This window comes from Odocoileus virginianus, chromosome 11 (assembly GCF_023699985.2).
Source record: "Odocoileus virginianus isolate 20LAN1187 ecotype Illinois chromosome 11, Ovbor_1.2, whole genome shotgun sequence".
NCBI lineage: Eukaryota > Metazoa > Chordata > Mammalia > Artiodactyla > Cervidae > Odocoileus > Odocoileus virginianus.
The window spans coordinates 66,294,354-66,366,442 of NC_069684.1; the positions used below are offsets into that span (position 1 = coordinate 66,294,354).

Here is a 72,089-nt window from a genome sequence, read left to right on the forward strand (position 1 = left end):
TATAACTGATCTTATTTCTCCTTTAAGGCCTCACTTGGCATTTTGACCTACAGGAAAATTTCCCAGATCTTTCTAGAATGAATCCTGTACTTCCTGAGTACGTACTATTGATTTGTGCTTTTCTCTTGTATGAAGACTCTATTAAATTCTAAACTGACACTTGTATGGATTGTTTACTTGTTCATATGCTTATTTCTCTTATTTCCAACTAGGATATAGGTATTTTGAGGGAAGAATACATATATGTCTTTGTCTTGTGCTTGGTACATAGAGTGTATTAGTAAAAATTGGCCCTCAGTAAATACTTGTCAAAAGAACCTATAATTTGGAATACTTTTGTTTCCATAGAATTAAAACACATTTTTTCTGATGCAAAGATAAAGTAGAATGAAACAACGAAAATTTGACTTTTTCCAGCAAGGTACTGTGAAGTAGAATTATGTGGCTAAGAGAATGCTAATAGGATTTATGTATTAGACCCTAAGATCAACAGTAATAGTAGTCTATCATTGGGTTCTTATTATTTGAGATGCTGTCCCTCAAATTCTTATTTACTATATAAGAGCACTATCTTTAGCTTGGTGAAATACAACTAAATCTGGGTCCTCTGGTTTTGCTTTAAGCCCAGTGTCATATCCAATATAAGCACAAACATTTATACAAAGATTTGAAAAATAATATCTGTGTATCTCAAAGCTGTCTTGAAGATACTGAGAAGTATCTTTAAGTACACAGCAAGAACACACAAACCTTTTAAAAATTGTATCCTAAAATATGTTTCTTAGAAAAGCTTTCTAAAACTTCCCTTTAACTATCCAGATATTCTCACTCTCCAGGAGTTTTTTCGGTGGTTTTTTACTCTCTCTTGTCTTTTTCCAATACTCCATTTTTAATGCATTATTTTAATCAGGACCACAGGTTTCCTGGAGCAGATCAACACAAAAGAATTCTGTTGAGCAGCCTGGGGAGAGAGGAGGTGGGGAATACTTCTACTTAAATGTTTTCACCTGTGTTATGTATTCTTCATCATTCCTGTGTTAGAGGTTCTCCTTCCTCATGTTAGGCACTCAGGCAAGTGAAGGTTAGAATACAGAACTAGCCCAAGGCCACTGTTCCATTCAGTATTGCTCCGTATACCAGCGCAGAGCTCCATGGTACACGGTAACCATTGTGATAGTCATGCTGTCTCTGTGGGCCAGGAATCTGGGCTGGGCTCAGCAGGGCCCTGGCGGCTGGGGCGTCAGCTGGGAAGGTGTGAATGCTGGGGTTGATGCATCTGGGCTGTAAACTTTTGGAGACGCCTTCATTCACGTGAGCGGTAGGTAGGCCACTGATGTTTGGGCTCTCAGCTGGTCTTTTGGCTGGAACACTGACCCTGGTCTCTCCAGGGGTTTTACATGCCCTAGTTCAGGCTTCCTCACAGCTTGGGGGCTGGGTTCCCAGAACAAGCACTCCCAGAAAACAAAGCAGAAGTGAGCACCATTTTTAAGGTCATGTCTTGAAACCTGCAAGTATCACTTCCGCAGTACTCTGTTGGTTGAGGCTGTCCTAAAGGTCTGTTGAGGTTCAAGGGGAAGGGATCCTTACTGCTAAGTGGATGGGTGTCAAGGGGCAATGCATGAAGAGCATAGGGGATAGGAAATATTTCTGTGGCCCCAAAATACAATCTTCCAGAGTCACAGAGGTAGTCAGAAGCTGAGTAGGGATTAGAACCAAGGTTTTCTAACTCCGTTCTGATCACTTTGATGATTATTCTCAAATCCATTCTTCAGTGTAAATAAGAATTCTGTCACAATGTAGAATTGTATTCATTGCATTTTAGATATCAGTAAATAATTCAAAAGGAAATGCATTTACAAAAATGTTGGATTATACAAGAAAAAATTTGTATAAAGCCATTTAAAATGTGCTGTTTTCCAAATAATAATGGGGAAGATTTTATTTCCTTTCAAAACCACATCTTTCTAAAATGAGTGTGGGGGTTTGGCTTACACTGAGTTTCTCTGATATTTCTAAATGAAATGTCAAATATAATTTAATGCTTGAAACTTGAAGCAGGCCTGACTACATTTAGAGTTTGACAGCTTGCTGTGTTTCTATTAAGCTATCTCACCATGGGGAACAATATTATGTTTAATGTAGAAGCTGATTAGGTGATATCTGTGGATCTATCTATATATTTATGAGTTATTGATTATTAATAATAAGTTGTATTTGAGTGCTTTCTATGTGCCATGTGCCATGTTCGTAGTTTATCATTTTGAATACAGTTAGTAACTGTGTGTGGAAGATATTATCACTTCCTTTTGACAGATGGAGAAGCTTACAAGTACTTTTTTATTTTTTGTGTGACCTTAGGTCACACAGCTGGTCAGAGCATCATTCTTAAGCTCTATTTTATCCTGTTTCTATCATATGTGAAATACAACAACTCTCATTCATCCTTTGAATATCTAAACTACAACTCCTCTCAAGGTGACCCTTTGATAGGGTCCACCCTGACCCATCCTGCCTGGAGCAGCAAAGGCGGTATGATGTTGGTAAAGGTACAGTGCTCAGGGATATGTCTGTGAAGTCACTGTAGTTTAGCAGATGTGTGGCAAACACCATTTCTTTGGTTACTCCCAAAGATCTGTAGGTTATCATTCTCTACCTTTTATAGATGACGAGTGGCTTCAGAGCTAAAATAGGACATCTTTTGTCACTTTGATTTCAATACTGGGAATCATGCCTTTAAATACTTCACTTCTTCTTGCCCGTTGATGCTTTTTGCTATAATGTAAGTGCACACACACACTCTTTCTCTCTCTCTCTTAGTGTGTGGGGTAAGGATTATGTGGAAGGAATGATAGGACTAATTGTTTCCTTTAACGATGGCTTTTCAGTCTTATAAAATTTGTGCTCATGGAAGGTTGACATACTAAAGCTAATGCTTTAGGTTAATCTGAGTGCTAAATTCTTACATTAATGCAGCATCTGGTGAGTCATGAACATTAATATCAGGATGAATGGAACCATTCCTTCTTTAAAGTTTCTGAGAATAAATATAGACTCAATTATGTAAGTGATGTTCAGGGTAAGGAAGTTGTCTGTAGAACAGGTCTCCTGAAACATCCAGTGGAATTGGATTTTCTCTTCTTCTATGTGGTCCAATGGAGAGCTTCCTCCATAACTAGTTTTAGTGGACTAGAACCCCCTTCTTCTCCTGTGGGTACTATTTATTGATTCTAAAATTTGTGTCCAGTGATCTAACCATAGAAGTCTTTCCTTGGACCATCCATGATTTAACTGATGTGTGTGTGTGTGAGTGAGTTGCTCAGTCATGTTTGACCCTTTGTGACCACATGGACTGTAGCCCACCAGGCTCCTCTGTCCATGGAATTCTGTAGGCTAGAATACTGGAATGGGTTGCCATTCCCTTCTCCAGGGGATCTTCCCAAACCAGCAATCGAACTCAGGTCTCCCGCACTGCAGGCAGATTCTTTACCATCTAAGCCACCAGGGAATATGTTAGGGAATTATTTTCAGAACGTTTTGACTATTAACATTTAGGTTAACTTCATGGATTAGCCAGACAGCCCAGCACTCATTACTTGCAGATGATACTATGATTTTAATATTTTTGGAGTTTTTTTAGCTCAAGATAATCACCTTGTACTGCCCCCTGAAATGCTGTGTGTGGTTTTGGCATAAGGACATACTAAGAGGATCAGAACTAAGTTTGAAAATAAAAATATTAAAAATATGGTGGCCAGAGTGATACGGTTGATGTCTACAGGTGAACAGGTAAATCAAATCCATGTGAGGTTTCTACATAAGGTGGTTAACACAGATACAAACTGAAAAGTGTAATTGGTGAACATTTTAAAATTAAAATTAATAATATTAAATAAAGAATATTTTAAAAATTCTATTTATTTGCTTTTATTTTTGGCTGTCCTGGGGCTAGGTTGCTGTGCAGGCTTTTTCTCTTTTTGCCGAGAGCAGGGGCTACCCTCTAGCTGTGATGCACGGGCCTCTCACTCTGGTTTCTCTTGTTGCAGAACAGAGGCTCCAGGATGTGCAGGCCTCAGTAGTTGCAGCTCCTGGGCTCGGGAGCACAGGCTGAGCAGTTACGGTGCATGGACTTTGTCGCTCCGTGGCGTGTGGAATCTTCCCAGGTCAGGGATTGAACCCGTGTCTTTTGCATTGTCAAGTGGATTCTTCACCACCAAACCATCAGGGAAGCTCCCCGAGGTCACCTTCCCCCTCCCCCCCAAAAAAAAAGAAAACCAGTTTCATAAGCAATCGTTAAGCAAAAGCCAGTTGCTTTCAGGGCATATTTCTAACTTCTGGAGGTTGACGTCATGGTAGGTAACCATTGTGTTTCATTGCAAATCATTCTTGGTGACAGGGGGTAGATGTCTGGGCCAGTTGCCCAGCATGACATTGCTTATTGTACTCACCTGCCTGTCTTCTCCTTTATTCTCTATGTGGAAATATTCATAGGTTATCTGTAGTCATTTATTATCTTTGATTCCTTTTTCTTAGCAGTTCTGATAGAAAAATGGATGACATTATTTTTATTGGCACAAAGATCAGTATTATTATTTTTTAATTAAAAAATGATTATGGGGAACGCTATTACTAAATTTAAATCAATCTAGCATATTTAATCGATGTCTGTCTATACCCAATTCTATAGCTATATCTATGTTTGTAACTTATTAATCATATTGCTATGAGACCTATTTCTTTGGTTTATCAAACAGGTTTTCTACTTTACCCTAAAGGCTTGTATTCTGATCTGATTTTTCTACATTCTTCCTTCTACTGACTCTGACTCACTGAATGCCTAGGGTGAGCATGTACATCAGGAAACTGCAGTTTTGGGACATTAGACATTCAAAGCTGCAGAATGTGCCAGTAAGGAGCTAATAATCTGGCCGAAGGGCCGTGAGTGATGAAGCAAGGTCTGCCAGCTACTGTGCTTCACTTTGTTGACCTTGAGGAGGTTCAGAGTCCTGAGCAGGTAGTTTGGCGCTCACCCTTGGTCCAGTGCCCACCTTGCTATGACCTCCAGTGCTAAGGCAAGTGTGGCACGTTCTTTGCATTAGTTCGGCACCTGAGGAAAATCTAGCTGTAATGTTGAGGAATGGCAAAGATATTAAGTCCATTTCTGTTCCCACTAAGGGAACAGATTTCAGACTAACACACAGAAACTGTGCTAGTCTAATCTCACAGGAAGACCGATTTTATAGAGAAGACAAATAATACATATGGAACAAAACAAATACTGAATAAAAATAAGTTCCATTGACTTGTTCAAAGGCTTCCTGGTAAGTGGCAGGGAAGATAGTCACATGTTGACAATTGGGGATGAAAGCTGGGAGACAGCGGAAAATTATGCTCAAATCTTCTGACAGGATATTACATTTGCTTCACTTGCTCCTTATGTCTGAGACATAATTGAATGCTCCTTAATATGCCTTTCTTCCCCCAAGCAAGTGCCCTGACCCAGTTACAGAATATTTGTGGCAATTTTAGATGAAGGGTTGAGGGAGAGGGTTATGAGTCTGAGATAGTAACAGAAAATTTAATTTACTTTGCAGATCTCCGTGCCTGTTTGAAGTCTTCTGGCATAGTTGTGATAGAATTTTGCTTAGCCTGAGTCGTTACTCTAGCTTGAAAAATAATGTGTTAAAATAAGTTCACTGGGCTGATCTTGGGTGAAGGATTTTATTTGAAAATAAGGATTAATCCAATCATACCTAATTTGTAAAGTGCTCCAAAATAAACTCGAGTTGTATGTTGTATCTATTGTTTCATTAATATAAATACACAGATTGGATTGCAACTTTATGTGAGACCCCTTGGGAAGTGCTTCAAAGGATGAAATACCTCCAGTTAAAAAAAGCAAAAACAGAATCATTTAATCTTCTGTTAAACGCCCATAACCTTTGGCTTTTGAAAAAAAAAAAAAAAACCTTTGTTTTTTGAAATCAAAATTATCTGAGACATTAGTTGTTGCTGTTTAGTTGCTCAGTTATGTCTGACTCTTTTGCAACCTCATGGTCTTGTGTGGATTCTTTGTCTGTGAGTCACCTTGGAAGCCATTAGTATTATCCATCTCTAATTTCCAAATAGCTACATGTACAAATAAAATCTTAACATTACAAATAAAATCAGACTTCAGATATTGAGGACTTGGAAGGAATTAAACCATGCACATATGCTCACTAAAAAAATTTACACCTCAACTTGAGAAAGCTTCAAAATTGTTCTGAAAAGTAAAATCTAGCACTCAAATTGGTGGGAGGAGAAGAAGTTAGCTGAAGTTATTTGTTTTTTAGGAAGTCAAGGTAGTGTGGGATAGTCTGTTTCAAATTGTAAGGTCTTTACCTGGGAAATATGTGATTTACAGGGGATCTTGCTCAAATGCAGATTTTAATTCAGTGGATCTGAAATGAGACTGCGAGTGTTTCTAATAAGCTCCCAGGTGAGACCAGGGCGGCTGGTCTGAGGATCACATCTGAGTAACAAGGGGCTGCCGAGGAAACTTCTCTTCCCTGGTGGCTCAGCTGGTAAAGAATCTGCCCGCAGTGCAGGAGACCTGGGCTCGATCTCTGGGTTGGGAAGATCCCCTGGAGGAGGGAAGAGCTATCCACTCCAGTATTCTTGCCTGGAGAATCCTCTGGACAAAGGAGGCTGGTGGGCTACAGTCCATGGGGTTGGACACGACTGAGAAACTAACACTTTCACAGAGGAAACCACCTACGCAGATGCAAGGGTTAAATACTAGTCCTGTTTACTAGCTGATCTTAACCTCACTGAGCTCCAGCTTGCTCACCTGTCCAATCGAACCTATTCAATAGGAACGTTGTAAATACACAATGTTAGTAAAGCATGCTTTTTGTATTCCCACTATATGTTATGTCAGTAACTGTAAATGTAGATGATTTGAAATTTAATCAAATCTCATAGAGCATTATTATAATTATTTACTATTTTTTGGTAGGATGTAAGTATCTTTTGATGGTACGTTTTGAATTGTTGCAGATACAGGAAGAATTAGAAATAAATAAGTACTGAGTAAGCTGGATGGAAACAGAGTCCCAGTAACCATAGAGGTTCATCTAGAGTTGTTTTGGGAGCCTGGTCCTGCCTGGTGGCATGTGCCTCACCTGGAAATGCGTAAGAAACACAGATTCTCAGACGTCATCCCAGACTTCCTGAATCAGGGGTGGCCCAGCCTCCTGCAATCCAACAAGCCCTCTAGATGATTCTGATGTATGTGAAAGAGTGAGACCCACTGAGGAAAAGCAGGAAGCCCTTTGTTTGGGATTGTGGGTTTAAGAAGCCTTTTGTGGCTGTGCTCTGCAAAGTGACCCTATTCTGTTTTCTGAGTCTAGGTCTTCACATGAATAAATGGTTCAGCTCAGAAAGTGTTAAATATGTTACTTATGAAACAGCACAATGTTGAACAATCAGGAGTCCAGGCAAGAGATACAGATGAGGTTGGATACAAGGGCGTGTGTGCGTGCTCAGTTGTGTCTGACTCTTTGTGACCCATCAACTGTATCCCACCCCTGGTCTGTAGCCCACCAGGCTCCTCTGTTCACAGGATTCTCCAGGCAAGAAGACTAGAATGGGTTGCCATTTCCTCTTCTAGGGGATCTTCCCAACCCAGAGATAGAACCTGTGTCTTCTGCATTGGCAGGTGGATTCTTTACCACTGAGCCACCTGAGAATCCCAGATACAAGAGTAGAGAGTAAAAGAAAAAAAAAAAGAATTGGTAGAGACTGGGGGTCAAGAGAAACTGATCTGAATGGAGTTAGATCACTGACAAGCAACCACAATGTTTGACATCAAAAGAACAGCACAATATACCCTATGCCTTTGGATGTCTCTGTCTTCCAGTAATGAGCTAGAAATTGTAACCCTGGCAGAGGAAGCTTCAAAGAAAGCACCACAATTTTCAACCTGTATTATAGTGTAGAAAATGATACAATCTAAAATATCCATAAATTCAGGAGCCTTCTGTGAACCAGGAGGTTCAAATTTTGCTTCAAATAATGCTTCAAATTTTGTAGATAAGTAGTCACTAGAAGGTTCAACTACAGATGCACCTGTAAATTCGAGTCTGTGATGTCTGCATTTTAAAATCTCTCCCAGGTTCTTGAAATCTGAGTTTATCACACAGAGCTTTCACTAAGGCATCTACTTATATCTGTCTATCTCCACCCACAAGGCATGACATTGAACGTTTCTTAAAATAGAAAAAGAAAACCAGCTTTATGGAAGATGATGTAACGTCTCCTGGTTTCTGAACAAGATGTTTTACATTTCAACAAGGTCTAAGAAATCAGACTATCACTATGTACAGGCTGTGATTTGAGATAAGCTCTGTAACCAAACATTTTAAAAGTTCTCGTATTTAGTTTGTATCAGGTCAGGGGAGAGGAGAGGAAGAGAGAGGGAGGGAGAGATGAGGAAGAGGGAGAAGAAGAGACAGAGAGCACTGTGTCTCCTGTTTTATATTCATTCAGTGAGTTATAAAATAATACTGTGTGTGTCTTAGTTCAGTGAGCACTATAAAAAATAAGAACTCTGTTTGTGGTCCTATGTGAGCAGATAGGATGAGTAACCTGTCAAAGCCTTGGACATGCAGCTCAGACCTGTTCTCTGCAAACCTGTGGGGGCATCTCAGCACTGCTGGCCTGTTTCTAAGAAAGAAGCCCAGGAACTAGTGGTCCAGTGGTTAAGAATCTGCTTTCCAGTGCAGGGTATGTGGTTCAATCCCTGCTCAGGGAACTAAGATCCTACACACTGCAGGGCAGCTAAGCTCGTGTGCCACTGCGAACAGCCCACATGCTTCAGCTGAGACCCAACACAGTCAAATAAATAAAAATACAGTAAAATGAATTAAGAAAGAAGCCCTGAACGACAGTGCGGTTGATGACAGAATCAAGCCAGGATTGTGTGTCCATGACTCAGCAGCATTTTCCCCATAGTGTGTTCTTGTCATTTTCCTTAGTGATGTGTTTCCTTGGTGATATGTTTCCATTTTTCTAAATGGAACAAGGAGGGATGAAGGAGCAGAGGCTTAATTGTGAAATCTCTCTATCTGTAAACACTTCCTTGAACCTTTCCCTAAGGATGGATGAGGGGTGTTTTTCCAGTTTCATGAAAGAGAGTCTTTTCTCCTTTGACCAACATGAATGAGAATGTTCCTTTTTTAATTGGAGAAGAGATACTTGTCACGAATGAGGTATTTTTTGGTCCAGGGTGTCTAAAATCTTGTTTTTATACTGTAGAAACAAGTCCAGTTTTACTAATTTATGGTATGAATTTATGAGTTTCATCTCACTGGATCAGTGAGATGATTATGTTAATTTATGTTAGTTTTTGTTAATTTTGATTTATGTTAATTCTCCATGCTCTTATACAATGAGATCAGAATTTGGTATCTTCATTTTCACCTTTATATCTATTATTATCAGTATATTGACTTGCACTCAATTTTAGTGGAATGAATAAACATATCAATGAATAAGTATTTAGTGTTTCTTAATATTTTATTGTTTTTGTTGGAGTAAAGTTGCTTTGCAGTGTTGTGTTAGTTTCTGGAGGACTAGTATTCCTTAAAATGACATTGTAGTGTCAGCGGAGGATGGATCATATCTGTTTTTAAATAGCAATTGGGGTGAATTTTGAAAAACTGAAAATCACATTATTTGAAATTGAAATGAGTAAAACAAAAACTGATAATAATGGATTATTAATTAATGGTACTGTGGATATTTGTTTAAGGAATGTAAATTAAACTGCATTCTATTTGTTAAAAACAAAAGAGGTTAACTGATTTTCCAATGGTTCTAATCTAGTTAGTCTCAGAACAGATACTAGAAGAAATTTTTTGGAATATTTTTGTTAAAGAAAGTTGCAAACATTTGTGAAAGTAGAGGAGAGAGTATAATGTCTTGTTTCCATCAGTATTTTCAAGCGTATTCTACTCGTTTACTCAATACTGGTTTTATCAGAGCTCATTTCTACCCTCTGCTGTTCCCAGGTTATTTTTAGGCAAATCCTAGGAATCATATCATTTGTAAACATTTTAGTATTTAGCTTGAAATGTTAGAGACAACATATCCACTGTACCATTAATTGATAATTCATTATTATCAGTTTTTGTTTTATTTTATATTGGATTCAGTTCAGGTCAGTCGCTCAGTCATGTCCGACTCTGCGACCCCATGAACTACAGCACACCAGGCCTCCCTGTCCATCATCAACTTCCGGAGTCCACTCAAACCCATGTCCATTGAGTTGGTGATGCCATCCAGCCATCTCATCCTCTGTTGTGCCCTTCTCCTCCTGCCCTCACTCTTTCCCAGCATCAGGATCTTTTCCAGTGAGTCAGCTCTTTGCATCAGGTGGACAAAGTATTGGAGTTTCAGCTTCAGCATCAGTCCTTTCAATGAACACCCAGGACTAATCTCCTTTAGGATGGACTGGTTGGATCTCCTTGCAATCCAAGGGAGTCTCAAGAGTCTTCTCCAACATCACAGTTCAAAAACATCAATTCTTCAGCACTCAGCTTTCTTTATAGTACAGCTCTCACATCCATACACAACCACTGGAAAAACCGTAGCCTTGACTCGATGGACCTATGTTGGCAAAGTAATGTCTCTCTGCTTTCTAATATGCTGTCTAGGTTGGTCATAACTTTCCTTCCAAGGAGTAAGCGTCTTTTAATTTCATGGCTGCAGTCACCATCTACAGTGATTTTGGAGCCTAGAGAAATCAGCTACTGTTTCCACTGTTTCCACTATTTCCCCATCTATTTGCCATGAAGTGATGGGACCAGATGCCATGATCTTAGTTTTCTGAATGTTGAGCTTTAAGCCAACATTTTCACTCTCCTCTTTCACTTTCATCAAGAGGCTCGTTAGTTCTTCACTTTCTACCATGAGGGTGGTGTTATCTGCATATCTGAGGTTATTGATATTTCTCCCTGTAATCTTGATTCCAGTTTGTGCTTCATCCAGCCCAACGTTTCTCATGATGTACTCTGCATATGTTAAATAAGCAGGGTGACAATATATTGGATTACAGTTGATTATAAATATGTAATATTTATAATATTACATGTAACTTACATGTTTCAGATGTAAAGCAAAATGATTCACTTATACATACACATATATATATTCTTTTCAATTTTTTTTCCCATTTAAGTTATTATACAGTATGCACAGAGTCCCTTATGCTATACAGTGGATCCTTGTTGGTTATCTATTTTATATAAAGTAGTGTATATGTCAATCCCAAGCTCCCAGTTTACTCCACCTTTCCCCTTCAGTAACCATAAATTTATTTCCTAAGTCTATGAGTCTGTTTCTCTTTTGTAAATAAATTCATTTGTATCCATCTTTTTAGATTCCACACATAAGCAATATCATATATTTGTTTTTCTCTATCTGACCTTATTATCATTTAATATCCAGTCAGTGTTCACATTTCCTTGTTTGTCTTATACATTTTTTATATTTCATTTGTTTAGATTGGAATTCAAATATGGTCCATATGTTATGATTAGTTTTGTCTCTTAAGTATCTTTTAATCTACAAATTCTTCCTCTCTGCTCCTTGACCTCTAATCTCCCTTTGTTTTTTCAGTTGTTATTCATGAAACTAAGTCATTTGTCCTGTTTTTCCAGGTATGGAATTTGCTTATTGCCTAAAATACAGTTTTCTAACATAAAATTTGCTATTTAGTCCTAGTTAAAAAAAAAACAAACAAAAAGCTTGGGAGTGGAAGATACATGTAGATTGAAAAATGTTTCCATAATGCATGCTCTTTTAAAGTTTGAAAAATTGTGCTATCATATTTGCTCCTATTTGAAATTCAAAAATGACATCTCAAAAAAGTTTTACCACAGGATTCTGTAAATGATCTTATTAATTTTCTAAAGTGTTTGTTTCTCTTTCCTCTTTGGTATTTGGATTAAAGCCAACTTTTAATTAATGCAGAAAAGTTACAATCAGAACTGTGACAGGAACTTTCATAATGCTTAAGTGTTTCTTTACTGATTAGGGCAAATCCAAAGTAGTTATATTAATTTTTATGATTACTCAGTTTTTATTAATCATTTAGAATAGGAACCAAATGGACATGAAAATCCTGTCTTCTAAGGATTTATGTAATAAAACTGTCAGTAATACTAGTTGGTGATATTTCTGGGTACAGGAGTACCATTATTGCCCCTTCTGGTTTATTCTCCATAGGCTTCTGAGGATATTCCTAGAGATACATAATGGTAGATTGAAGTCGACTCATGAATTTTCACCTTATTGCATAAAAACAAAGGGATTAGAATATATGCTACAAGAGCGTAGAATATGAACTTTTTGTCATATGTAAAATTAGCTAATCCATCTAAATTATAATAATATCTGAACAGTTAGTTGGTGGTGGTACACTGGAAATTTCTTTAAAAACAAAGTTGTTGTTATTCAACTATTAAGTTGTGTCTGACTCTTTGCAATCCCATGGACTGCAGTACACCAGGCTTCCCTGTCCTTCACTGTCTCTTGGAGTTTGCTGAAACTCTTGTGCATTCAATCAGTGATGCCATCCAACCATCTCATCCTCTATCGCCCCCTTCTCCTCTTGTCCTCAGTCTTTCCCAACATCAGGGTGTTTTCCAATAAGTCGGCTCTTTGTATCAGATGGTCAAAGTATTGGAGCTTCAGTGTCAGCATCAGTCCTTCTAATGAATATTCAGGGTTGATTTCCTTTAGGATTGATTGGTATGGTCTCCTTGCAGTCCAAGGGACTCTCAAGGGTCTTCGCCAGCACCGTAGTTCAAAAGCATAAAAGCATAAATATTACCTCCCTCATTAGAGGTTTCTGTTGTCTTTGCTCTGTTGCTGACCTGACTTTGCTCTGAGCACTTTAATTTCTGCAGTTGTGAAAGCTCTGGCATCTTATGCAGCTGCCAGAGAGCTGTGGAGGAGTCCACATGTGATTCTTTGCACTTGAAACACTTAGGATTGGGAAGGCTGACTGAAAGGTAACTGAGGACTCAGGTAACCATATACTGTTTTATGTTTTTCTTTCAGTTTAAAGCCATTTCAAAAGAGAAAATATGTGAAAAACTTGAATTTTATGAATTTCACTATATTACTGAAATTTCATTAAGATGTGAAATATGTATTCACCTGTGCTTTCTTCAGCCTACCCCAACAGAAAAATATTTTAAGTCTTTGTTGAAGTTTTTATGATATTGCTTCTGTTTTATGTTTTAGTGTTGTGGCCCTGAGGCGTGTCGGATCTTAGCTTTCTGACCAGGGATTGAAGTCAGAGCCCTTGGATTGGAAGGCAAAGTCTTAAACACTATCAGGGAAGTCCCCCAATTTAAAATTTAAGAAATAAAATCAGAAAGGAGAAATAGTTGAAAGGCTTCTCTTTGACGTTTTAATGGAACAAAAATGGTTGTTTTGCCTGTTTCAGGGGTAACACTATTTACTGAATGTTTTCTTCTCAAAAGGGGTGTCTATTTAATGGCCACCTTATACTTTTTCAAAAATAAAATTATAGAATGCAAAAAATTCAGTTATTATAAGTCATTTCATTTATGAAAAGGATAAAAATTACTAATTGAAGTCTCTGATTCCAACAATTGTTGTATTGTGACATTGGAACCAACTAGACCACTTAGAGTTGAATTCTTAGTAGCTTAGGGTTCTAGACGGATTTATACTCAAGTGTAAAAATTTGAACTATTACTGTAATAATTTTGAATGTTATATTCCTTTCAGAAATTATTATCAAACCTTTCCTGATGACTTTGCATCCTGAATGTTATACTGTCTCTAGTTTTAAACTTCTCAATTTCACTTTCCATAAGACTTCCAGAGACATTTTTAGCAAATATAAAAATTTTTATATCATTCCTTCAGTGATTTTCTTCAGCCTTGAGGATAAAGTCCCAGCTCCACTCTGTGACAGATGATGCCCGTATGCCTTGCCTTTGTGGACCCCTCCGCCTGTACATTGGAGAGGGCAATGGCACCCCACTCCAGTACTCTTGCCTGGAAAATCCCATGGACGGAGGAGCCTGGTAGACTGCAGTCCGTGGGGTCGCTAAGAGTTGGAAACGACTGAGCAACTTCACTTTCACTTCTCACTTTCATGCATTGGAGAAGGAAATGGCAACCCACTCCAGTGTTCTTGCCTGGAGAATCCCAGGGATGGGGGAGCCTGGTGGGCTGCCGTCTATGGGATTGCAGAGTCAGACACGACTGAAGCGACTTAGCAGAAGCAGCCACCTGTACGTGGAGGCCCCTCCACCTCCTCAGCCCTGGGTTCTTGTCACCCAGCCCCAGTCTTCTTTACTCACTTTTCTGTCACACACAGTGTGGGCATTGCTTTGAATACCTTCTTCTACTCCTGGCCTTGGTTAAAGCTTAATCATCTTTTAAATATGGAAGATTTAAACAGGTAGCCTCCTCCTCTTCCCCCTTCCTTCAGGATACCACAGACGCTGACAACTTCTATCATGTCTCCTGTGATGCTGTATTGTAATAATGCACTATGTGTTTGTCAACCTTTAACATGGTAAATATTATGGATATAGACCACTTGTCATTTCAGCATCTATCATGGTATTCTTACACATAAGAATTGATTAATAAATAGTGGTGGTTTTTGAATGAATAACTAACATTGTTATTATTGGAATTTACTGAAGAATGTAAGGTTATATTATATCAAATGCTGTGTTTTTTTCAACTATTGAGTTTTCATGGTATAGTCATTCTGTACATTCCTTCTCTGATTGAAAGAAAGTGAAAGTGAAAGTTGCTTAGTTGTGTCTGACTCTTTCTGACCCCATGGACTATACAGTCCATGGAATTCTCCAGGCCAGAATAGTGGAGTGGGTAGCCTTTCCCTTCTCCAGGGGATCTTCCCAACTCAGGGATCAAACCCAGGTCTCCCGCATTGCGGGTGTATTCTTTACCAGCTGAGCCACAAGGGAAGCCCAAGAGTATTGGAGTGGATATCCTATCCCTTCTCCAGGGAATCTTCCCAACCCAGGAATCAAACCGGGGTTTCCTGAATTGCAGGAGGCTTCTTTACTAACTGAGCTATCAGGGAAACCCCCTTCTCTGATTGGCCACTGCTTGATCCTCTGGTGTATCTGTCTGTGGTAGCTGCATATTTTCTATTTTTTGATTTGATAATTTTCATATATATTTTGTTTTCTTCTCAAGAAAGAATGTGAGAATATTCTATTTGTGGCTAGAACTATTTGCTTCTAAGTGCATTGATTAATTCTATTCAAGAGCTGCTTAATTATATGCTATGACTAATTTTATAATACTGTCAGTTAAATATATGTTGCTTGAATTCTTGATTATTTCAATCTAATCAACCATTGTTTTTATATTATTCAGTAATAGCTTCTGTTATTTTTCTAGAACATGCAAATTTCTGTCATGTGCTATAAGCATGAACTTACTAATATAAGTTTAACCAGGTCTATTTCAATGTTAAAAACAAAGCAGATAAAGAAGTTGTGGTTCATATACACAATGGAATATTACTCAGCCATAAAAAGGAATGCATTTGAGTCAGTTCTAATGAGGTGGATGAACATAGAACCTATTATACAGAGTGAAGTAAGTCAGAAAGAGAAAGATAAATATCATATTCTAACACATATATACGGAATCTAGAAAAATGGCACAGAAGAATTTATTTACAGGGAAGCAATGGAGAATCAGACATAGAGAATAGACTTAGGACATGGGGAGAGGGGAGGAGAGGGTGAGATGTATGGAAAGAGTAACATGGAAACTTACATTACTGTATGTAAAATAGAGAGCCAACGGGAATTTGCTGTGTGGCTCAGGAAACTCAAACAGGGGCTTGTATCAACCTAGAGGGGTGGGATGGGGAGGGAGCTGGGAGGGAGGTTCTAAAGGGAGGGGATATATGTATACCTACGGCTGATTCATATTGAAGTTTGACAGAAAACAACAAAATTCTGTAAAGCAATTATCCTTCAATTAAAAAATAAGTTAATTAAGAAAAAGAAAAAATGAAAGACAATTCACTTGTAAAGTGGGGGGAAAAAAAACAACAAAGCAAATCCAACACAAACTCACTTAAAATTCACACAGGTAAGTAAAAAAAAATAGCACCAACCTGTAATTCTCTTTATAGAAAGATGGGTACATCATATTATGTTATTGCACATGTTTAGAATTTTTTTTACAATGAGAGTTGAAATGAATCTAATTTTTAGAGTTCATAACAGCTAGTTTTCTCAGTAAAACCATAGGAGTGTTGATTTTTTTCCTCCTAGCTTATAGTTGAGAAAATTAGTGTGCAGTAAACTAAAGAGATTATATTGACCTCTCGGTTTTGGCCATTTTTAGGGGTAACACTGCCCCTTTTCATTAACTCTGTTTTAAAGGCAGTGACCATGTAACTCTCCTCTCTCTAATAACCTGTGTTTTTAAATTAAAATATCATTTTATATGCTTTGTCACACAGTAGAGTTAGGTGTCACTTTCCTTGGGATGGGGGGAGGTCTCCTTTCCTTGCTGGGACTATGGAATTAAATTAAATTGATCTTGTCAAACAGTTAAATATTCTCAGCAATGTGACCTGGATTGACCAACTGAAATGCAAGCTGGGCATTTTGACGTGAGCAGAAGGAGTGTGTGGAGAGCGTCCTCTAAACTTGTTTCACTCAACCTTGAAGGCAGGTTAAGTGTTCATTCCCTGCCTCAAATAAAGTGCATCAAGTGTACGCAGTGTTCCTGAAAGCTTCCTAATGAACTGAAAAACAAACAGTTTGAGGTGGGAAGAAATATATTTCATCAGCCCCCTGCACAGTGATGATTTACCTCAGCTTGTCATACCTACTTGATTCTGATTAGAAAAAGGCAAAGGAGCTATTTTAACCTTTCTTGATAAAGAAATTGCACTTGTATTTCATAAAATCTCAGACCTCTCTTCATCTGGATTTTATACGTTCACTGTTAATGTGAGGTGAGATGGGTACACGGGACGGTTAAATTGAGGAATGTGTTTCAGAGGTCACGGCTGGCTAGAGAATTCATCATTTTAAAATGACCCAAATGACAAAGATGACAGGATTTGATGTGATGACCTGGCTAAGGAGGCTTTCAAAGCTTGTGATTTAAATGTTAGTCGCTCAGTCATGTCCAACTTTGCGCGACCCCATGGATGGTAGCCCACGAGACTCCTTTCTCCATAGAATTCTCCAGGCAAGAATATTGGAGTGGGTTGCCATTCTCTTCTCCAGGGCATCTTCCTGATTCAGGGATCCAACCTGGGTCTCCTATACTGCAGGCAGATTCTTTACCTTCTAGATACCAGGAATGCCCTGATTATAGTCAAGTTCTCCTCAAATAGTTCCATTCTTTTTTGACATTTCTTGTAGTTGGGTTAATAACAGTCACAGTGGTGACTGATGTTTCAAGAAAGAAAAACAATATCATAGAGGAAAAACAAAGGCAATGCAAGAGCATTTCTGAATTAAGTTTCTTGTGCTACAGAAGACAGATGAAGGGTAGCAAGACAAAAAGGTAAAGATGGTCCCCAGGCTCTCCTTGGATCTCTGTTCCCGCTGCAGGTCTGAATAGGAGAGGGTCAGCTTGAGGCTTGTTGATATACTGTGGGGCACCTGTTACCAAGCTAGCTTCCTACCTTCTGAAGGCATCTACTAGGAACAGCAGGAATTTGAGAAATGATCTACATAATTTTAATCAAAAAGATACTCTGCCTGACTAGTAATAAACCAAGATGATTTTATAGTTAGTATAATGTTTAATGTTTTATAGAGAAAGTTCAGCATGCAATCTCATGCATGTTCACAGGGACTTTGGGAGACACTATCATCCTTTACTGATGAGGTTCACAGAGATTAAGTTGAATGACTAGAACATGAAACTGGATTTTCACATTTCAGATCTAGAGCTATTCTACCATTTTGCTGTCTGTATTTCTTACCTGAAGGTCTTAGTGAAAATCATCTTGACAGAGAGCATCTAATGGTGACTAGGCATTAATATCTACTATTATATCTATTACTGGTTCTTGGAACTACAGAGTGTGGCTTTTTCTTTCTGCACCCAGCATTTCAAACTTTGCATTGTAGAATGTAGTATAAAGATGTAATATGACTTTGGTTCTCTGTAACATATTTTAATATGATATACAGGTATCTTCTGTCATGCTACTGTCTAATTTCATGGTAGGAGTTTTATGTGTGTGATTCAGTAACTCGGTGTCCTTTGGGACATTCTGATTGTGAACATGTTGGTTTCTGATCACAGAAGTTTGTGATGCCGTTTGCTGTGTGTGCTCAGCTGTGTCCAGCTCTCTGCAGCCCAATGGACTGTAGCCTGCCAGGCTCCTCTGGCTGTGAGGTTGTCCAGGCAATAAGACTGGAGTGGGTAGCCATTTCCTCCTCTAGGAGATCTTCCTGACCCAGTGATCGAATCCGCATCTCTTGTGTCTCCTGCATGGCAAGCGGGTTGTTTTTATCACTGAACCACCTGAGAAGCCCTTGGTATGTTGATGGCCCTGCTAAAGAAAGGCTCTTAATGGCCATATATATTTTTTTATCTGAAGAAGACAAAATATTTTTTCATTGGAATATTATTATTTTTTTGGAATTTAAACATGTTTTTATTTGCTAATAATTCTGTGGATCAGAAAATTGGGCTGATTTTTTTTTCATTTATTTTTATTAGTTGGAGGCTAGTTACTTTGCAATATTGTAGTGGTTTTTGCCATACACTGACATGAATCAGCCATGGATTTACATGTGTTCCCCATCCCGATCCCCCCTCCCACCTCCCTCTCCACCCGATCCCTCTGGGTCTTCCCAGTGCACCAGGCCCGAGCACTTGTCTCATGCACCCTACCTGGGCTGGTGATCTGTTTCACCCTAGATAATATACATGTTTTCATTGGCATATAGTTACTTTACAATGTTATGTTAGTTTCTGCTGCACACCAAAATGAATCAGCTATATGTATACATATAGCTCTTCTTTTTTGAATTTTCTCCCCATTTAGGTCACCACAGAGTACTGAGTAGAGTTCCCTGTGTTATGCAGTGGGTTATTATTTATCCATGTTATACATGATAGCAATAATATATATATATTATATTTATATATATATGTATATATGTATATACATATACATGTCAGTCCCAAACTCCTAATTCCTCTCAATCCCCTTTCCTCCCTGGTGTCCATATGGTTGTTCTCTGTCTGTGTCTTTATTTCTGCTTTGCAAATAGGTTAGTCTATGTACCATTTTTCTAGATTCCATATATATGCATCAATATACGATACTTGTTTTTCTTTTCCTGACTTAACTTCACTCTGTGTAACAGTTTCTGGGTCCATCCACATCTCTGTGAATGGCATGATTTTATTCCTTCTTATGGTTAAATAACATTCTATTCTGTATATGTACCACATCTTCTTTATCCATTCCTCTGTTGGTAGACATCTTGTTGCTTCCATGTCCTGGCTATTGTAAATTGTGCTACAGTGAATACTGGGGTGCAGGTATCTTTTGAAATTATGGTTTTCTCCATGTATATGAACAGGATTGGGATTTCTGGGTGATATTATTATAGTCAATGTTTGTTAATTGAAATACACATGTACAGACACACATATATATATATAAATAAACATGTACACCCTGATATTCAAGATGGCTCTGAGGAACTGAGGAACTCTACATTATTTTTAAATAACATATAATATGTATATGGAACATTTTTATAAACCACCCCTCACAATAACCTTTGTTTCATCTCTGTTTCATTCTCAGGAGTTTATTCAATTTTATTAATCTTTAGGCAGAATATTTAATATTTTGAAGGCATATATTTTCCATAAAGTAATAAATTCTATAATGTCAATAACATTTCCAAATAGATTTTTTTGAAACTTAGAAACATGAAAGTAAATTTCAACTGAAATTTATTTGTAAAAATAACAGGAACTTTTTGAAAAAGTAGAGTAATACAGGAAAAGAATGTTTTTAAAACTATAGGACATTGACACTAGCAGAGATAGTGGAACAAGATAGGGTCCAGAAAAGGCCCCTATGAATATTCATGAGTATGTAAATGGCATTTCAATTCAGTAGAGAGAAAATGGTTCACTCAGTAACTAGTATTGGGAGAACAGTGGTTCATGTGGAAAAATGAAGATGAATCTCAATCCTTGCAGCAAGTAAGACTTTTGCTTTTCACTTGTACTATCTTATTCTAGATCACATTTTTACTCTGTTCATGTTTTATTTTTATAAAAAAATTATTTAAAAATTAATTACCTCATAATTTGACTGTCTTGTGTGAATATCAGTTTATGCTGTTGTTACCATAAAATGAGTGATTTGTTATTCTAATGTTTCATAGTTTACTCTATGTAAACACTGAATATACATTTTAAAATGTGGACTTTTAAGTTGATAACAACAACCGAATGCCTTGCTTAGAAAATGAACTGTTATGCAAGTACTTTTAATAAAAAGTTTTAGTTCCCTAATTTTTTTATGATGCTTCTTGTTGGTGGCTTTTGATTCTGCTTTAAGTCTCTGATTTTCTTCCTTTTTTTTTTCCATTTATTTTTATTAGTTGGAGGCTAATTACTTTACAATATTGTAGTGGTTTTTGTCATACATTGACATGAATCAGCCATGGATTTACATGTATTCCCCATCCTGATCCCCCCCTCCCACCTCCCTCTCTACCAGATCTGAAAGAGACACGTGCACCCCAATGTTCATCGCAGCACTGTTTATAATAGGACATGGAAGCAACCTCGATGCCCATCAGCAGAAGTCTCTGATTTTCTAAAACTCAGCTTTCTCTAATGCTGCAGTGCCTGTGACCTTCCTTGCAGGCACTGATATTTCTGTTCACCGTTTAGTCTGTGGGTTCCTTTTCTGAACTGAACTTTGTCCAGCTGTGACTCAGGTGTCAGCATGGCACAGCTTCTGTTACCAGGAAGGAAGAGTCAAAGAGGACCCTCCCTCATGAGCATCAGTTCTTGCTGAGGACACAGAGAAGAATCTGAGTTCTCACCCATGGTAGAAACAAGTTTATTAAAGAAAAACAGAAAGAACACCTCAAGGGAGCGGTGGGCCAGGCCAAGAGAGGCACTGGTGCTGGAATGATGAGGTGTGGGTTTTTCAAGACAGGGCTTTTGCATATTCATCTAGGTGGGCATGGACTGGCAGTTTTGATTGACAGTTGCAAGTTACACAACAACAGGCTCTATTGGACATGTCTTTCCCACAGTTCTGTCTGTCTGTTAAAATCAGATATATGTATGTATAGAACATTTGTGAACTCTTGGTGGGCTCCTGGCTGGTTAAGGTCACTTGAGGACAAAGCTCTGCCTCAAGGGCAGGTGTCTAGGAGCTGGAGAGGCCCCTGTGGTTAGTTTGTAGCTACTGTATGCCGAGGGCGCATGCCTGGAGCTGGAAAAGTCTCTGTGGTTATTTCGTAGCCTATCCATGAGCTCTCCCCATGCACTGGGCTTGTCTGGGGTGGGGCTTAAAGGTAAGCTTGTGTCCTTTGTGGCTTTGCCACCCCTTGGTGCTCATGCTTAACTCCTTTGGCTAAAGTAAAATCTAGATGCCAATAATAGCACATTAGAAACAGGGTGTCTTCATCTAATAATAATTTGAGAGGGATTTGCATCCTTGAGTTTGTTATATTATCTCAGAACACAAGAATCCTAAATGGAGGGCAGTATATCCTAGAAATGAAATATTCTCTGCCTTTCTTTTCTGGTGATACAGCCAAAGGGGTGTTTTATAATACCTCTGATTTAGCCTATAGATAAATAGATAAAGTTTTCTGTGGAGTAGGATATATAAATATATATGTGTATGTTTCTGTGTGTTTATTGCTTAAAGGAGTGTTTTACATTATGAAAGATGGTTAATAAATACTCATTATAAGAATATTTGAAATACCAAGTAGACTGGTAGCTGATAGTTGGATTCAGACAAGTACCCAATTTTCCATAAGCTGATGACTTACATTGTTTTATTTAAGTCTTTAACTCTCATATTTACTCCTTCCTGTTATTTTTTCTTCTTTCACCTAACCTGCAACCTCAATGTACCTTTTCAGTTACATGAAAGAGAAACAAGAAGAGGTACATGCTGAAATCTTAACCTGCTTTCATAAGACCTCTGGATAGTGTGAGCTTTTGATGGAGAATAGTTAATAAAAGGCAAACATTTCAGATTGGATTGAGAATAAGGTCAACTCTACTCCTTCAAATAGATGTCAGCTCCACATGGACTTACCTACCAGAGGAAAGAAAATCTACTTTCCAAATCCATATCACATACAGATTTTACATATATATGGTGTGTGTATATATAAATATATGTGTGTGTATATGTATGTGTATAAAATTAAAACTTTTTAAAGGTCAGTTTAAGGTTCAGAAAATTTTGTAAAGCAACAAAAACTCTCCCTGGCCCCTCATGCATAGCTTCCCCCATTGTCAACATTTCCTGAAGTGTACATTTGTTACAACTGATGAACCTACATTGACACATCATAATCATCCATGGTCCATAGTTTATCTTAGGGTTCAATATTGTTGTTCTACATTTTATGGATTTTGACAAATATATAATAATAAGTATCTACCTTTGGGGCTTCCCAGGTGGCTCAGTGGCAAAAGAATCCACCAACCAATACAGGAGATGTGGGTTAGATCCTTGGATCAAGAATATCCCTTGGAGAAGGAAATGGCAACCCACTACAGTATACTTGTTTGGAAAATCCCATGGACAAGGAGCCTGGCTGGCTGCAGTCCATGAGGTCACAGAAAAGAGCTGAACATGACTTAGCAACTAAACAATAGCATCTACTCTTATTGTATCATACATTTTCACTACTATAAAAATCCTCTGTGCTTTGTCTATTCATTCCCCTACTACTCCAGCCCATGACAACCACTGATCTTTTTACCGTCTCCATAGTTTTGCCTTTTCCAGAACATCACATAGTTGAAATATAATATGTAACCTTTTCAGATTGGCTCCTTCACCTAGTATTATGTATTTAAATTTCCTCTGTGTCTTTTCATGGCTTGATAGCTCATATCTTTTTAGTGCTGAATAATGCAGGCATACCTTGGAGATAGTGTGAGTTTGGTTCCAGACCACTGCAAGATAGCGAATATTGCAGTAAATGAGTCCCATGATTTTTTTGATTTCCCAATGCAAATGAAAGTTGTATTTACATTATACCATAGTCTGTGAAGTGTACAATATCACTGTGTCTCCAAAAGTTATGTATATTAATTAAAAATGCTTTTTTGCTAGTAAATGCTAGCATCTGAGCCTTCAGCAAGTCATAATCTTTTCACTGAATGGTTGTTTCTGCTGACTGATCAGGGTGGCAATTGCTGAAGGTTGGGGTGGATGTGCCACTCTTAATATAAGACAACAGTAAAACTTCCTGCACTGATTTACTTTTCTTTTCACAAACAGCTTCTTTGAAGCATACAGTCTGTTTGATAGTGTTATACTTGTAGTAGATCTGCTTTCAAAATTGGAGTAAATGTTCTCAAACCTGCCGTGAAACCTAACCAAACCTGGGTATGCTTATCCAATGCACAGCAAAGCCAATCTATAGACATCACTTTGCTCATCCATAAGAAGTAACTCCTCCCTGGTGCACTGGGAAGACCCAGAGGGATTGGGTAGAAAGGGAGGTGGGAGGGGAGATCGGGATGGGGAATACATGTAAATCCATGGCTGATTCATGTCAATGTATGACAAAAACCACTAAAATATTGTAAAGTAATTAGCCTCCAACTAATAAAAATAAATGGAAAAAAAAAAAAAAGCTGAGCTCTTTGCTGGAAGAAAAAAAAACCAAGAAGTAACTTCTCATTCATTAAAGTGTTATCATGAGATTGCAGCAATTTAGTCACATCTTCAGGCTCCACTTCTGTTGCTCTTTCCACCACTTCTGCAGTTATTTCCTCCCCTGAAATTTTGATCCCCTCAACGTCCTCTAGGAGGTTTGAAATCAACCATTTCTAAACTCCTATTACTGTTGATATTTTGGTCTCTTCCCATGACTTATGGATGCTCTTGATGGCAGCTAGAATGGTGAAACCTCTCCTGAAGGTTTTCAATTTACTTTGCCTGGACATATGAGAGGAATCACTATCTCTGGCAGGTGAAGTTTTACCAAATGTGTTTCTTAAATAATAAGACTTGCAAATCACAATTGATCCAGATCCATGGACTGAAGAATGGATATTGTGTTAATAGGCATGGAAATAACATTAATCTCATTGTATATCTCCATCAGAGCTCTTGGGTGACCAGACATATTGTCAATGAACAGTAATAGTTTTGAAAGGAATCTTTTTTTTTTTTTTTCTGAATAGTAGACCTCAGCAGTGGGCTTAAAATCGTCAGTAAACCATGTTGTAAATGGATGTATTGTTATCTAAGTTTTCTTGTTCTATTTCTAGAACATAGGCAGATTAGATTTAGGATAATTCTTAAGGATCCTAGGATTTTCAGAATGGTAAATTAGCACTGACTTCAGCTTAAAGTCACCAGCTGCATTAGCCTCTAACAACAGTCAGCCTGTGCTTTGAATCTTTGAAAGTAGACATTGACTTCTCCTTTCTATCTGTGAAAGTCCTCTATGGCATTTTCTTCCAATATAAAGCAGTCTCATCTACAACTGAAAATCTGTTTTTTCTAGAGTGCTGTGCTCAAGTAGATTAGTTGTGTCTGGCTCTGTGACCCCATAGACTATAATAGCTCACCAGGCTCCTCTGTCCATGGAATTTTCTAGACAAGAATACTGGAGTAGGGTGCCATTTCCTTCTCTAGGGGATCTTCCTAACCCAGGGAGTGAACCTGCATCTCCTGCGTGGGAGGCAGATTCTTTACCACTAAGCCACCAGTGAAGCCCATTGTCTAGTGTAGCCACCTTCATTAAGTATCTTAACCAAATCTTCTGGATGACTTGCTGTAGCTTCTGCACAAGTACCTGCTGTCCCACATTGCACTTGTATGTTATGGAGATGGCGTCTTTCCTTAAACCTCATGAACAAGTCTGTTAACTCCAAATTTCTGCAGCTTTCTCACCTCTTTCAGCCTTCACAGAATTGAAGAGAGTTAAGGGCTTGTTCTGGATTGAGCTTTGTCTTAGAGCAATGTTGTGGCTGATTTCATCTTCTAGCCAGACCACATAAATTTTCTCTATATCAGCAATATGTCTGATATGGAGAAAATTAGTTATTAATAGATGAGTTAAACCAACTAAGTCTTAGATGAAGAATATTCAACTTCTAGCTTGAAGAAAAGGAATTCAAACCTTGGTAGCTTAGAAGGAAAGCAGAATGAAGGGTTTGATTTTCCTTTCTTCTCTTTTGACCTAAATTTCAAACCTTGATGTGTCTATTTCAGTGTGAGAAAACACGAGTTAATCATATGGTGAGTAGATAAAAATCAATAAATGTGCCTATGAGCTGATGGCAGCACCTGTGTCAGATGTGTTTCTTGGGTCAGCTTGGGTTGTTTAACAAAGTACCGTAGACAGGGTGGCATATAAGTAACAGAAACTTATTTATTGCAGTTCTGGAGGTGAGGAGTGTGAGATCAGGTACCTACATGATTGGATTTTGGTGAGTGCTGAAGAACTGGTGCTTTTGAACTGTGGTGTTGGTGAAGACTATTGAGAGTCTCTTGGACTGCAGTGAGATCTAACCAGTCCATCCTAAAGGAAATCAGTCCTGAATATTCATTGGAAGGACTGAAGCTGAAGCACCAATACTTTGGCCACCTGTTGCAAAGAACTGACTCATTGGAAAAGAGCCTGATGCTGGGAAAGATTGAAGGCAGGAGGAGAAGGGGACAGCAGAAGATGAGATGGTTGGATGGCATCACTGACTCAATGGACATGGGTTTGGGTGGACTCTGGGAATTGGTGATGGACAGGGAGGCCTGGTGTGCTGCAGTCCATGAGGTCACAAAAAGTTGGACATGACTGAGCGACTGAAATGAACTGAACTGAGCTGAGAGCCCTCTTCTAGATTGCAGGCTGCTGACTTCTCCTTTCATCCTCACCTGGTAGAAAGAGTGAATTAACTTTCCTCTTGTAAAAGCACCAACCCCATTTACTAGGGCTTCACCCTCATGATCTTGTCACTTCACAAAGTCCTCACCTCCATATATGATCACAGTGGGGTTTAGATACCTACATGTGAATTTGAGGGAATAAAACATTCAGCCTTTACTAGGGATGATGGGAAGGGGGTGGTTCTCAAGCCAGTTGCATGCAGGATTCAGGACACATCTTTATGTGGGGGAGAAAAGGCAAGCATCTGAAGAGAGAAAATTCCAGCTGAGAGTGATGTGACTAATAATTCCACATGGTGACCCAAAGGATGTTGTAAAACCTCTTGAATCACAGCAGCACTTTTTCTCCCTGGGGATAGAGGGTTGCGTGGTGGACAGAGAGTAGATGGAGAAGAGCCATGAGCTTTCCTGTGAACTGTGGTCCTCGTTCATTTTTTGTTTTTTTCTATCCCAACACACAAGAGCATTATTATACTAGACCATCAGTAAACAGTGGACCTCAGTGGCAGGGAAGAAGGATATAAATCACTCTCTGTCTCGGAAGTGAATTGGTCTATGAGGGAGGGATGGGTATGTTGTCAGAAGAAACTCCTTCCTATCCAGAAGTTCTGGTGTGTTGTGCTCCCTACTGATTCAGTAGGAATCTTACCTTAAGATTTCATTCACAGGAAAATGTAGTGTAGGGAGTGGGGGTAAACGTGAAAGAAATAAAATATAATCTCTATAGGTACATTCTGGCTTATGTAAGACACTGAAATGAAAAGGAATATATGAAAAAAATAAGTGATGACGTGTCATGTTGTTCAGTCACTAAGTCATGTCCAACTCTTTCTGGCCTCAGGGATTGCAGCATGCCAGGCTTCCCTGTCCTTCACCATCTCCCAGAGCTTACTCAAACTTATGTCCATTGAGTCAGTGATACGTCCAACCATCTCATCCTCTGTTGTCCTCTTCTCATCCTGCCTTCAGTCTTTCCCAGCATCAGGGTCTTTTCCAGTGAGTTGAATCCTTGCATCAGGTGGCCAAGTTAGACCTTCAGATTCATCATCAGTCCTATGAATATTCAGGGTTGATTCCCTTTAGGACTGAATGATTTGATCTCCTTGCAGTCCAAGGGACTCTCAAGAGTCTTTTCCAGCATGACAGTCTGAAAACATCAATTCTTCAGTTCTCAGCCTTCTTTATGGTCCAACTCCCACGTCTGTACATGACTACTGGAAAAATAATAGCTTTGATTAGGCAGACCTTTGTTGGAAAAGTGACATCTCTGCTTTTTAATACGCTATCTAGGTTTCCATAGCTTCTCTTCCAAGGAGCAACCACCTTTAATTTTATGGCTGCAGTCACTGTCTGCAGTGATTTTGGAGCCCAAGAGAAATGAGATGGAGGTAAAATGTAACTAAAATGCAAAGACGAATATCCTTGACTATCTGTGGTCTAAAAAATGCAGTAGTCTAGTTAACAGTAGTGAACTGTGAAAGGTGTGTTAGCATTTGTCAGTGATTAGTGGATGGATCACTGAACAAGTGTGATTTCTCTTGAGTGCAACATATCCATCAAGCACGCTCTACAAGAAATTTGATGATTCTGTGAAGTCTGGATAAAGACTTTTAGATTTATTCTGTGGTACCATTGAAATATTTAAAATAGTCTCATTTTAAAAATTTAAATTAAACTGGTCTTTTCTGATTTATTCATTTTTAAAATTAAGTGTGGGTAATTTATAATATTGTGTTAGTTTCTGGTGTACAGAAAAGTGATTTAGTAACATGTGCATATGTATATGCATAGACATCCATATTGGCTTCTCAGGTGGCTCAAGTGATAAAGAATCCACCTGCTGATGCAGAAGATTCAGGTTTGATCCCTGGGTCAGGAAGATACCCTGGAGGAGGAAATGGCACCCCACTCCAGTATACTTTGCTGGAAAATCCCATGAACAGAGGAGCCTGGTGGACTATAGTTCATGAGGTCACAAAGAGTTGGACATGACTGAACACACACACACACACATTCTTATATATATTATTTTCCACATTCTTTTCCATCTTAGGTTACTACAAGATATTGAATATAGTTCCCTGTTCTATACAGATGGTCCTTGTTTTTGTCTGTTTTTATATAGTAGTGTGTATATGTTAACCCCAAACTCCTAATTTACCCCTCCTCTTTGGTAACTATAAATTTGTTTTCAATATTTGCCTGTTTTGATCATCAAAATATTTTGCAAAGACAGTTTCGCCTTTTAAAATTAGGAAAATACTAGTAAAAATCACACACACACATCTGTGGTTATAATTCAGTGTTTCATACAAGTTTTTATTCTGCAATAAAGTGGTAATATGCAGATATTGTAGGACTGCCCCAGGGGAAAGTTAGTAATACTGGGAGATTTCCTGAGCTCCTCTGGATTTACCCAGTGGTATGAAATTGAATCATTGTGAAATATCAGACAGTTTGCAGAATGATTTCCTCTTACTGTAAGATTCCTCACCAGAGCATTCCACCCAATTCTTGGCTGATATTATTTCAGTGGCTTTTGAGAAGGGAAATGAAGCAGATTCCTTTCTATGTATTTATGGACCAGAAAGGACAGATCTCTGGGCAAAGCAGGATGATCTTAAAACCTAGAGCTTTACATGTAGAGAAGTGCCAGTATTTAGAAACCAACATGACTTACTTTGGAGATTGCTCTTCAAGCCTAACTCATGTAAACTCAACATAGTAACTGATTAGCATTTACAATATAGAAGACTTCCATTCGTGTAGTTTTTTATTTTGCCTGTTCATCAATTCTGGTATTCAGCAGTTTTATATCTTTAGGGTATAACAGTGAATAATGTTTACAAAATATCTCAAAGTCACTGAAAAATTGTTAAGTTCTTTGTGTCATCAAAGAAGCATAATACTGTATTCAAAATAATTATGTGAAATATTTTATTATGTTGATTTTTTTTATTTTGAAAATTGTAATTGTTTTAAGGGACTTAACAGGAATTTTCTACTTCTCAATCATACCATATAATACAATTTACTGTGCTGACTTGATTTGCTACATTTATATATTTTTATAAGTTGTATCTTAGTCCAAGATTGTTTTTCTCTTATATATTGCTAACAAAACAAGGCTTTCCACTTTGAGGTAAGAAAATAGAGGCTAATAAGGCCAGCATGTGAAAAAAAAGTGAAAGTGTTAGTCTGAGTTGTATACAACTCTTGAGACCCCATGGAATGTAGCCCACGGGGCTGCTCTGTGCATGGAATTTTCAGGCAAGAATGTTGGAGTGGGTTGTCATTCCCTTCTCCCAGTAATCTTCTTGATCCAGAGATCGAACCCAAGTCTCCTGCATTGCAGGCAGATTCTTTACTAGAGTTCCCAGGGAAGCCATAGATCTTATAATAAAATGGAAAAAAAATTTATGGGCCACTAAAAGAGTTATGTTGCATAATTTAAAAAGTGTTTATATAGACAAGTAAAAGGAATTTAAATATATTCTATGGTGATTTTTTTTGTGTCCTATTGGATATCTCTGTATAGACCTCCTTTAATCTTTCAGGAAGATACTGTTTAATCATATACCATTGACATTGAAGAATAGCAACAAATCTAGAAACAGTAAGTCTTGTTTAAGCACATTTGTAAGGGGACTATTAATAGGCCCCTCACCTAGTCCCTGCTCCACATACTAAAGTCTGGTTAGCGATAATCAGATTCAGTTTTTTGTTTTTCAGATATGACTTATATGTATCATGTGGAGGATAAAAAAATGCTTCATAAAAATGCATCATACAAATAACTGAAGGACTTGTGCAGAATACATGAATTCACAATGCAGGATGATGAATACAGGCAGTTTCTCCTGCAGTTAAAGTAAACATAGTTATAGGCAATACACACCAATCACATTCAGTGAAGCTTTGCTATTCTCTTGGGGCTTCCCCTGTGGCTCAGGCAGTAAAGAATCTGCCTGCAATGTTGGAGGCCTGGGTTTCACCTTTGGGTCAAGAGTATTCCCTGGAGAAGGGAATGGCAACCCACTCCAGTATTCTTGCCTGGAAAATCCCATGGACAGAGGAGTCTGGTGGGCTATAGTCCATGGGGTTGCAAAGAGTCAGACACGACTGAGCAACTTTGACTTTCACAGCCAACTGAGGCAAAGTCATGCTTTGGAAACAGGCAACTGTCAACTTTCAGTTGCTCAATTCATCCGAGATTATTTGGTTCTTGTCTTCTGCATAACAAGAGTTTGGCCTTTTCTCTGCTCCGTGTCATCTTCACCCCAACATCATGCTGACTGAATGACTTTTGTTAGAACACTGCTGGACTCAAAGCAGAGGGGAAAAATGGCAAACTGTGAGCTTTAACGTTTGGCTCAGAGGTAACTTACATGTCTCTGTGGTATGTTTCACATTTCACATCTGGGTTCAACAGCGTGGAGGTGAGTACACTTCCCTAAAGAGGGAGTCCACGGTGAGGTGGAAATTCAAGAGAGGAGCCACAAATATATGGGGCAATAATACATTCTCGTGTAGGTTTAAATTCCTAGTTTATCCTCATTAAGGAGCTGATAGAAACACTTGGGCTAGGTATGGTTAAATATGGTGCAAAGAGTGATTTAAGTTTGTGAATCCCATGTTTTACTATGAACAACTTGTCCTTAGTGAATTTTTAAAATAATTTTTTCCTACTATTGCAGAAAACTCTCATACCCTGTTATAACTGTGGCTACTCAAAAGTTTATTTTATTCATCAAATGCTTAATAAGCACTCTAATATATTCATTGATATGATAAACTTCTTACCCCCAAAACCTTAGCATTTAGTTGAGAATAGAGATAGTTATGCCAAATCTTTTGAGGATAGTAAAATGGAAATGTAGGTTTATTTAGAGAAAGAACTGGCAATCCACTCCAGTATTCTTGCTTGGGAAATCCCATGGAGAGAGAAGCCTGGTGGACTACAGTCTGTGGGGTCACAAAGAGTTGGGCACCATTGAGTGTCTGAGCATGGGCACATAGGTTTATTACTGTATTCTATATTATTTTTAAAAATGTGAAATGTACTGTATGTAGATTTTCTCATTTAATATAGCAGTGCTACCAGGTGGAGGTCATTATTTTTTTCATAGTGACAGGCTTAGAGTGGTTAGTGACATGCCCAAGGTCATAGGTGGTTAGTGTTCAAGTCAAACCAGGTCATCTGCTCTAGAGCCTAAACTCTTAACACTATACTGTCAGTACCTTTGTTTTTCCCTCTGACGAAGTCTTACTTTCAGTCTGTGTGATCCTGAAGTTACTGTCTGCTCTGCGTCCTGCATCTGGGTTATCAGCAGTGTCAAGGGCTGTTTTTCTCACATTTGGTAGTGTAAGTGTCTTCTACTTCCAGGTCAAAGCTGAATGTTTGTCCCGTTGGAGATGCATCACTTCCTGCACATCTTTCTTCAACTTACCCAGTAGCAGAAATTCAAGACTATTTCACCATTTGTTGGCTTCATGGTGGATCTGTTTATGTTCAGGGTGCTTTACTCTGTGGGAATCATGATGGAAGGGACTTAGCATGCACGCATGTGCTTACTGTAATACCAGGATGAATTTAAAACTTAATGATAGATAGATTAAATACTTACAGTAGTTTTAGGCACTTTCACTTAAATCACTAAGCCTCAACAGCATGGAAAATAAATTTATCCAAAATATTTCTATTGTTGAATAGAGTGTAATCTACTTATTAATGATGCCTTTGCACACTTTAAAAATAATCTTTGTCAAGCTCCTATGTTTTGAAAAGACTGATCAAAATCATGAAAAACTTAAAACCACTTTTGTGAATTCTGAAGCTTTGAGGACAATAAAAATCTAGTTAATTTAGTTTTTATTATTTATTTATTTATTTATTCATTTATTTTTATTAGTTGGAGGCTAATTACTTCACAACATTTCAGTGGGTTTTGTCATACATTGACATGAATCAGCCATGGAGTTACATGTGTTCTCCATTCTGATCCCCCCTCCCACCTCCCTCTCCACCAGATTCCTCTGGGTCTTCCCAGTGCACCAGGCCTGATCACTTGTCTCATGTATCCCACCTGGGCTGGTGATCTGTTTCACTATAGATAATAAACATGCTGTTCTTGCGAAACATCCCACCCTTGCCTTCTCCCACAGAGTCCAAAAGTCTGATATGTACATCTGTGTCTCTTTTTCTGTTTTGCATATAGGGTTATCATTACCATCTTTCTAAATTCCATATATATATATGTTAGTATGCTGTAATGTTCTTTATCTTTCTGGCTTACTTCACTCTGTATAATGGGCTCCAGTTTCATCCATCTCATTAGAACTGATTCAAATGAAATCTTTTTAATGGCTGAGTAATATTCCATGGTGTATATGTACCATAGCTTCCTTATCCATTCATCTGCTGATGGGCATCTAGTTTGCTTCCATGTCCTGGCTATTATAAACAGTGCTGCGATGAACATTGGGGTGCACGTGTCTCTTTCAGATCTGGTTTCCTCAGTGTGTATGCCCAGAAGTGGTATTGCTGGGTCATATGGCAGTTCTATTTCCAGTTTTTTAAGAAATCTCCACACTGTTTTTCATAGTGGCTGTACTAGTTTGCATTCCCACCAACAGTGTAAGAGGGTTCCCTTTTCTCCACACCCTCTCCAGCATTTATTGCTTGTAGACTTTTGGATAGCAGCCATCCTGACTGGTGTGTAATGGTACCTCATTGTGGTTTTGATTTGCATTTCTCTGATAATGAGTGATGTTGAGCATCTTTTCATGTGTTTGTTAGCCATCTGTACGTCTTCTTTGGAGAAATGTCTGTTTAGTGATTTGGCCCATTTTTTGATTGGGTCATTTATTTTTCTGGAATTGAGCTTCAGGAGTTGCTTGTATATTTTTGAGATTAATCCTTTGTCTGTTGCTTCATTTGCTATTATTTTCTCCCATTCTGAGGCCTGTCTTTTCACCTTACTTATAGTTTCCTTTGTTGTGCAAAAGCTTTTAAGTTTCATTAGGTCCCATTTGTTTATTTTTGCTTTTATTTCCAATATTCTGGGAGGTGGGTCATAGAGGATCCTGCTGTGATTTATGTTGGAGAGTGTTTTGCCTATGTTCTCCTCTAGGAGTTTTACAGTTTCTGGTCTTACATTTAGATCTTTAATCCATTTTGAGTTTATTTTTGTGTATGGTGTTAGAAAGTGTTCTAGTTTCATTCTTTTACAAGTGGTTGACCAGTTTTCCCAGCACCACTTGTTAAAGAGGTTGTCTTTTTTCCATTGTATATCCTTGCCTCCTTTGTCGAAGATAAGGTGTCCATAGGTTCGTGGATTTATCTCTTGGCTTTCTATTCTGTTCCATTGATCTATATTTCTGTCTTTGTGCCAGTACCATACTGTCTTGATGACTGTGGCTTTGTAGTAGAGCCTGAAGTCAGGCAGGTTGATTCCTCCAGTTCCATTCTTCTTTCTCAAGATTACTTTAGCTATTTGAGGTTTTTTTGTATTTCCATACAAATTGTGAAATTATTTGTTCTAGTTCTGTGAAAAATACCATTGGTAGCTTGATAGGGATTGCATTGAATCTATAGATTGCTTTGGGTAGAATAGCCATTTTGACAATATTGATTCTTCCAATTCATGAACACAGTATGTTTCTCCATCTGTTTGTGTCCTCTTTGATTTCTTTCATCAGTGTTTTATAGTTTTCTATATATAGGTCTTTTGTTTCTTTAGGTAGATATACTCCTAAGTATTTTATCCTTTTTGTTGCAATGCTGAATGGTATTGTTTCCTTAATTTCTCTTTCTGTTTTCTCATTGTTAGTGTATAGGAATGCAAGGGATCTCTGTGTGTTAATTTTATATCCTGCCACTTTACTATATTCATTGATTAGCTCTAGTAATTTTCTGGTAGTGTCTTTAGGGTTTTCTATGTAGAGGATCATGTCATCTGCAAACAGCGAGAGTTTCACTTCTTCTTTTCCTATCTGGATTCCTTCTACTTCTTTTTCTGCTCTGATTGCTGTGGCCAAAACTTCCAACACTATGTTGAATAGTAGTGGTGAGAGTGGGCACCCTTGTCTTGTTCCTGATTTCAGGAGAAATGCTTTCAATTTTTCACCATTGAGGGTAATGCTTGCTGTGGGTTTGTCATATATAGCTTTTATTATATTGAGGTATGTTCCTTCTTTTCCTGCTTTTTGGAGAGTTTTAATCATAAATGAGTGTTGAATTTTGTCAAAGCCTTTCTCTGCATCTATTGAGATAATCATATGGTTTTTATCTTTCAATTTGTTAATGTGGTGTATTACATTGATTGATTTGTGGATATTAAAGAATCCTTGCATTCCTGGGATAAAGCCCACTTGGTCATGGTGTATAATTTTTTAAATATGTTGTTGGATTCTGTTTGCTAGAATTTTGTTAAGGATTTTTGGGCATCTATGTTCATCAGTGATATTGGCCTGTAGTTTTCTTTTTTGGTGGCATCTTTGTCTGGTTTTGGAATTAGGGTGATGGTAGCCTCATAGAATGAGTTTAGAAGTTTACCTGCTTCTGCAATTTTCTGGAAGAGTTTGAGTAAGATAGGTGTTAGCTCTTCTCTAAATTTTTGGTAGAATTCAGCTGTGAAGCCATCTGGTCCTGGGCTTTTGTTTGCTGGAAGATTTCTGATTACAGTTTCGATTTCCTTGCTTGTGATCGGTTTGTTAAGATCTTCTATTTCTTCCTGGTTCAGTTTTGGAAAGTTATACTTTTCTAGGAATTTGTCCATTTCTTCCAAGTTGTCCATTTTGTTGGCATAGAGCTGCTGGTAGTAGTCTCTTATGATCCTTTGTATTTCAGTGTTGTCTGTTGTGATCTCTCCATTTTCATTTCTAATTTTGTTAATTTGGTTCTTCTCCCTTTGTTTCTTAATGAGTCTTCCTAATGGTTTGTCAATTTTGTTTATTTTTTCAAAAAACCAGCTTTTAGCTTTGTTAATTTTTGCTATGTTCTCTTTAGTTTCTTTTGCATTTATTTCTGCCCTAATTTTTAAGATTTCTTTCCTTCTACTAACCCTGGGGTTCTTCATTTCTTCCTTCTCTAATTGCTTTAGATGTGTAGTTAGGTTATTTATTTGGCTTTTTTCTTGTTTCTTGATGTAAGCCTGTAATACTATGAACCTTCCCCTTAGCACTGCTTTTACAGTGTCCCATAGGTTTTGGGTTGTTGTGTTTTCATTTTCATTCATTTCTATGCATATTTTGATTTCTTTTTTGATTTCTTCTATGATTTGTTGGTTATTCAGAGCGTGTTATTTAGCCTCCATATGTTTGAATTTTTAACAATTTTTTTCCCTGTAATTGAGATCTAATCTTACTTCACTGTGGTCAGAAAAGATGACTGGAATGATTTCAATTTTTTTGAATTTTCCAAGACCAGATTTATGGCCCAGGATGTGATCTATTTTGGAGAAGGTTCTGTGTGCACTTGAGAAAAAGGTGAAGTTGATTGTTTTGGGGTGAAATGTCCTATAGATATCAATTAGGTCTAGCTGGTCCATTTAAGGTTTGTGTTTCCTTGTTAATTTTCTGTTTAGTTGATCTATCCATAGGTGTGAGTGGGGTATTAAAGTCTCCCACTGTTATTGTGTTACTATTAATTTCCTCTTTCATACTTATTAGCGTTTGCCTTACATATTGCGGTGCTCCTATGTTGGGTGCATATATATTTATAATTGTTATATCTTCTTCTTGGATTGATCCTTTGATCGTTATGTAGTGTCCTTCTTTGTCTCTTTTCACACCCTTTATTTGAAAGTCTATTTTATCTGATATGAGTATTGTGACTCCTGCTTTCTTTTGGTCTCCATTTGCATGAAATATTTTTTTCCAGCCCTTCACTTTTAGTCTGTATGTGTCTCTTGTTTTGAGGTGGGTTTCTTGTAGACAGCATATATAGGGATCTTGTTTTTGTATCCATTCAACCAATCTTTGTCTTTTGGTTGGGGCATTCAACCCATTTACATTTAAGGTAATTAAATTTAGTTTTTAAAATTGAGGAAGTTTGTTTCTCTGTATCTCAGAAGTAGCTAAAAGGGTTCAGATTTTGCCTGAATATAAGGAAGACTTATTATTATTATTATTTTACATTAGAACTTTTCTCCAAAAACTTGAATTGTTTTGTAGGTGGAGAGTTTGAAAGTCATTGTAGAATACAAATAGAAGGTAGATGTCTACTTTGCAGAGAGGTGATGGAGAGTTTGTAGCATTAGATAGAACCCAGCAGATATTGACAATATCTGCTTGCAGCCTCCGTTTGTAACTCTTGAAGCATGATTCATATCTCTGATGCCCTTGACATCCTAATGTAAATTTATTTCCCAAATTCAAATTAATAATGGATATTTGTGTGACGATTTCTTGGGGTGAGAGAGGAGAAACCATGTCACTGGCCATACAGCAAAGAGCTTTATGAAATCTTTATTTGACATCTTGTTTTTCCAAAAGGACTTTCTTGGTAGCTTAGCTGGTAAAGAATCCACCTGCAATGCAGGAGACCCCAGATGGATTCCTGGCTCGGGAAGATCTCCTCGAGAAGGGGTAGGCTATCCAGTTCCTCAGGCTTTCCTTGACAGGGTATCTCCTGCTCTTCGCCTTCCTTCCTTTCTCAATGAGGCATCTAAATTTTTCTCGGTCTGGTTTTTCTCCTCAGTCCTCTGCCACTTGGTATTTTCTTCAAGTCTCTAATGCCTCCTTTTTAGAATCAGAGCAATTTGGCTGTTTATTATTTCTCTAACACTGTCCCTGTCCTCTTGGCCTTGCTTTGCTAATGCAACACTTTTGCCTAGAAATTTCTTCCTTGAATGCAGTAGAGATTGTCAAGAACAAATATAATTTCCCTGTGATATACTTACTGACATGCAAGTATGTACACTTTGGGATGAGAACTGCTCAAAAATAAAAAAAAAATATGATGAAGATGCCATATGGATTGAAGAGGAAAATTGGAAGTACGAAAAAGGCATTATTTCTAAAGTTAATACGCTGAAATGTTTGCAGCTAGATACTGTTTTTGGTGATGGAAATAAATCATGCATAGAAGGAAACCAGAAGATTTGACACTAATATAATCCTCTCATGTTGTTGCAAATAAGACATAATACTTTAAAATCATTAGTTAAGATGTACCTTACACTTTATTTGCGTGCAGTGTATCCATAGTTCCTAGAAATCACAAGAGGAATTTAGAGGGGAAAGACTGGATTTTTTTTTCTTATTTCTATTTAACACAGGCTATCATGACTCCGACTGCAGTCCATTCTTTGTCATAACAAGTATTGGTATCTTCAGTTCAGTTCAGTCGATCAGTCATGTCTGACTGTTTGCTACACCATGGACTGCAGCATGCCAGGCCTCCTGTTCCATCACTGACTCCTGGCGCTTTCTCAAACTCATGTCCATCAAGTCAGTGATGCCATCCAACCATCTCATTCTCTATTGTCCCCTTCTTCTCCTGCCATCAATCTTTCCCAGCATGAGGGTATTTTCAAATGAGTCAGTTCTCTCTATCGGGTTGCCAGAGTGTTGGAGTTTCAGCTTTAGCATCAGTCCTTCCAATGAATATTCAGAACTGATTTCCTTTATGATTGACTGGTTTGATCTCCTTGCAGTCCAAGGGGCTGTCAAGAGTCTTCTCCAACACCACGGTTCAAAAGCATCAATTCTTCAGTGCTGGGCTTTCTTTGTAATCCAGTTCTCACATCCATACATGACTACTGGAAAAACCATACCTTTGACTAGACAGACCTTTGCTGGCCAAGTAGTGTCTCTGCTTTTTAATATGCTGTCTAGGTTGGTCATAGCTTTTCTTCCAAGGAGCAAGCATCTTTTAATTTCATGGCTGCAGTCACCATCTGCAGTGATTTTGGAGCCCAAAAAAGTAAAGTCTGTCACTGTTTCCATTGTTTCCCCATCTATTTGCCATGAAGTGATGGGACCAGATGCCATGATCTTAGTTTTCTGAATGTTGAGCTTTAAGTCAACTTTTTCACTCTCCTCTTTCATTTTCTTCAAGAGCCTGTTTATGACTTTCTGCCATAAGGGCAGTGTCATCTGTGTATCTGAGGTTATTGATATTTCTCCCTGCAATCTTGATTCCAGCTTGTGCTTCATCCAGCCTAGCATTTTGCATGATGTACTCTGCGTATAAGTTAAATGAGCAGGGCGACAATATACAGCCTTGTACTCCTTTCCTGGTTTGGCCCAGTCTCTTGTTCCATATCCAGTTCTAACTGTTGATACTTGACCTGCATACAGATTTCTCAGGAAGCAGATAAGGTGGTCTGGTACTCCCATCTCTTTAAAAATTTTCTGCAGTTTGTTGTGATCCACACAGTCAAAGGCTTTGGCATAGTCAATACAGCAGAGGTAGATAATTTTCTGGAACTCAGTTGCTTTTTTGATGATCTAGTGGATATAGGAAATCTGTTCTCTGGTTCCTCTGCCTTTTCTAAATCCAGCTTGACCATCTGGAATTTCACGGTTCACATACTTCTAAAGACTGACTTGGAGAATTTTGAGTATTGCTTTGCTAGTGTGTGAGATGTGTGAAATTGTGCAATAGTTTGAACATTCTTTGGCACTGCCTTTCTTTGGGATTGGAATGAAAATTGACCTTTTCCAGTCCTGCTGAGTTTCCCAAATTTGTTGGCATATTGAGTGTAGCACTTTGACAACATTGTATTTTAGGATTTGAAATAGCTCAACTGGGATTCCATTATACACTAGCTTTGTTGATAGTGATGCTTCCTAAGGCCCACTTGACTTTGCATTCCAGGATTTCTGGCTCTAGGTGAGTGATCACACCATCATGGTTATCTCAGTCATGAAGATCTTTTTTGTATAATTCTTCTGTGTATTCTTGGCACCTCTTCTTAATATCTTCTGTTTCTGTTAGGTTCATATCATTTCTGTCCTTTATTGAGCCCATCTTTGCATGAAATGTTCCCTTGGTATCTCTAATTTTCTTGAAGAGATCTCTAGTCTTTCCCATTCTATTTTTTCCCTCTATTTCTTTGCATTGATCACAGAGGAAGACTTTCATATCTCTCCTTGTTTTTCCTTGGAACTCTGCATTCAAATAGGTGTATCTTTCCTTTTCTCCTTTGCCTTTAGTTTCTCTTCTTTTCTCAGCTATTTGTAAGGGCTCTTCAGACAACCATTTCGCCTTTTTGCATTCTTTTTTCTTGGGGATCATCTTGATCACTGCCTCCTGTACAGTGTCATGAACCTCTGTCTGTATTTCTCCAGATACTGTGTCAATGAGATCTAATCCCTTGAATCTATTTGTCACTTTCACTGTATAATTGTAAGGGATTTGATTTATGTCATACCTGAATGGACTAGTGATTTTCCCTACTCTTTTCAAATTAAGTCTGAATTTGACAATAAGGAGTTCATGATCTGAGCCACAATCTGCTCCTGGTCTTGTTTTTGCTGACTGTATAGAATGTCTCCATTTTTGGCTGTAAAGAATATAATCAGTCTGATTTCAGTGTTGATCATCTGGTGATGTCCATGTGTAGAGTCTTCTCTTGTGTTGTTGGAAGAGGGTTTTGCCATGACCAGTGCATTCTCTTGGCAAAATTCTGTTAGCCTTTTGTATTCCAAGGTCAAATTTGCCTGTTACTCCAGGTATCTCTTGACTTCCTGCTTTTGCATTCCAGTCCCATAAAATGAAAAGCACATGTGTCTTGGGTGTTAGTTCTCGAAGGTCTTGTAGAACTTCATAGATCCGTTCACCTTCAGCTTCTTCAGCATTATTGGTTGGGGCATAGACTTGGGTTCCTGTGATATTGAATGGTTTGCCTTAGAAATGAACAGAGACCATTCTGTCATTTTTGAGATTGCACCCAAGTGCTGCATTTTGGACTCTTGTTGGCTATGAGGGCTATTCCATTTCTTCTGAGGGATTCTTCCCCACAGTAGTAGATAAAATGGTCATTTGATTCACCCATTCCCATCCATTTTAGTTCACTGATTCCTAAAATGTTGTTGTTCACTCTTGCCATCTACTGTTTGACCACTTCCAATTAGCCTTGATTCAGGGACCTAACATTTCAGATTCCTATGCGATATTGTTCTTTACAGCATCGGACTTTACTTCCGTCACCAGTCACATCCACAGCTGGATGTTATTTTTTTTTGGGTTCTGTCTTTTCTGGGGTTATTTTTCCTCTCTTCTCCAGTAGCGTATTGGACACCTACTGACGTGGGAAGTTTTATCTTTCAGTGTCATATCTTTTTGCCTTTTCATACCGTCCATGGGGTTCTCAAGGCCAGAATACTGAAATGGTTTGCCGTTCCCTTCTCAAGTGGACCACGTTTTGGTGTCTTGAAAATGAAATGATAGTGAAAGTCACTCAGTCATTTCTGATTCTTTGTGATCCCATGGCCTATCCTGTCCATGGAATTTTCCAGGCTAGAATAATGGAGTGGGTAGGTAGCTTTTCCCTTCTCCAGAGGACCTTCCCAACCCAGGGATTGAACCCATGTCTCCCACATTGCAGGCACATTCTTTACCAGCTGATCCTCGAGGGTTAGTAGCTGTCAAAACTGCTACTTTTTCCTCTTCTTCCTTCTCTTCCACCAGAGCCCTTTTTGAAGGACAATCTAAAGGCCACAGAAAAATGAACCAAAAATTCTGACCTGCAGAGCTGAGTTTGTGGGACACAAACTTTTTTTTTGGCTTTTTGAAACTTTTTGTGGATATATTAAATATTCCTGGATTTACCTTATGATATTGAGTGAAATAGAAGAACATTATTATAAACATAATTTACTTCTAAATGCAGTACCACTTGAAATTCAAAACATTTCATCATTGTATGAACTATTGAATGTACACTACAGTGTCTTTTAAGTGTTGGACTTCTACCAGTCTGATGATCTTTCTCAAAATTCATGAGGTAATGTACAAAGAGGTACAGTAACATAGTTTTATTAAAACTGAAAGTGTCCTGAGATTGACAGAGTGATAGAATCAAAAAATAATAATCTGGTCCCTATTTCTTTCATATTTTATGAAATTAAAATACTACAAAATGTCATGGGATGTTGTTCTATCTCTTGAAGGCTATCATACAACTTTAATATAATAGATACATAATCTCAATTGTTTGATTTTTAGTTTATACTCAATTATAGATCTTTGTCTGTCTTAAATATGTATTAATTTTCCATGTGGACCTTACCTTCTCAGTCTTTAAAGTATTTGGAGAGCATATGGTCTCATTAAACTCTCCTTGAGAATGTGTGCAGAGTAATCAATATTTTAAAATAATTTGTTACCTTATCTTGGGTCATTTCCATTTTCTTTACCTTATGAGATAGTAACCTATTTGAAACAAAAGTGAAGAGCATTCCAATTCTTTTTTTTTTTTTAACAGGGATGAGTTATTAATTTGGGACATATGAGCAATGTACACAAATTTAAAAAAATGAGATGGGTTGATAGTAAGTAACAGTCTTAAGCAATCTTAATTTTGGAAAATTTAACAAAATAGAATGTAATTTTTTATCCTTTTATAATGTCTGTTACTGCAACATTGTTTTCAATAAATGAAGGAATCCCAGTAGAGATTCTTAGAACATTTTAGAAATTAGAGAACTAATTGCATATCAGTTCAGCCCATGCCATGTTAATTTTCATGACATTTTATATAATATATTTACTACTTGCAGTGTCCTATATATGTAATGAAAATATGAAGTTAAATGTGTATTTCATGATTAACTTCTTCTTTAAAACATTACTGTTAAGAACCTTCAGGAATTAAAATTATCATAGATAAATTTATTTTCCATGCAGATAGGGTTTAGTTTTTAAATCAGGCTATCTAAAACTAGTATATATTAAGATTTATTTGATACAAGATTTTATTTTATATTTTAGAGTGTACTGAACATAGTTCATATTTTATTTGAGTGTGAAATTTGTTGTAAACACCCCACTTTAATTTACTACTTTGGGAGATTTCAGATGTAAACTGTAGATTGGTTTGGGCCTGCATGTGTTGACCAGGTGTTTATGCCAACTTTGGCTTTAAATCTTGCCAAATGACTCTTCAACATAAAAGTTAATAAAGTATTATTTTATTGATTGACCCTGCTGGGTAAAATTGTTGAACATACTCAGATGTGAACCAGTTTTATCTAAATTATAAAGATATTCCTCTGTAGACTAATAGTGTGCTTGACTGCATGGTATGTGCTGAAGTCGAGATTTACTGAGTGAGTAGATGAATGCACTGTAGATTTTTTAGTCAACTCAGTCGTGTCTGACTCTTTGCAACTACAAAAAGAGTAGTAGTCCCAAAAAGAGTTGTGTCTGACTTTTTACTACTACAGTGAACTGTAGTCCACCAGGCTTCTCTGTCCATGGGATTTCCCAGGCAAAAATAACTAGAGTGGGTTGCCATTTTCTTCTCCAGGGGATTTTTCCAACCCAGGTGTTGAACCCAACTCTCTTGCATTGCAGGCAGGTTCTTTATCACTGAACCACCTGGGAAGTCTGGATGAATATATAACTATTCTGTAGAAATACTTTGGCCATTTTTCTTCCATGCCATTTTCAGGTCATGGATAGATAGCTATTTGACTTTGATGATTGCTGTAATTTTCTTAAACATGCGTTTTGCCTTTTATTCAAAGTATGAGTTGCTTTGTTATGTTCCTATTTGTATATGACAGTACACAATGTGGAACTACTGTAGAGTTTTAGAATTTAGTCTCTCATTTATTCACTTACCAAGCATATATTCATTATTTTCTCTGTGCCTGATCCTTTGCTAGAAGGATATGATACAAACATGAGACCTACTCTCAAGAAATGAGAGAAATAGAAGTGTTCACATTTATTATAATTATAAAACAGTCTATAACGTACACACTCAGTAAAACACAGGCACAGTGTACTTTGGGACATTACAGGCAGGGTGACTTATGGTCACCCTGTGCTGAGTAAGCAAACATTGAATGCGCAGAAAAGTGGGAGTGAAGGAAGCTATGAAGGGTTAGTTTTAAGTCTGAAGAAGGGAGTATGGATATAAGAAGCTATAAGGGATGAAGAAACAGACTTTCTAGAGGATACTGCAGAAAGGAACTGAGTAGAGAGTGATCTCTTTCTATCAATAGCTGACCAAAGGTGTTCAGAAGGTTTTGCTTTGGACATAGTCTGAGAGAAGGAGATGAAACATTCTAGGGCACTGGCTAGCTTCTGTCCTTCAATTTTTATTCTGTTTCTTATTTAATTAAATTAATTTATTTAATTTATATTTAAAATTTTCTTGGCCTTGCTTAATATCACGTGGAATCTTAATTTCCTGACAAGGGATCAAACCCATGCCCCTTGCGTTGGAAGTGCTGAGTCTTAACCACTGGACCACACGGGAAGTCCTGTATATTTCTATTTCTTCTAGCCAGTTATGAAATTTAATGGCATTTTAGTCTTTTAGTATGAATACTTTCCAAAGAGGGCCCTCCTCAGCCCCTCACTCTTTCCCATTTAGGTTGACATTCTTTCCAATCTTTGCATGCATGCTAAGTCACTTCAGTCATGTTCGACTGTGTGATCCCATGACTGTAGCCCACCAGGCTCCTCTTTCCACGGGATTCTCTAATCAAGAATACTAGAGTAGGTCGCCATGCCCTCGTTCAGGGGATCTTCCCGGCCCAGGGGTCAAACCCACGTGTCTTGTGCCTCCTGCATTGGCAGGTGGGTTCCTCACCACTAACGAGTGATCTGAATTCTGGCGTGCATCCACAATGGCAAGTGTAAGAAGCCAGAGGCACGGCTGTGTAGGTGGGGTCGGGCAGAGGGTATTTCTTATGATTAGCTGTTAATTTGCTTTTACTTTGTGAATTTCAAGCATTTACAACATGGTCTCAGCACAGTCTCACCGTGTGCATTGCTCCTGGGATTCTAGTGCTTAGCATTAATCCTTTTATAATGTATCTCTTCCTCTTCATCTGATTGCTAGCTTTGCTGTTATTGTTCAGTCACTAAGTCATGTCTAACCCTTTGCGACCCCATGGATTGCAGCACAGCAGGCCTCCCTGTCCTTTACTATCTCCCGGAGTCTGCTCAAACTTGTGTCCATTGAGTTGATGATGCCATCCAACTATCTCATCCTCTGTCATTGCTTTCTTATCCTACCTTCAGTCTTTCCAGGCATCAGGGTCTTTTCCAGTGAGTCAGTTCTTCACATCAGGTGGCCAAAGTATTGGAGTTTCAGCTTCAGCATCAGTCCTTCCAATGAATATTCAGGGTTGATTCTCTTTAGGATTGACTGGTTTTATCTCCTTGCAGTCCAAGGAACTCTCAAGAGTCTTGTCCAGGACCATAGTTTGAAGGCGTCAATTTTTGGTGCTCAACCTTTTTTATTGTCCAGCTCTTACATCCATACATGACTACTGGCAAAACCATAGCTTTGACTATACGGACCTTTGTCGGCAATGTGATGTCTCTGCTTTTGAATATGCTCTTTGTCATAGCTTTTCTTCCAAGGAGCAAGTGTCTTTTAATTTCATGGCTGCAGTCACATCTACAGAGATTTTAGAGCCGGAGAGAATAAAGTCTGTCAGTGTTGCTAGTTTTTACCATCTTATTTGCCATGAGGTGTTGGGGCTGGATGCCATGATTTTAGTTTTTTAAATGTTGAGCTTTTAAGACAGCTTTTTCTCTCACCTCTTTCACCTTCATCAATAGGCTCTTTAGTTCCTTTTTGCTTTCTGCCTTTAGGGTGATGTCATCTGCATATCTGAAGTTACTGATTTTTCTCTCAGCAATCTTGATTCCAGCTTGTGCTTCATCCAGCCTGGCATTTCACATGATGTACTCTGCATAGAAGTTAAATAAGTAGGTGGACAGTATACAGGTTTGATATACTCCTTTCCCAATAATTGAACCAGTCCATTGTTCCATGTCCAGTTCTGTTGCTTCTTAACTCATACACATTTCTCAGGAGGCAGGTAAGGCTGGTAGTCCCATCTCTTCAAGAATTTTCCACAGTTTGTTATGATCCACATAGTCAAAGGCTTTAGCATGCTCAATGAAGCAGAAGTAGATGTTTTCGATAAATTCCTTGCTTTTTCTATGATCCAGCAGATATTGACAGTTTGATTTCTGGTTCCTCTGCCTTTTCTAAATCCAGCTTGTACATCTGGAAGTTCTCAGTACATGTACTGTTGAAGCTTAGCTTGAAGGATTTGAGCGTTACCTTGCTAGCATGTGAAATGAGTGCACCTGTACAGTAGTCTGAACATTCTTTGGCATTGCATTTCTTTGGGTTTAGAATGAAAACTGACCTTTTCTAGTCCTGTGGTCACTGCTGAGTTTCCCAGATTTGCTGGCATGTTGAGTACAGTGCTTTACCAGCATCATCTTTTGAGATTTGAAATAGCTCAGCTGGAATTACATCAGCTCCACTAGCTTTTTTCGTACTAATGCTTCCTAAGGCCCACTTGATTCACACTCCAGGATTTCTGGCTCTTGGTGGGTGATCACACCATCACACATAATAAACACGTGAATAGTGTTTATTATCTAGGTCCTTCAAAATTTCAGCCTGGAGCCCGGGCTTCTGATTCCCAGCCCACTTTCATTCTCACCTTATGTTTCTATTTTACTTCTATTTCATGTGAGATTCTTGCTTAGTTTTATATCTCCTAATGAGTGACGCTGGGATTCCCTGGTGGCTCAGTGGTAAAGAATCCACCTACCAATGCAGGAGATGCAAGTTTGATCCTTGGGTTGGGTAGGTACCCTGGAGAAGGGAAGAGTAACCCACTCCAATATTCTTGCCTGAGAAATACCAAGGACTGAGAAGCCTGGTGGGCTACAGTCCGTGAGGTTACAAAGAGTCAGACATGATGTAGTGAAACAACAACAATAAATGAGTGAAGCTAAGTACTTTTAAATGCTTAAAAAATGTTTGTTTTATTTCCCCCCCTGTGTTAACTGTTTATTCATGTCTTCTATACATTAATTCTTCTGTGGGATTTTTTTTTTTTTTTGACTGCATCTCACTTTATTGCTTACTTTATGTGTTAAGGAACTTCACCCTTTGCCATAGATATTTTTCCCATTTCATGGTTAGTGTTTTGGGTCTTCTCATGGTGTTTTGCCCTATGGATGTTTTCATTCATTGTTATGGAGTTGACATTATCAATATTTTTGTGACTTCTGAACTTGAACGTATGGTTATGTCAAATGTGGACTCCTCAGAAGGCAAGTATAAAAAAGCCTGTTAACCAAGTAAAGTTAAGCTAATTAGTGTAGTTAATTAACACAAGAGGAGAGAAGGGGAGAACACCCAACTTGACAGAGTAAAGTAGTATATCAAAATGAGGAAATTAGGGCACAGATCTGTAGGGTTTCAGGGCCTGCAAGGATGAATGTAAGGCAAGTCTTACACAACACGTGTTGGCTGAGGTTATGCAAAATACACGACAAAATTGCTTTTGGTTGACTGAGAATGACAAAATGAGGATCTGGAAGAGGGCCTTGGTAAACAAGCTGTTAATATTGATTGGAAGGTGAGATCTTAGTCTTAGAGCTGGTATTTCCTGGAGAAAGCAGCTAAGCTGTTTTTGCCTGCTCCTAATGTTGTTTAGTACAAAAACAGTAAATTGTCTTCATTCTCTATCATTCAATATAAGCATAGGGTTAAATGTTAGATTCACTTCTCAGTTATAAGGAAGTGTTACCCTTTTCTCTCATTTTAACTTTCTTTGCTTGAAAGTGAAAGTTTAGTCGCTCAGTCATGTCCGACTTTGAGACCCCAAGGACTGTAGCCCACCAGGCCCCTCCGTCCGTGGGATTCTCCAGGCAAGAGCACTGGAGTGGGTGCCACTGCCTCCTCCAGAGGATCTTCCCAACCCAGGGATCAAAGCTCAGTCTCCCACATTGTAGGCAGGTACTTTACTGTCTGGCCACCAGGGAAGTCCTGTATATATGACTTAATTTTATACGTAATTCTTTATTATTTGTAGACTTTATCCTGATGGATGGTGGATTTAGCTTTGTTTTCTTACAGAGTCTACTTGGCTATCTCAGTACTATTCATTAAGCAATTTAATGTTCCTCCAGAGATTTGAGATTTTATTTTTATTATATATAAATTTTCATCCATTTTTGATTCTCTTTCTGCACTTTACCTTCTGATTCATCCAAGTGCTACCTTCATATCACCATCACGGTATATGAATTCCAGAGTCTGGGTATGTTTTGAAGTTTGTTAGTGGTTATTCTCCCTTAAAAAAACAAAGTACTACCTTCCTTTCAGATATATTTCTGGTTATTCCTGTTTGCTTATTTTTTCCATAGAAACTTTAGAATCAACTTTTTTCTCTGAAACTGATATTTTCTAAGACATTTTAGAATAGAATCAGAGTATTTTCTAATAAAGTATTTGTAATCTATAGGAAATAAAAAATTGAGTTAGTTTAGAAATTACTTTAGAAAACATGGCTAATTTTTCACAAAATAAAGTAAACTCATTCAGACCATGGGTACACTACAGAGTGTTTTGATATCTTTATACAGTACTTGCTTCTTTTTTCAGAACTTTTATTCTTGGTTGACTGTCTTTTCTAGTTGGCATTATAAATGGGAGCTCTTCCTCTAGCTGTTCATATTCAAATTTATGATTGATTTTATTATTTAAAGCTATTATGTTTTGTCAATTATTTGCCCTATCATGTTACTAAGTTCTCTCATTGCTTATGTAGTTTTTAAGTTTATGCTTTTGATTTTCAAGATGGACAGTGATTTCATCAGCAAATTTTACATCTTCTTTTCAATGCATGTCCTTTTGTTTTTTTTTGGCTAACTGAATTGACTAGTACCTTAATTACAATGATAAATAACAGAGGTGATGGTGGACACTTCCTTGTTCTTGACTTCTGTGGGAATGCTTCTGAATTCTCCTCGTTTAGCATAGCCCTACTTTTAAGCAGAGAGTCAGTGTTTTATTGTGTTAAGAATATTTCTGTGTCTGTCTCAGTGCCTAGTGGCTTTGCTAGGCTATGTCTTTGGTAGAAAGCATTAGGTCCAAAATTCCTCTGCTGTGTGTCCTTTTTAGTGTTACTGGATTCAAGTTTTCCTTTTCTTTGATGGGGAAATTTTTGAATTATAAATCATATATTTTTTCCTTTTCTGTACTTTTGGTTTTCTTTGAGAATACATTTATATATTGAATCTGCTTTGCATGTCTTTTACATATCTATGTCTTTTTCCACTTCTTTCTTTTTTATTTATTTTTATTAGTTGAAGGCTAATTACTTTACAATATTGTAGTGGTTTTTGCCATACATTGACATGAATCAGCCATGGATTTACATGTGTTCCCCATCCCGATCCCCCCTCCCGCCTCCCTCCCCATCCCATCCCTCTGGGTCTTCCCAGTGCACTAGCCCTGAGCACTTGTCTCATGCATCCAACCTGGGCTGGTGGTCTGTTTCACCCTTGCTATAAAACTCCTGGAGGAGAACATAGGCAAAACACTCTCCTACATAAATCACAGCAGGATCCTCTATGACCCACCTCCCAGAATATTGGAAATAAAAGCAGAAATAAACAATGGGACCTAATTAAACTTAAAAGCTTTTGCACAACAAAGGAAATGATAAGCAAGGTGAAAAGACAGCCCTCACAATGGGAGAAAATGATAGCAAACGAAGCAACAGACAAAGGATTAATTTCAAAAATATACAAGCAGCTCCTGCAGCTCAATTCCAGAAAAATAAATGACCCAATCAAAAAATGGGCCAAAGAACTAAACAGACATTTTTCCACTTCTTTCAGTTATTTATTTTTCTTCATTGGCTTTATTTTTTTTTTCAGAATTATGACAATTTCATGCTTCCTCCAGTGCTTATTCTTCTTCATGCACTCTCCAATTATTATGTTTATTCCTGTGTATTTCTGTGTTCTTTGTTCAAGTCCTTTCCTATCAGTTCACGTCTCTCCCTCTGTTTTATTCAATATCTCCATGCCAAGTCTCTGTGTGCTAGTTTTGTGGTCTCCTTTTATTGACAGCTTCCATTTTTTTTTTTTAAGATGACATGTATATTCACAAATTTTATCTGCTCTCTCTAATATACTTTTTTCTCTTAAATATTTTCCCACTGTAGATGCTTTCACTACTGTTTTTTTCTTGTAGTTTTCTTACAGTATCATTGCATCAAATCTATACCATGGTATTATTATGGATTTCCCTTTCATAGCTTTTGAAAGAGGTTCCTTTGGGGATGGGGATGGATAGCTTTCTAGTCTCTGCAACCCGATTCTCCCTTCTTCCCCCAATCCTGTGACACAGGGGCAGAGTGATTCTTGCATATGGGGTTCGTGTGTGTGTGTGTGTGTGTGTGTGTGTGTAGGTGGACATCTACCTCTTCTGTTCTCTGTGAGTAGACCACTTATAGGAAAACTTACACTGACTTTTATAGCTTTTTTTCTTCCTTCTTTAAAGACTATAGCCCCTATTTCCTAAGGTAGACTCTTGAAAAAGTGTATTTTTGTTGTCACAGTTTGAAATCTTCCACCTGTGATTCCCTTAACACTCCCCTGAAACTCTCCTAATGGGTTCTGACCATTCTGACATATATTATGCACTCCTTCCTAAATTTTGAAGTCTCAGATTTAAATACCTAAAATTGGTGTTTGTGAGACTTTAACAATTTGTAGCTTAATACACTTTTCAGAAGAAGGAAAAGCTTTGAATTAAGATGGTATCATGTTTAGGTCAGAAATCTGAATGGCCTTTAACTAATTCTAAGAGAGAAAGAATTAGAAAATTGGGTACTCATTACTTAAAAGATGCTGTCAGCTTAAGATGGGTTAGGAGATATTATTTGCAGCTCAGTTACAAACTACTTTAAAAATTTTTCTGTTTTGCACTATTAATATTTCTATAGATTACATAAAATATCACTTACAGAGCTTTGCCTCCCATCTCTCTATACACACCCTTTGCCAAGTCCTCTGACGCTCTTCCTGTCAAGAAATGGAGTCTATTTCTCCACCCTCATCCATCCTGGCTAACCTTGTAACTAGCTTTGGCCAATAGATTAGAGCAAAAGAATTCCTGGCTTCTGCCCACATTCTTATGGAGCTCTGTCAGCACCATGTGCAGACACCAGGCTGACCTCTTTGAAGGTGACAGAGAGTCCCACTTTAACTTCAGCATTAATTCCTAGATAAGAGATTGACACTGTTTAGACTGTCCAGCTGCAGTTGGATTGAACAGATGACTCCAAGTGAGACAGCAAAATGTCTGCCCAGTTGAGCCTAGCCCAAGTTGCTGACCCACTGAATTGTGAACAAATAAAATGGCTGTGATTTTCAGTCTATGTATTTGGGGATTTTGCTATAGTGCAATAGAATATTGATGTAATAATTCAGTATATTTAATAAATATTTCACTATATCTATGCTGTCATTAGACATGACATGAAAATAATAATAAAAAGTGCTCATGCATTATTACTATTTTTAAATAATAGAGTATACCACATTATAGAGTAAGGTTTAGTGATGTGCAGAAAATAAGCTCTTTGATACTACATAAAGACCTGATGCTAGGAAAGATTGAGGGCAGGAGGAGAAGGGGATGGCAGAGGATGAGATGATTGGATGGCATCACTGACTCAATGGACATGAGTTTGGGTGGACTCCGGGAGTTGGTGATGGACAGGGAGGCTTGGGGAGAAGGCAGTGGCAACCCGCTCCAGTATTCTTGCCTGGAGAATCCCAGGGACAGAGGAGCCTAGTGGGCTGCCGTCTATGGGGTCTCACAGAGTCCGACATGACTGAAGCGACTTAGCAGCAGCAGCAGGGAGACCTGGCGTGCTGTGGTTCATGGGGTTGCAAAGAGTCGGACATGACTGAGCGAGTGAACTGAACCGAACTGATTAATATATTAAGAATTGCTTTATCTTAAAGATTCAGTGCTCTAAATTATTGCTCTCAATCCAGTCCTGTGGTTGGAACTCTGTGGCAGTACTTATAAATGTGTCAAAATTTAATAACTTACCTAATAAATTTTAGAAGTGACTAAAATATTGTAAAAGTATAGAATAAAATATATATTTACCAGTTACAATACATAGTATTACGTTTTTAATTAATTTATTTTTTATTGAAGGATAATTGCTTTACAGAATTTTGTTGTTTACTCTCAATCCTCAACATGAATCAGCCATAGGTGTACATATGTCCCCTCCCTTTTGAACCTCCCTCCTATCTCCCTCCCCATCCCACCCCTCTAGGTTGATACAGAGCCCCTGTTTGAGTTTCCTGAGCCATACAGCAAATTCCTGTTGGCTATCTATTTTACATATGGTAATGTAAGTTTCCATGTCACTTTCTCCATACATCTCACCCTCTCCTCCCCTCTCCCCATGTCCATAAGTCTATTCTCTATGTCTGTTTCTCCATTGTTGCCCTATAAATAAATTCTTCAGTACCATTTTTCTAGATTCTGTATATATCTGTTAGAATATGGTATTTTGATAAAATTCAGCATTAGTATTTTTCTTTTATGATTTGTACTTTCTATAAAGTCACATCTAAAATATCTTTGGTTTCCCCAAGGTTGCAAAATTTTTCTCTTGTGTTCTATTTTTTTGTTAGTAATCTCAACTTTTCATTTAGATCTGTGATCCTTTCTAAGATAATTACTGTGTATTGTGTGTGGTAAATGTCAAGAGGGTTTAGTTTTTCCATATGGTTACTGTGTTGCTCAAACGTCATTTGTCTGAAAGCTCTCTGCAGTGAATCACCTTTCTACTCTGTTGCGAGTGAATATGTATGTAGAGTGTATTTCTGCATTTGCTATGAGCACAGATCATTTTTTTAAGGTATTTCTCACCTGTAGTTCACTTTTATTCTGATTACCTCTAACACATAAGTGTAGTTTAGTCACACTGCAGGACTGACTAGCTAGGGGAATGAGAACTGGAAAGGAGGTATTATAAAGACTGAGAGATGGAGGTGAGGCAACCCCAGCCAGGAATGAGGGCACAGAACAACATTCATGCCTTGAACGCTGGCCAGCAGGAGAAGGATATTCCCTGAGAAAGGTTCTCAACAAATTTTAACTAAATAATGAATGAGTTGATAGATGAATAAATTGGGAAGTGGAGTAGCAAGTTCAGTTTTCTGTTATTATAAATTACTACTATTTATTCTTACTTTTTTCTTAAGGCTTTCAATGAGGTTTCATTCTAAGACCTGTTTGGTATAGTGTGTCAATAACCAGAATAAATTTAGATGCCATCTGGTAAAAGTGTCTCATGTTACGTGTTAAGAAAACATTCCACTCAATCAGGAGAGAGGCATACAGTAAATGGTCAAAGCAGAATCTTGATTCAGACCTTTGGACTTTTTGTGCAGGTTTGGGTTCTTTTGACTGTACTAAATGTTTTGTTTCAAACACTGAAAAGTATGCTTTTAAATGAATAATGGAATCAACTCTGGTAAACCCCCCCCCCCCCCCAAAATTTAAAAATCCATAAAGGAAACCTTTTAGAAAAAAAAAAAAACATCCAGGGAGTAAATGTTTTACTAATTGTTAAATTGAATGCTTTCTTCCATCCAAGATCAGTTTGGGTCTAAATAATGATTCAAGACTTTGTAGTGCAGCACTGGGATATAATGCCTAATTTTCTAGTGTTCAAATCAAGCAAGAGATCCATGCACAGCCCCTTCTGTATTCTTTTTAAACAGGGCTACTCTTGCAGATATCAAAATCTGTTATATTTACTGAAAAAATAATTTCTCTCAAGAATGTGGAATTAACGCTGCTGCTTTCTGAAAGCTAAGTGACATAATTAATACATAATGAGTCAGAATAAAGATATTCAACATTAGCTTTAAGAAACAGTGACTTTCACAGTCAAAACCAGACATGACACTAAACTATTTTGAAGTCAATAATCTGTTTAAAGAATGAATGTTTGTCCTTCAGGAGAAAGGTTCGTCAGTAGCAGAAAGACAGGGAAAAAAGTTAGGGATGCAGATGCATGCAAAGAAGTCAGGGTGGTACTTAGAGAAGAGAAGGTTCTAATTTTTAAAACTTTCTCCTTTTTTTTTTTTTTTGTTAAGAATATGTAAGTTCTACTTTCTTAGCAAATTTCAGTTTTATAGTACAGTGCTATCAACCACAGTTAACATGTTATTATACATTAGAGCCTCAGACCTTATTTATCTTACAAATGAAAATGTGTCCCCTCTCACCATCCTGTCCCTTTCGCCACCCTACCCCCAGCTCCTGGCAACTACTTTCTACTCTATTTCTGTGACTTCATTTTTTTTTTTTTTAAGATTCTACATTTAAGCAATACCATGTGGTATTTCACTTAGCATAAATATTCTCCAAGTTTGTCCATGTTGCTTTAAATGACAGGATTGCTTTCTTTTTTAAAGAATGAATAATGTTCCATTGTATACACATACCTCAGTTTCTTTATCCATTCATCCTTTCATGGACACTTAGGTTGTTCCCATAGCTTCGATATTGCTGCAGTGAATGTGAGAATGCCGATATCTCTTTGATATGATGAGTTCATATCTTTGAGTGTATACCTAGAGGTGAAACTGCTGAATCATATGGTAGTTCTATTTTTAATTTCTGGGGGAACCTCTATACTCTTTTCCATAGTGACTACCAGTTTACATTCCCACCACCCATACACAAAAGTTCCCTTTTCCCCACATCCCCACCACTATTAGGTGTCTCTTGATTTTTCAGTAGTAGATATGCTAATATCTCACTGTGGTATTAATTTGCGTTTCCCTGCTGATCAGTCATGTTGAACACCTTTTCATGTACCTATTGGCCATTAATATATCTTCTTCAGAAAAATGTCTGTTTAGATACATTGCTCCTTTAGAAGGATTTAATTTAAAATTAGATGTTGATGATGATCCTGTTCTAGCAAGTTATATAAGCTTCTTGTGTATTCTGGATATTAACTCCTTACCAAATATGTATTTGCAAATATTTGCTCCCATTCCATGGGATGATCTTTCATTTTGTTGATAATTTCCTTTCGTGTATATAAGCTTTTTAGATTGATGGAATCCCATTTTTAAACCTTTGCTTTTGTTGCCTTTGCTTCTGGTGTCAAATCCTTGTCAAATGTCAGGTGTTCCCACTTATAGTTTCTTACTGTCAAATGTCAGGTGTTCCCACTTATATTTTCTTACAGAAGTTTTAGAAATTCGGGTTTTATGTTCAAGTCTTTAATTCATTTTGAATTGGTGTTTGTATATGATACAGGATAATGGTCCAGTTTCATTCTTTTGCATGTGGTTATTTTTCCCAGTACCATTTATTGAAGAGACTACCCTTTCCTCCTTGTATATTCTTGACTTCTTTATAAAAAAAAAATTGACCATATACATGTTGTTCTATTTTGGGCTTTCTATTCTTTCCCATTGATCTATTTTAGGCCAGTCCCATACCATGTTGATCATAATAGTTTGTAATGTAGTTTGAAATCTGAAAGTGTGATACTTCAAGCTTTGTCCTTCTTCACAAGATTGCTTTGGCTTTTTGGGGTCTTTCATTATTCCATACAAATTTTAGAATTGTTTGTTTGGTTTCAGTGAGAAAAATGCCCTTGGAATTTTGATAGGGATTACATTGAATATCTTGATTGTTTTGGGTAAAGGGATATTTTAACAATGTTTAACTACTTTAATCCTTCCAATCCATGAATATGGAATACCTTTCTATTTATTTGTGCCTTTTCCAACTCCTTTCATTAGTGTCCTAATTTTCAGTGAATAAATCTTTCACCTACCTGCTTAAATTTATTTCTAAATTAAAAAAATATATTTTAGAGGAGATTGCTTCTTAACTTCTGTCTCTGATAGTTTGTTGTTGGTTTATAGAAATACTACTGATTAATTCTTTTGATTTTATATCCTGTAATTTAACTGAATTCTTTTATTAGTTCAACATTTTTTTTTCATAAAGTCATTAGGGTTTTCTGTATATAATATATTATCTGCAAAGAGAGATGGTTTTACTCTTCTTTCCCAATTTGGAGGCCTTTTATTTATTTCTCTAGCCTAACTTCTCTGTCTAGCACTTTCTGTAGTATGTTAAATAAAAGTAGTGAGAGTGGGAATTCTTGTCTTAGAAGAACATTTTCACTGTTTAGCCATTGAGTTTGATGTTAGTTGTGGGATTGTTATGTATGGCCTTTATTCTGTTGAGGTGCATTCCTTCTGTACCCAGTGTTTGTGAGAGTTTTTAATCATTAGAGGATATTGAATTTTGTCACATACATTTTCTGCATCTATTAAGATGATCAGATGATTCTTATCCTTCCTTTTTTATGTTGTGTATTACATTAATTGATTGTGGGAATTGAGCCATCCTTGTGTTCCTGGAATATATTTCCCTTGATTTTGTGTATATTGTATTTTTTTATGTATTGTTCTAATATATTGTTGACTTTTGTTTGCTGATTTATTGTGTTAACTATTTTTGCCTCTGTGTTCCTCAGAGGTATTGATCTGTAATTTTTCTTTTTTTGTAGTGGTTATGTCTGTCATTGGTATTAGGGTAATTCTAGCCTCTTAAACTTAGTTTGAAAGTGTTCCCTCCTCCTTTGAGAGGGTAACAGGCAGGAAAGCCAGGGGTCTCCAAACAGAGGCAATAGGCTGCAAGTGTTACATTTTTTATTTCTCTCTTAAGCAGCAGGAGGAAACAAAGTAGTGTTATATTTTTTTCCGCCTTCTCTATACAAATTTAAAAAGAGGTTTCTCTTAAAATTCTGTGTTGCCATAATGACACCAGGTTTGACCTGAACTGAACTTTTCTCAAACCTTGAGCTAACCAATGCATTTTTCTTATGGAAATGTTTGTCTTAAGCTATGTTAATGTACTATGTATTTACCCTAGGCTGTCTTCAAGTCAGTTCCACCTAAAGGCTCAGAACTGACTTGACAAACAGGTATGTTATACTCATACATTGTTCTCCTAATCTATGTTAATGAAACTGCATATTTGTATGGAAATTTGCCTTTCTTCAAGATTCATGTCAATTGTTTTATGGCTGGGGATGACTCACCTGGTGCTGATGTTATCTCAATGCACCTTGTGGTTGAGTGGCCTGGTGTCATTCTCTTGAGTTTTGAGACATTTCCTTTCTCTAATGAGCAGACTGCTAGTAGCTATATAATATCTGGCTAAAAGCTAGCAGCAGGGCACTCTTTCTGCCCCATTCTGATGTCTATGTCAGAAGCTTTCTCAATCCCTTTTATACTTTAATAAAACTTTATCACACAAAAGCTCTGAGCGATCAAGTCTCGTCTCTAGGCCAGGATTGAATTCTTCTCCTCTGGAGGCCAAGAATCCTGGTGTCTTTTGTGGTTCAGCAACAACTTTTCATCTTTATTTTTAGAAGAGTTTGAGAAGGATTGGTACTAATTCTTCATTAAATATTTGGTGGAATCAAACGGTGGAGCCATCTGGTCCTTGGTTTTGTTGTTCAGTCACTAAGTTGTGTCTGATTTTTTACATCCCCATGGACTGTAGCACACCAGCCTTCCCTGTCCTTCACTATCTCCCAGAGTTTGCTCACAACTCATGTCCATTGAGTTGGTGATGCCACCCACACATCTCATCTCTATTGCCCCCTTCTCCTGCCCTCTGGTCCTGGACTTTTTTCTTGAGAGGTTTGACTTTAGTTATGCAGTCTCCTTACTTGATATTGGTTTGTTCATATTTTCTACTTCTTCCTGATTCATATTGATTGGTTTCATGTTTCTATAAATTTACCCACTTTCCTAGGTTATCCAGTTTGTTGGAAAGAAATTGTTTATAGTAGTTTCTTAAGGTTTTATGTATTTCTGTAGTATCACTTGTAATATTGCCTCTTTCATCATGGACTTAGTTTATTTGATTCCTCGCTCTCTTTTTCGTAGTTAGTCTAGCTAAAGTTTTGTCAATTTTATTTATATTTTCAGAAACCCAGCTCTTAATTTTGTTCACCTTTTTTGTTGTTTGTCTGTTTTCTATTTCATTTCAAAGATCCACTCTGATCTTTGTTATTTATTTTTTCTTTGGACTGACTTGGTTTGTTCTTTGTTTCAAATTCCTTGATGTTTAAAGTTAGATTTTTTTTCTATATGAGATTTTCTTATTTCTTGATGTAAATGTTAACTGTAAAGTTTATGTAGCTATAAGCTTCCCTCTTGGAACTGCTTTTACTCTGTCTTTTGCTTTATATTATATCAGAGAAAATAGATTTTTAAGCCAAATACTGTAACAAAAGACCAAAAGGTAATTATATAATGATAAAGAAGTATGTAGCAATTGTGTATACAATATCCAAAGGCTATAACAATTGTAAATACTTATGAACCAAATATATGAGCCTCTGAATATATATAGCAAATAATGACAGTTCTGAGGGGAGACGTAAATAAAATAGTGATACAATAATAGCGTGGGATTTCAGTCCTCTTTTTTCACCAATAGATAGAATATCCAGATAGAAAATCAACATGGAAGCGTTGAATTTAAACTACACATTCAAATGGATAGATTTGACAGGATTATATAAAACATTCCATCCAACAGCAGAATATACATTTTTCTCAATTTCACATGGAGTATTCTTTGAAATAGGTCATGTGTTAGGCCACAAAGCAAGTCAGTAATTTTAAGAAGATTGAAATCAAGTCAAGCATCCTTTCTTAACACAGGTGTACGAAAGTAGAAATCAACTACAGGAAGACAACTAGAAAATCCACAAATATGTGTGCATTAGTCAAAATGCTTCTGAACAACCTTTGAGTCAATAAAAAAATCAAGACAAAAATTAAAAAAAAAAAATCTTGAGATAAATGAAAATCCCACATGCCAAAACTCAGAGAAGAATGCTCTGACCTGAAGGAATGGTGTGTCTTATTTGGGTATCCAAAGTAATCCTACTTTATGCAGGAATAGTTTAGATTACCTCATGTCATTTAACATTTGAATTTTATGTCCCACTTCCCATGCTCTAATCTGTGGTCATCAGGTCATCTGCAATGTATATTTTGACTTCCCAGAAGCACACTCATGTTGACAGTATTCTGCCAAGAAGAAGCTAGTTTCTGGTTCTATTAGTTTAATATTCTGAAAGTTACTGAATAAAGTACCATTTTGATTTTGTATCTCAGCCTCTAGCATATTTAGGTATAGACTCTGTATCCATGAATTTTATAAGTGCCTGAGGAGATGAACATCTGTAAATCTGCAGAGGAGACATGGTAGAAAGAAACTCTTCCTTGTGGGGGATAAATAGTGGCAACATGTCAGATGTTATTGAATTAGTCATTGAGGGGTTTCATCTGTGGAGGGACTCTGGGATCAGGATTATTTGAAATTCAGCTTTAAATTTTTCTTACCTGTGTTGTAATTCATTGACATGGCTTTATGATTTTCAATATGGAAGCTTACGAGGATATACATTGGAAAGAAAGGAACATATTTTATTCATCTCTGTAGCAAAATTAAACTCAGCTACAGAAAAGCCATGAGTTAGTTGTGAATATGAGAAGGAGCCAAGAGAGTAGCCTAGAGCTCTGCAATGGCCCTAAATCATCAGGTGTGGGTTTGCCAAGTAGCAAAGCAAAAGAGTGAATGTTCTTTCATCCTCAATAAGAATGTGCAGTGCACAGAAGTATTAGATATATTGTTTTCATTATTTCTATTTGTGCAGTAACTGTCTTTCAGGAACTAAGTTGAATAGGGAGTTGTATAGAGTTTTTTTTTAAACCTCAGGTAACATTTATATGTTTTACTTAAAAATGCAGTTTCTTGTAGGAAAAAACATACTTATATGGTTAAAATAGAAGCCCAGATGATTTTTTTCCTCAAGGGTGTCATTTGATGTGTGGAAAAAATATTAGACTGACATTGGTGATCATCTTTTGTCACCACCTGGCTCAAATGGATATATTTTGAGCTTAGATTTTTTGGAACAAGAAAGACATAGCTATGAAAAATGATATCATCATTTTCACTGGGATAATCTCCAGTGACTTTTGATAATGATAGAGTCTGACATAATATTTCTATCTAAACACTTTTTTGTGAAGTAATATAGTATAGAATCTCACTATCATTCTCCCACTAAGCAAGATTTAAGGGTCTGGTGAGTGTTTCCCCTTGGACAGTGTTAGAAGTTGCACATTTGTAATCAAATGAGGTATACTCTTCTTTACTCAGTTCAGAAAAGAAGAATGTGAACCTCTTTCTATTTGCTCATTACAGATGAAATCAGGCATTCTACTATTCCCTTAATAGTGTATAGACAGGGCCTTGTCATAGGTTGTGAGAAAGCATTTGATAAATTAATAGAAGCATAAGCTTTAGCACTATTTCTGTGAAAATTTAACGTATTTAATGTGGAATTCAATAGAGTGTGCCTAAACTAAGAAGAGCAGTAAATTAAATCTGTATACCTTCATTTTGGTTTAAGAAAATAAAAGAATTACTGGTAGAGCATAGAATGTGGATTATTCATAGGCCTGGCAGAAATTATTAGTTTTAGATAGATGATACTCTGACTTAAAAGACTGTTTGGATAGTTAACATAAGGCATAATTTGTGAGCCTAAATGTATGGCAAGAGAAGGAAGATATTTGTGTTAAAAATGAAAGGTTAGAAATATCATTTTGTCTGTATCACTTACTTGGAGAAGGAAAAGTCTACAAAAAAAAAAAAAGAACAGCTGGAATTAGAGAACAGAGATTCTATATGGAAAACATATATTAATGTTTGGAGAAGAAATTTAAGGGGATAACTAGTGCACCTCATAAAATACTCTTAAATAATAAAGGAGGAGATGCAGTTGAGGGATTTACCTGTGTGGGACTGGCCTTAATGCCATAAACATCTAGGAAACGGAAGGAAATACATGAAACATTGATTTAATATGTAGAAAAACAAACAATGCGTAATTTTGACGCTGAGAGAAGAGAAATAAACATAGTGAACCCTCCGGACCGTGGCCTTCTGACCAAAGGAGATGGCTAGGCTTCAGTATAGGGACAAGCAGCCACAGAGCCTGGCGCTCAGAAACAGACCATAACCCAGGGAGGTCAAGGTGGGTGGGATTTGGGGGGCAGAGTGTTAGAGAATTGGTATTAACAGAGAAAGAGAGAGGACTTCAAGACTTAGTGAAGTGACTCTGTCAGTTCTTCATGCAGGAGGAATTCCCCCAAGATAAGCAAAGAACAACTGTGAAAAAGCCGTAACTCAAAAGTACCTGAGAGATGTCTTTGTTCCTACTAGTCACAGTTAACATTTGATAGTCTATCAAGATCTCATACCTTTATCAGGCGGCGGGGGGAGGGGGGGGCGGCGGCAAACTTACTATAGAGTAAATGTTACTCTAGAACCATACTAACAGCTTAAAAAACAAAGCTTCAAAAGATGAAGCTGATTTGCAAGAACTCTGAAGGGTCTGTGTGGAATTTCATGCTACCTATATGTTCCCATGTTAGCCTGCCATAGTTTCATGGAAACTGGCAAGAGACACAAATATATTGGATGTGAGACAGAATACAGTGCATTGTCTGCAGCGATGATGTTAATAGTAAACAGTGGTCATGTATTTTTGTGTTGGTTTTTTCTGAATCTCAGTTCTCATTGGCAATGCAAAGAATAGTGTGCAATAGTGGGGTTTGTGAGAGGAGAGGAATCCAGATCTCAAGAAATCTGAATCTTAATAGAAAAGTAAGCTTGCCTATCCTTCTGAGGGAGACATTAACTGTATTATAGCAGACAGTAAAGATTCTTGACATTTGCTCTGAAGGGAGGCAACATCTCTATCTTCTCAAGGTTGATTGCTATTAAAATATCTTTGAAAAAATAGTACAAAACCAGGAGAAGTTTGTGACTTGCTCATAAGATCTGCAGAATCCCATGGAGAATTGTGTCCCAACAGTATTTGCCATTGTTTCTATGCCATTTTGTCGTCTGGTAAATTTTCCCATGAGTAAAGCCACTGTCTTGGCCACTCTGATTAATGTAACTGGCAGTGTCTGGGACCAGACATATCCTATTTATTTCATGGAGCATTTAATTAAGGCCAATATCAATAGGATTTCAAGCAGCAGGATAAGGACAACCTGTAGTTTTGACCTTAACCATGGCCCACAGCAGCTAAACTAATACCCATAACCCAACAATAGGAAGAGGCTTGAAACAACCTAGGTCAAAGAAAATATCATGGGATACATTAGAAAGTATTTGGAATTGAATGATAAAGAAACAAAACATAAAGCCATGGAATACAGTGAAAGCAGTGTCTGGACAGAGATTTATAGTTTTAAATGCTTATGTTGGAAGATAATTAAGATCTAAAACCAATGCTTTAACCATCTACCATAAAAAGTTTGAAAAATAACAAATTAAACCCGAAATATATAGAAGAAAGAAAAAAAAATAAAAAGATCAACAAAATAGAGCACAAACAATAGAGAAGCAACAAAGCTAAAAACCTGTTCTTAAAAAGGAAAGATAATTAAAATTGATAATCCTATACAGCCAAACTGGCAAAGAAAAAAAAGAGAGAGATGGCACAAATTTTTAACATCAGGAATGAATGGAGTGATATTCATACAGATCAAAGAGAAATTAAGTAGAAGATAACAGAGCTTTATGAGCAAATATATGCAATAAAATAGACAACTCAGAAGAAACAGACAAACTCTTGAAGCAAATAACCAAGGTGACACAGAAAGAAACCACAAATCTTAATGGGCCTATGTATTAGTTTTATAAGGCTGCTATAGCAAAGTACCATAGGCTGGGTAACTTAAGCAACAGAAATTTATTTTCTCATAGTTTAGGAAATTGAAAGTCTGAGATCAAGTTGTAGGCAGTATTGATTTCTTCAGAAGACTTTGTTCTCTGCTTGTCCCCCTCTATCTTTATGTGATCTTTCCATCTTGCCTCTGTGTGTGTGTATCTGTCCTCATCTGCTTTTACATAAGGACATTAGTAATACTGTTGCTGTTGTTCAGTTGCTAAGTCATGTCTGATTGTTTGTGACGCCATGGATTGCAGCAGGCCAGATTCCCGTGTCCTCCACTATCTTACGGAGTTTGCTCAAATACATGTTCGTTGAGTTGGTAGTGCTATCTAACCGTCTCATCCTCTGCCACTCCCATATCCTTTTGCCTTCAGTTTTCCCCAGCATCAGTGTCTTTTCCTGTAAGTTGCCTCTTTGCATCAGGTGGCCAAAGTATTGGAGCTTGAGCTTCAGCATCAGTCCTTCCAATGAATATTCAGGGTTGATTTCCTTAGGGTTGACTTGACTCCTTGCTGTTCAAGGGACTCTCAAGGGTCTTCTCCAGCACCTCAATTCAAAATTATCAGTTCATCAGTGCTCAGCCTTCTTTATGGTCCAACTCTCACATCCATACATGACTACTGAAAGAGCTATAGCTTTGAATACGCAGACCTTTGTTGGCAAAGTGATGTCTTTGCTTTTTAATATGTTGTTTAGGTTTGTCATAGCTTTCCTTCTAAGGAGCAAGCATCTTTTAATTTCATGGCTGCAGTCATTGTCTGCAGCGATTTTGGAGCCCCCAAAATAAAATCTGTCACTATTTATCCTTTTTTCCTTTCTACTTGCCATGAAGTGATGGGACTGGATGCCATGATCTTCGTTTTTTGAATGTCGAGTTTTAAGCCAGCTTTTTCGCTCACCTCTTTCACCCTCATCAAGAGGCTCTTTAGTTTGTCTTCACTTTCTGCTATTAGAGTAAAAAGATATGCACCTCTGCATATCTGAAGTTGTTGATAATTCTTCCAGCAATCTTGATTCAAGCTTGTGATTCATCCAGCCCAGCATTTTGCTTGATGTACTCTGCATATAAGTTAAGTAAGCATGGTATACATGTATACCTGTATACTTAGGTATACATGTATACAAGTAAGTATACGGCATTGACGCACTCCTTTCCCCATTTTGAACCAGTTCAGTTATTCTGTTGGTTTCTAACTGCATACAGGTTTCTCAGGAGATAGGTAAAGTGGTCCGGTATTCCTCTGTCTTTAAGAATTCTCCAGAGTTTGACCAACCTAGGCAGTCACAACAGTTTGTTGTGACCCACACAGTCAAAGGCCTTAGCATAGTCAATGACACAGAAATAGACATTTTTCTAAGACTCTCTTACTTTCTCCATGATCCAGCAAATGGTGGCAGTTTGGCCTCTTGTTCCTTTACCTCTTTGAAGCTTAGCTTGTACATTTGGAAGTTCTTGGTTCACCTACTGTGGAAGCCTATCCTGAAGGATTTTGAGCGGAAACTTGCTAGCATGTGAAATGAGGTTAAATGTATGGTAGTTTGAGCATTCTCTGGCAAAGAAGGATATTTGGTATTTTGCCCTTCTTTGGGATTGGAATGAAAACTGATCAGTAATATTAGATGAGGTCTATTGATCTCACTTAATTTAATTAATTTCATGCAAATATGGGCCCAATAAAGGACAATAGATGGTGTGGACATAACAGAAGCAGAAGATATTAAGAAGAGGTGGCAAGAATACACAGAACTGTACAAAAAAGATCTTCACAACCAAGATAATCACAATGGTGGTATGATCACTCACCTCGAACCAGACATCCTGGAATATGAAGTCAAGTGGGCCTTAGAAAGCATCACTATGAACAAAGCTTAATGGAGGTGATGGAATTCCAGTTGAGCTATTTCAAATCCTGAAAGATGATGCTGTGAAGGTGCTGCACTCAATATGCCAGCAAATTTGGAAAACTCAGCAGTGGCCACAGGACTGGAAAAGGTCAGTTTTCATTCCAGTCCCAAAGAAAGGCAATGTCAAAGAATGCTCAAGCTACCGTACAATTGCACTCATCTCACATGCTAGTAAAGTAATGCTCAAAAATTTCCAAGCCAGGCTTCAACAGTTCATGAACCATGAACTTCCAGATTTTCAAGCTGATATCCGTTGGATCATCAAAAAAGCAAGAGACTTCCAGAAAAACATCTTCTGCTTTATTGACTACACCAAAGCTTTTGACTGTGTGTATCACAACAAAGAGTGGAAAATTCTTCAAGACATGGGAATACCAGACCACCTGACCTGCCTCCTGAGAAATCTGTATGCAGGTCAGGAAGCAACAGCTAGAACTGGACATGGAACAACAGACTGGTTCCAAATAGGAAAAGGAGTACATCAAGGCTGTATATTGTCACCCTGCTTATTTGACTTATATGCAGAGTACATCATGTGAAATGCTCATCTGGATGAAGCACAAGCCGGAATCAGGATTACTAGGAGAAATGTTAGTAACCTAAGATATACAGATGACACCACCCTTATGGCAGAAAGCAAAGAACAACTAAAGAGCCTCTTGATGAAAGTGAAAGAGGAGAGTGAAAAAGTTGTCTTAAAGCTCAACATTCAGAAAACTAAGATCATGGCATCTGGTCCCATCACTTCATGGCAAATAGATGGGGAAACAGTGACAGATCTTACTTTTTTGGGCTCCAAAATCACTGCAGATGGTGACTGCAGCTATGGAATTAAAAGACACTTGCTCCTTGGAAGAAAAGTTATTACCAACCTAGACAGCATATTAAAAAGCAGAGACGTTACTTTGCCAACAAAGGTCTGTCTAGTCAAAGCTATGGTTTTTCCAGTGGTCATGTATGGATGTGAGAGCTGGATTATAAAGAAAGCTGAGCACCGAAGAATTGATACATTTGAATTGTGGTGTTGGAGAAGACTCTTGAGAGTCCCTCGGACTGCAAGGAGATTCAACCAGTCCATCCTAAAGGAAATCAATCCTGAGTGTTCGTTGAAATGGCTGATGTTGAAGCTGAAAGTCCAATACTTTGGCCACCTGATGGGAACAGTTAACTCCTTTGAAAAGACCCTGATGCTGGGAAAGATTGAAGGTGGGAGGAGAAGGGGACGACAGAGGATGAGATGGTTGGATGGCATCATTTACTCAATGGATATGAGTTTGCCTATACTCTGGGAGTTGGTTATGGATAGGAAGGCCTGTCGTGCTGCAGTCCCTGGGGTCGCAGAGAGTCGGACACAACTGAGCATCTGAACTGAGCCTAACAGTTCCATCTTCAAATTCCATCACACTCTGAGGAACTAGTAAAGCTTTAACGTGAGTTTTGAGGGGACACAATTTAGCTTATCACACTTTACATATTAAAGAAATTAAATTTGTAACGCAGTTTCTCCACAAAAATGTCTAGATCCAGGTGCCTTCACTCATGATTTTTATTATACTTTAAAAAAGAAATAGTGTCAATCCTACACAAACATTTGGATAAAAGTATAAAGGATGATGCATCCTGTCTTGTTTTATAAGTGTCGTAACTCGATACAAAACACAAGACATTATGAGAAAAGAATAGATACAAATATCCTCCAAACTGACAAGTTGAATCCAGGAATAAATAAGCATGATGATACATTATGACTGACTGGAGTTTTTTTTTTAGTAAAGCAAGGTTGGTTATGCCTTTAAAAATCAATGTATTTCACCTTTTAACAGACTAAAGAGAAAAAAGCATACAATCACATCTGTTTTTCCAGAAAAATTAAGAAAGAACAAGCAGGCATTCATGATTAAAGAAAAAAATTCTTACAAACTCAGAATAGGAGGAAACTTCTTCATACTGGTAGAGTTAATCTTCAAACATCTTAAGTTAATGTCATACTTAATGGTCAAAATTTAAACCCTTTTACCTCAAGTTTAAAATCGAAGTATGTCCAACTCACCACTTCTTCTCAACATTACACAGGAGTTCTGGCCAATGTAATAAGGCAGTGAATATATATGAAGGCACACATGTTTTAAATGAAGAGGTATAACTATATTTGTAGACATCCTGATCGTGTCTGTGCTTCCCTTGGGGCTCAGCTGGTATAGAATCCACCTGCTGTATGGGAAACTTAGATTTGATCCCTGGGTTGGGAAGATCCCTTGGAGAAGGGAAAGACTACCCAGTCGAGAATTCTGACCTGGATAATTCCATCGACTGTATAATCCATGGGGTTGCAAAGAGTCGGACACAACTTGAGTGACTTTCACTTTCACTGATCATGTATGTAGAAAAATCTACGTGATTTGTAAAATGCCTGGTTTTTATAACATTAGTGACCTTAACAAGGCTGAAGGATATAAGGACAATATAAATAATTAATTCTATTTCTATTTACTAGCAACTAAAAATTGAGATTAAAAAAATTTATGAGTCAAACACATGAAATATGTAAACATCTATATAAGATACCGATGACTTTTTACGCTGAAAAGTATAAAATGTTGCCAAGAGAAATTAACGAAGACCTAAGAATAACTGAGGAAACATACAGTGTTTATGAATTATAAGAATCAATATTGTTGAAATATAAATTCCACCAAAGTTGATTTATAGAATCCATGCAATCTTTACAGAGTTTAATTTTATTGAAATTAATAAGTAAATTCTAAAATTCATATGAAAATTAAAAAAATCTTTGTGTGGTTGCTAAGATAATTTTGAAGAAAGTTGGAAGATTTACATGCATGATTTTAAGATGTACTAATTTTCAAATAGCGATATCTGTCTCTCTTGCCAAATAGAATAGAGCCCTGGAGACATTTGGGGTGATGGAATTGCTCTTTGTTGTGACGGAAGTTAATGGATATACGAATACGTGTGTGTGCGTGTGTGTGTGCTTCTGTGTGCTAAATCACTTCAGTTGTGTCCGAGGCTGTGAGCCCCTCAGACTCCTCTGTCCCTGGCTTTCTCCAGGCAAGAATACTGGATTGGCTTCCCATACCCTCCTGCGGGAAAATCTTCTTTATCCAAGGATTGAAATAATGTCTCTTAAGTCTCCAGCATTGGCAGACAGGTTCTTTACCACTAGGGCTGCCTGAGAAGTCCCATGTACATGCACACACACATACACACACGCACATATGTGTGTGTATATACATGTATACTTTTAAAGACACTTCTTGTATACTTAGAAAGGATGCCTTTTAATTATATATAAATTCTCTCTCTATATTTTGTTGTCCAGTCACTCAGTCGTGTCTGACTCTTTGTTACCCCATGGACTGCAGCATGCCTGGCTTTCCTGTCCTTCACCAGGCTTCCCTGTGCTTCACCCTCTCCTGGCGCTTGCTCAAACTCATATCCATTGAGTCAGTGATGCCATCCAACCATCTTGTCCTCTGTCTTAAAAAAACTATAGAAAGAGTGAAGGAAGAAATCTGGGGTTAAAACAGTTGGCTTGGCTTAAACTATTCAAAACTATTTATGAGTAGAATTGAACTTTTCACTCATTTGAATTTAGAGTCGGTCAATTTTTAATTTGTTTAAGGCAATACAAGAATAGGTCATGTGTCACTTCTCGTTGGAAAATTAAAACAGATAAAATGGTTCCCCAAGCTCTCTTTCCCTCTGACGATATTTGGAATGGTGATTTCTTTATTAGCACAGATTTCTGAGTGACCTGGGTTAAGGAGAGGCTGCCTGTTGATGCAGGATAGACGTGTAATGCAGCGTGGTGGTTTTAAACTACTAAGATTTTGTTTTTATTCTAATTTTGGGTTGTTTTTGCTTTCATAGGTTAAAAGTAACCTACTTGGACTGACACAAAAATTTTTCCTTATATAAATTTGCTTGGCTTAATTATAGTCTTACTGTGTATATGAGCCCATAATTTCCTAAGGAAATGCAGTCTATTTATATAGCTTTGTCCATGATTTCTATTCTTAGTTATGCCTGTTGGTTTCTTTCTATTTTAATACTACACTCTCTAATTCTTATATTCATTGAGATAGACAAAAAGATGTTGTGAGAACAAACAGCCACGTCAGCCAGAGAGTATCTTCATTGCAACTAAGTCCTTCTTAATATTCAGCTGAAGAAAAGTCACATAAGTCAATTAAATTCTCATTGTCGTATAACTACCACTGTTTAAAGAAAGTGAAAGTGCTAGTCACTCACTCGTGTCTGACTCTTTGCGGGGCTGTGGGCTGTAGCCCACCCAGGCTCCTCTGTCCATGGAATTCTCCAGGCAAGAATACTGGGGTGGGTTGCCATTTCCTTCTGCAGGGGCTCTTCCCAACCCAAGGATTGAATCCGGGTCTCCCGCATTGCGGACGTGTTCTTTACCATCTGAACCACCAGGGAAACCTTTAAGGATAACTCATTCCAGTATTCTTGCCTGGAGAATCTGGAAAATTCCAGGGACAGGGAAGCCTGATGGGTGCAGTTCAGGGGCCCGCACGGAGTCGGACACAGCCGAGCACAGCAGCACACCACCGTTTATCCATTCTGTAATTACGGGACAGTGTTTCAGTTACTGTTTAACATTTTAAGGAACATTCATTTTTAAAATTACTCATAGATTCATTGGGGTGACACCAGATTTAGAAGAAGGAAAAAACAGTAAATTTAAGATTCATGAGAATTCAATATAAGAAAATGTGCAGTATTTACAACAGAATGACATGTTACACTTCTTTTTCCAAAGGCCAGGAGTTATGGACTTTTGGTTAAATGACTGGAACGCACAGCAATTGAGAACACGGTCACCCAAGGCAGGCTCCTTCAGGTCAAATTCCAGTTCTGCTATTTACTCATTACTTACCCTTTTAAATTTGATTAACATCTCTTTCCCTCAATTTTTTTTCAAGCTTAAAAAAAGACAAAAAATTGTTCTCTACATCATATTGTTGTTTTGGTGAATGGATTACCTGGTGGCTCAGTTGGTAAAGAATCTGCCTGCAATTCAGAAGACCCCAGTTCGATTCCTGGGTTGGGAAGATCTGCTGGAGAAAGAATAGGCTACCCACTCCAGGATTCTTGGGTTTCCCTTGTGGCTCACCTGTCTGCAATGAGGGAGACCTGGGTTCAATCCCTGGGTTGGGAAGATCCCCTGGAGAAGGGAAAGGCTACCCGCTCCAGTATTCTGGCCTGGAGAATTCCATATAATGTATAGTCCATGAGGTCACAAATAGTTGGACACTACTGAGGACTTTCAGTTTTCAACATCTCTTTCCCTCAATTTTTTTCAAGCTGGGAAAAGACATAGAATTGTTCTCTACATCATATTGTTGCTTTGATTATTGGAATGAGTCAACAGAGAAATTAGAACAATGCCTACTATCAGGTATTATTTTTGTTCTCTTACATTCCTGCAAATGTACATTTCAAGCTAGCACTGCTCTGCTTAAGCTTGCTTCCCCAGCACTGTACACAGTTGCTTGGGGCTTCTCTTCATCAGCAGGCCAGCATATTGGTAAAGAGTAGCCTCAGTCAATGCAAATTTGTTTGCCTTTAGAACTCTGCTGTTAAAGTTCTTTCCAAATGGATATGGAATTAGTTTATACCCTTTAAAAGACCAGTCTTTCATGTATGTTAAACTAGAGACTGATTAATTCACCAAATATTCCATACATACACAAAACCAGCAGTTTAGGATCTGATAATGTATAAACCTATTTTCAGTCTATTTTTGATAAAATGTTAGTAAGTTTTGGGTAAGGCTGTACTTTGGAGAGCACTGTTATTTCCTTTATAATGCCTAGGGGCAAACTGCCAGGAATAATAGATTTTGCGTTTATTAACTTTGCTAAGTCTTTGATTCTGGGGATAGGAATTGTTATGGGCTAAGTTTAATTGGCTGAACATAAACTCTTGACAATCGATTTCCCTGTGGAAGCTGAATTGTAGTATTGTAGTAGCTACCTGAGAGTCAGGCTGGGCCTCTGTCTCTTAATTGTTAGTGATTTCCAGTGACACAAAAGAGGGGTATTTTCTCTCTGTCCCTTAAAAACATTTTCCTTAATAAATCAATGTTGCTCAGTCATGTGTGACACTTTGTGACCCAACCAGGCTCCTCTGTCCATGGGATTTCCCAGGCAAGAATACTGGAGTGGGTTGCCATTTCCTACTCCAGGGGATCTTTCTGACCCAGGGACTGAACCCATGTATCTTGTGTCTCTTGCATTGGTAGGTGAATTGTTTACTGCTATACATCTTGGAAGCCCAAGTCAATACTATTTTTTAATTAACTAGACATTGTTTTAGTGAATGGAAGGAGATGAATTTTCTTATACCTGACAATGCTGAGAAAGAGATATGAAATTACAACTGAGACACAGATGAAGAAAATTATGGAGAATACTCCATTAGTACTCCAAATAATGCTCCAGCTTTATTCATTGCTCTAGACTTCTTATAGATCATAGAAAAAAATTTCTCACTTCCAGCTCAAAGGACTTCCCTAAAAATCTATTTTACAATGGTTAATGAATAAGTTTCTTGTGAAAGTTCACCTCCAAAACATGATCATTCTAACAGTTTTGATATCTTCCTTTACTCAAAGACAACAATAAATAATAGTAATGATTCCATACCATTACATAAAAGGCATCCAGTCATTCTTTAAGATTACAGTGACATAATCAATCCTGTAATTGCCTTAGAGAAATTGTGTCTTATTAGCTCGCCTCAGAGATGACTCCTTCATTAAAAGGGGACACACTGCTTTTAGTGTTACAACAATAAAGCCTTTTCTTATCTTCTAATACTTTGGCCAACTGATGCAAAGAGCTGACTCATTTGAAAAGATCCTGATGCTGGGAAAGATTGAGGGCAGGAGGAGAAGGGGATGACAGAGGATGAGATGGTTGGATGGCATCACCAACTCAATGGACATGGGTTTGGGTGGACTCCGGGAGTTGGTGATGGACAGGGAGGCCTGGCGTGCTGCGGTTCATGGGATCTCAAGGAGTCGGACACCACTGAGCGACTGAACTGAACTGAACTGAATTCTCCAGATGAACTCATTTCCTCTTTTAGAACTCTCCATTGGGCTGAAATTTTGAATGTTACAGCCAGAACCAACATTCTCTTATGTTCCTGAAAAGAAATGTAAGGTCTTTCTAAAAAATTCTGTTTCAGACCTGAGTGATTACCTCCCCTCAGAGTCAGTACATGGTCACTCTGCGTTATATTGTGTATCTTTGATTTTTTCCATTTTGATGGCCCTTTTTGTTTGAATGAAAGGATCAGGCAACCTGAGTCCAGAAAAGGCCTCACCGCTGAGTTGGGATATCAGTGGTTGCAATTGGAAAGACTTCTCTTAATTCTTTTGGAGTGAGAGATGGACCCAACATTGAGAAAAATGGGCAATCTCAAGAGGCTCATTTGCAACTTTCAAAATATGACCCTTAGGTATCTAAGTTGTTGAAAAATTCAAAAAACAAAGAGTAAATTTAAAAAACAAAAAATGTCACACACTTGAAATAGTCAAAAACTTGTCTTGCTCCTCACTGCCTTGGTGTGTAGTATACTCACTTTGTGAGGCTTAAATATTCAGGCCCAGTAATTAATATGTACCAAACTTTCTTAGATTGAAACTTAAAACTGAATTTTTCCAGAACTGGCTTTATATTGCAACATTATTAACACTGTTTTCTGCTTTTTACTTTTTATTAAAGTATAGTTGATATATGATGTTTTTATAAGTTACAGATGTACAGCATAGTGACTGACAATTTTTCAAGGTTATACTCCATTTATAGTTATTATAAAATATTGGTTATATTCCCTGTGTTGTACAGTATATCCTTGTAGCCTTTTTTGAATATAAATTATGTATTATTTTGAATATATAGTCATAGAATTTATGGTTATTGTTTCTAAAAAATGGCTTGTGTTTTAACTATTTACACTGCTCAGCCTGTGGCACTTTTCCCTGCTCTTGGCTGTTCTGAGGCTCCTGTATGTTTTCAAGAGCTAGACCTTTGAGAGGGGACTGTGTAATTGG

General features: G+C 37.6%; 1 long non-coding RNA gene across 1 annotated transcript in view; it reads right to left on the reverse strand.

Moving 5' to 3' along the window:
- The window catches only part of LOC110133883 (uncharacterized), a 6,424-nt gene extending 5,338 nt beyond the window's left edge, over positions 1-1,086 (reverse strand). The window contains exon 1 of the long non-coding RNA XR_002312899.2: positions 1,008-1,086. This is a non-coding gene — a long non-coding RNA (uncharacterized lncRNA). The remainder of the gene's footprint in view (positions 1-1,007) is intronic.
- Between the last annotated feature and the right edge of the window lie 71,003 nt (positions 1,087-72,089).